The 72089-nt window shown below is 44.3% G+C and overlaps 1 protein-coding gene and 1 long non-coding RNA gene across 4 annotated transcripts; one reads left to right on the top strand and one right to left on the bottom strand.

Annotated features, from left to right (window-relative positions):
• The first annotated feature begins 26987 nt into the window (after positions 1-26987).
• Positions 26988-34841, top strand: LOC142502196 (toll-like receptor 2 type-2). 3 transcript variants are annotated; one of them, XM_075613074.1, is made up of 3 exons: positions 26988-27152; positions 27403-27500; positions 31906-34841. In XM_075613074.1, the coding sequence occupies exon 3, from the start codon at positions 31922-31924 to the stop codon at positions 34286-34288; it is 2367 nt and encodes a 788-aa protein (XP_075469189.1). In that variant the 5' UTR covers positions 26988-27152; positions 27403-27500; positions 31906-31921; the 3' UTR covers positions 34289-34841. The 3 variants fall into 3 exon arrangements, with proteins under 3 accessions (XP_075469189.1, XP_075469186.1, XP_075469191.1); XM_075613071.1 differs by having other exon boundaries at positions 26988-27237; XM_075613076.1 differs by lacking the exon at positions 27403-27500 and having other exon boundaries at positions 26988-27237.
• On the bottom strand, positions 31898-64430 carry LOC142502218 (uncharacterized). The gene is made up of 3 exons (XR_012803677.1): positions 64225-64430; positions 47000-47065; positions 31898-32402 (listed from the first exon to the last, which is right to left on the bottom strand). It is a non-coding gene; the product is annotated as an uncharacterized LOC142502218 (long non-coding RNA).
• Between the last annotated feature and the right edge of the window lie 7659 nt (positions 64431-72089).

The raw sequence follows: 72089 nt of genomic DNA, 5'->3' as shown, positions 1-72089 counted from the left end.
TTTCTGCAGTTATTTATCATAATCTATAAGCCACTAATGGGTGCTTACATGAGTAAGAAGGACTCTGGAGGGAAGCCTAGGAATGTACATATTTTGTACATGCGAGTGTAAACCTAGTCAGACTCCTGAGGAATTTGTTGCTCAGACGGCTGGTGATTATTATTGTGACCCGTTTGTAGATTATGCAGCAGGTTGTTCTCGGCAAGAGAATAAGGCAATGTATTTACAAGGCAGAGGGCAGAATAGACGGAGATCTTATGCTGGTCCCAGAAATCAATCAGGAAGAATAGCTCAGAATAATGGTGTCTGTTTTAACTGTGGTAATATTGATCATTGGCAGAGTGTGCCACTATCAGAGTCAAAAGCAGGGAAGTGCTGCTTCGCCCGTGGGGGCTCAGAGTGCAAGTCTCTGTAAAAAACAAAACAAAAAAAACACGCTACCTTATGTAAAAGAGTTTGTTTGTAACCCTGATGAATTTTTTCCTGAATGATTTCTTGTGTGAAAGATACTGTGGGTCATGCTGATTATCATATGTGTATAGGTCGCCATCCATGAATTTGCAGATAATTACAAAAATATGAATATTAGTTGCTCATGGTGAAATCTAAATTTTAAAAGGTTTTTTTATAGAAATACATCACAGCGGAAAGGAACGAATATATTCAGCTCTGTCCCTGGTTAGAGGTTGAAAAGTTTATTCGTCCTGGCCAGGCGGATACTTTTTAAACCGGACACATTCTTTTCGTTTGCGGTATTTCTATCTTAACGAAAGGAAGGGCACAGCCTCTCCCTTACAGTTTAAAGAATGTGCTGCATTCACATTAAAATTAGCTAGCTCTGTGCTTAAGCAGTTTTTTTTATGAGAACAAGTTAATGTAGAACTGTTTTCTCATCTGTTTGTTATTTCTGTGAAGTTGGCTGGCTGTGTATGAGAGACGTTTTTGTGTTGCGTGTCTGTATTGTGTGTAGCCAGTAAGATAACACATTTCAATTTTATTTCTACAGGATTAAGATATGTTTGGGAATGTTTTTGTTTAAAAATGCTGGTAAAAGCTCACAAGCACTGTTTGAATTATACATGTATATAACGCCATTAATGTGCATAGCGCTTCAATGGAGGGTGTCCATGGTGGCAAATGCTGCAGAGAGGTTGAGTAATATGAGCAGAGTGTAATGATATCTGTCTTTAGCAGCATGGAGGTCATCAGTTATTTTAGTGAGAATTGTCTCCGTTAAATAAGCAGTGTAGAAGCCATACAAGACAGGTAGGGTCAAGCTTGCTGTTTTTGAGTCATGGTATAACTGGTATAACTGTTGCTTGTTTGAAGAGATTTTGTTTAGTTTAAGAAACGGCAGAGTTGAAACGGGATAGCATAAATTTGTATTGATGGAAATTTGCAGGAATATGAGATTTCTTTCAGAAGGCATTCAGGGGAATGAGTGGAAGAATGTTGCATGCTCTTGTTGGCATAGATTTGGTGTTTATAAGTAATTTGAAATATTCCCGTTATTTAATTTTTGAAAGGCCATACAAAATGCAGTTTTAGGACAGCGTGGAAAGCTTCATATTTAACATTAAACTAATGCTCCAATCCCCTGCGCAAGGGATTAATCCAGCAGTTAATATGTATAAGACAGCGAAACCCGTTATCTGCTATCCGTACTTTGAGGTTTCTGGCAAAATGCCTGGAACAAACTGGCTGTTTGCCCAGAAAAAAAAGCGCTTTGAATTTTTTTTTTAAGTCAGTGTCTTTAAAAGTTTAAGATGGCCGTGTGCTCGGCACTTCGCAAAGAGTTCAAAATCATTTGTCTATTTTAAAAGGAAATCTCTTGTTCAGGATTTCAGTATTTTTCTTATATTCACAGGTTCCCTATTGTTAATGCCACAGTTGTTAAAAGACCTACTGCAGGCTTTTTCTTTTAACACAAGCAGTAAATATTTTTATAGTCGCTACACATACAAATTTTGCTATATCAAGCAACCTGTTTTTATAACTATTTTTATATCTTTGTTCACATAGTATATAGATAATATATGAACAAAAGAGGGGAGATACATAGGGTAGGGAAGGACTCTGAGATCCCTATAGAGGATCCAGAACTTTATATGTTTGCTGACAATACACAATGCACAGCAGGTTCAGAATTTATTTGAAGCAATGTTAACTCCAAAGGCTCTTGCAGTAATAAAGGTTGCTGCCATACTAACAGGGCTAACACACATATTCCCAGATACTGTAGCTCAAACTCCTACATCCACCACATCATGAATATATATTTATGCCAAAATGAGTGCTACTGAGCGTGGCAAATGTATACAACAGAAGACAGGGGTGCCCAATGCTACATCAAATTGACAAAACATATATGGTAATGAGTATAAAGTTTAAATACTTGAATAATAATAGTAATTACTTGGTTATTTAGTTAAACCCTTTGGCCAAAGCGTCGTAAGCCTACATACCAACGTCAAGGTAAACCAAAAAAGCAGGTCCTAACACTAAAACTGTGAACCCTTCCTGTTACCTCTGTATGAGGGGAAGGAACTGCAGTGAGTCCTGTCCATTCAGCTAGTTGCCAGAACCTCCCAAGTAAAAAAGGTGGGGAGGGGCGAGCTCTGGGGGGAGGTGCCACCTAACCTCCATAGACTGTTACCAGTCAGAAATTGATTAACACACATATTCCCAGATAGCTCAAACTCCTACATCCACCACATCATTAATATATATTTATGCCAAAATGAGTGCTACTGAGCATGGCAAATGTATACAACATCAAATTGACAAAACATATATGGTAATGAGTATAAAGTTTAAATACTTGAATAATAATAGTAATTACTTGGTTATTTAGTTAAACCCTTTGGCCAAAGCGTCGTAAGCCTGCATACCAACGTCAAGGTAAACCAAAAATACAGGTCCTAACACTAAAACTGTGAACCCTTCCTGTTACCTCTGTATGAGGGGAAGGAACTGCAGTGAGTCCTGTCCATTTCAGCAAGTTGCCAGAACCTCCCAAGTTAAAAAGGTGGGGAGGGGCGAGCTCTGGGGGGAGTAATTACTATTATTATTCAAGTATTTAAACTTTATACTCATTACCATATATGTTTTGTCAATTTGATGTAGCATTGGGCACCCCTGTCTTCTGTTGTATACTAACGGGCTGATAGGCCCCTGGTAATAAAAATAATACCTTTTCAGATGTCACAGCAAAGCAGGTAGCAAACCGTCCCTATGTTGAGGGATATATCATATCTGCCAAATTTATAATTTTGTAACCATTTATTCGTTTTTGGGTGTGTCCTGGACATAGAGTTAAAGGACAGGGGATATATAATTGCAAATGCAGTTGCATAAGTGAACAGGGTATACATTATATACAGGGCATTTCACATTTTTAGCAGAATAGTTACAGTGGAGTGTTTGAGGTGAAAGCCAGGAGTGACTGTGGGTGTGGGACAATAGCCATGAGTGTAGGCTGTTGGGATGTTTGATTTGTGGGGTGAGTTTTAAGGTTAGTTAGTATTAAATTACTAAAAGGTTGACACCATTTGCATCAGAGAAAATGGCAGATGGCAGTTAGGTATGAATGAGAGCAAGTGTGTATTGGGAGAAGAGAGATTGATCTGTAGTTTGAGACAGTGTTTTTGTCCCCATTTTTGAAGATTGGGACAACTCTGGCAGTTTTCCAGGTCTTGGGGAAATGGCCTGCAGACAGGATAGAGTTGATTAAGGAAGCAATTGGTTTGGTACAGGCTGAGGTACCAAGTTTTAGGTACTTGGATTGTAGCACAGTCAAGTCCACATTGGTTACTTAGTTTAAAATTTGAGGAGCGTTAATAGGGGATACCTCTGTTTATATGCGGATGCTAATACAGTAGTAACCATATTAATACAATAATTTATTTTCTAGGTATAAATTATCTCTCTATGAGACACTTATGGGATGAGTTATGACTATCAGTAGTTCAAAGGAACGAATTAAGGACCATGTTATTGGTAATAAAACAATTAATAAGTATTGCATGAAACTAATATATTTTCTTGAGTCTCTCTAGGCACAGGTTAAAACTGAAAGTGCACCTACGCGAGACGGGTTAATGGTCAAGCATTTTCTACGCAAGCACGCTCTTCATCCCAGATGAAAAGGCCATTTAAATACTACTCATCACCAGCATTGCAGTAAAAAATTTGCTTATCATCATGGATACACATCACGCACATCAAAATAGTGCCAGCCTCGGCACAAACAGCTAATAAAGACAAAGACATAGCGCCTGCAAATTAGTGTTTTGATGGACACAATACTCTGACCACTAATCATCAAAGGAGAAAGGTCATAGGCAAAAAAGTCCAGGCCTCCACACACGAACTTTGAACTTTTTATTTTTACAGGTTTTTATTATTTTTCAGTTACAATGTATGCTCCATTATGTTTGTGTAAGTGGCATCCCATAAGGATGACAAAAATAGTATGAGGTATTAATTGTTTAACTCTGTTTATTTTGTGTGGATTTATAGATTAATAGAATCTCCCTGCAAGAATGATATCCTGGTGGGAGAATGTTTTATTAGTCAAACACAGTTATGTTAATTGCTCACAGGTAGAGTTAGAAACAAAAGAGAGACACCCAATTCACAAGTGCTAAAAAGTAGTCTATGGGAAGAATAAGTTTGTGGAACCTATTCCCAAATGTAGAAGTTGGGTTACTGTATGTCAGGTTTACAGGGATATCCTCAATCATACAACCACAGACATTTACTCGCTTAACCAAGAATAGGTTTAGTTTAAATTAATGGCTCTGCAGAATGGAATAGATCTAGACTATATTTTAGCTTCAAAGGGAGGGGTATGTATGCACCCTTGTTAAAACGCAATGTTGTGTATTTATCCAGGATTCAGGAACCATTGGGACTTGGTGGTTGGATTGATTTGCTTTGAGCGAAGCTAGCGAATGTTTTGTATGTGTGTCTGTCCTACTTATTGCTCTCTATGTGTTAAGTACAGCAAAACTCTGATCCAGAAGTGTGTTGCAACCCCCACCGACGCTATGCCTCTTTGCGGTGATGATGTCGCCAGTCCCCCAGAAGAAGAGACCAAAGAAGAAATCAACAGGGCTGATATAATGGCCGAAAAGGAATGAAGTTATGCACAACTTGGACATTTTGGTCCAGCAGGACTATGAAATGGTTAACTGTTCTGTTCTTTAAATAGACTGTCTCTTAAGGATATGGGGGGACTGAGAATACTGGATATGAGGAAGGTGGGAGGTCACCATGGGCCGTGAGTCAACCACAAGGAAAGGATCACAAGTCAGCCATTTTGACCATAGCCGTCATCTTAGTCCGTTTTGCCATTCTGAGTAAATGCAGTATGAAAGATGCGTGCAAGAAGAATGTTTGTGCAGTCGCTCTTAGCAGAAATTAACCCCCACCAATTCTCACAAATAGCTGACCCTTAAATTATGTGACGCATTGAGACGTAAGCCATTTTTCTAATCTATAGAAAAATGTAATGATATATATATATGACCCTATTGGTCACCACAAGGCTCTAGTCATAGAGAGGAGTACCAAGTAAGGGCATTTGTTCTTTTAGAGAACAAAAAGAAGGGAATTGTTAGGACCAGTAGGTCAGGCCAGAATCTGCACTTGTGTTAAGCATCCATTTTGTCTGTTCATAACCAGTTAAGATTCTGTAGTCAGCCTTTTGCTGAAATATATTTTCTAATGCACTCAGTTTCTGCCAAATTCTGCTCAGGATATTGCTAAGATACTTTTTGTATTGTCAGTTTCCTGCTCCTTTAGTCAATATACAATAGACTGGTTCTCTGAAAGAGGCAACATCGTATAACTTAGTTGCTAGAGATTCAAGGTCTCTTTTGATAAGACAATGAATAAGCTATGTATTCAGACAATGCCTGAATTGGGAGAATCACGTCCCAAAATCATGCCACTAATATGTCCTGCCCCTAAATCACGCCTCTAATCAAAGCTACGCCCAAGCCACACCCAGGTTACACCTATGTGTAACAAACAGAAAAAATACTGTGCGCTACTACCTAACTAACTAACCTAAAAATAAAATATATGAATATATATAATATACAGTGCAGTGACTAAACCATAAAAATGTGGAAAAGAATAAACCACAGCTCCCACAGTGAGGTATATAGAAAATAAATAAATTATATCACATAACCGTGTTGCTGTTAAGGGCGTCTGCTGCTATAAACACAGGGGGTGGCTCAGCACCCCACACACTCTAAGAAAATGGAAACAAAAGAAAACAGCGCACAACGCCAAATAGTGAAGCAAGTTTTACAATATATTATCAATTAAAGGGGTAATAAATCTGCGTACATAATAAAAGTTGGTAAAGTGCATTTAGTGTGTTTCACATTGATTACCACTCGGCAGCTGTTGTCAGGAGAGTCTGGTGCTTGCTTCTCTCAGCTAGTGCCACTCCGTTGGTTCTGGGGCAGGGTTCTTGTCTGGACTTCTCATCCGTCGGTACTTTACTCCCAAGGGAGTTTCCCTTTAAGCAACCAATCCACCTGGACGCCCAATTATGTCAGGTATACAATCTATGACAGCCAATCTTAGTCAATATGTTGATTTTTTTCTCCAGCCGTATGTTGGTAAATGAACCTCTTATTTGAAGGATTCTACTGCAGTTCTAAACTTATTTAAAGATTTCAAATGGAAGAGCTCATATGTATGGATTACATGTGACATAAAAGCCCTTTACACTAATATACCTCACCAGAAAGGGTTGGATGCTGTCAATTCCTTTTTGGAATTAGACTCTACATTGCACCCATTAAATAGGGAATTTATTCTTGAGTCTATTAGTTTCATATTGAAACATAATTATTTCCTGTTTCTTTCCACTTTCTACCTACAGGTTTGCGGAACTGCAATGGGTACTAGGTTTGCCCCCAGCTTCGCAAACCTGTATGTGGGAAGTTGGGAGTCTCAGTTTATTATGCCCGATAAACCCTACCACAGGAATGTCGTTGTGTGGAGACGCTACATAGATGACATTCTGTGCGTGTGGGATGGTGATTGCGATTCGGCCAGTGCATTTGTAGCTAACCTGAACAGGAATGACTACAATCTTGAGTTTACACACAAGATGGATGCCACCCAGATAGATTTTTTGGATTTAAGACTTACTTCCAAAGTGGATGGTACTGTGGAGACTGAGACCTTCTTTAAGGAGGTGGATACTAGTAACTTGCTGATGGCGAATAGCAATCACAAAAGTACATGGATAAATAATATACCAGGAGGGCAATTTGTTAGACTCAGACGTAACTGCAGTATTTTAGAGGTTTTCAACAAGCAGGCTAATAAACTATTCTTGAGATTTAGAGAGAGGGGATATCCTAAGGAACTTCTAGAAAGAGAGATTATAAGGGTACGCAATATGGATCGTAACGATATGCTAATTCAAAATAGATCCAAGACTAGAAATAAAGAAGGACAAAATATAAAAAACGATACTCTCAATGTGGCCTTTATTACAGATTTTAATTCTGTTCATAGGGACATTGAAAAGGTTTTTAACAAACACTGGGGTATACTGTGCAATGATCCTATTTTGGGATCACATCTAAACACCAAACCACGATTTATTTATAGGAGAGCCAAAAATATTAAAAACTTGTTAGCACCTAGTGATGTTTTTATAAATAAAAATAATACTACATCGCAAAAGAATTGGCTAGGGCCTAAACCAAAGGGCAACTTTATCTGTGGTAAGTGCACAATTTGTAAATACCAACATCCTGACAAACATACATTTTATTCCAAAATCACAAAGGAAGTTTCTAATATTGATGACTTTATTTTATGTACATCCACACATATTGTTTACTTATTGGAGTGTGCGTGTGGGTATCAATACCTAGGCAGAACCAAACGCAGCCTTAAGGTCCGTATTCAGGAACACGTCAGAAATATTAAAAATGGTTTTGAAAAACACAGTGTATCCAGACACTTTTTGGTACACCATAATAAAGATCCGTCCAGTCTCACTTTTAAGGGGATTCAGTTTATTCCTGTAAATAGAAGAGGTGGGGACAGAGTCAAAATATTGTCTTCCAAAGAGACATATTGGATACATAAGTTAGATACTATGTCCCCTAAGGGGTTAAATGAGGATGTGGACATTTGGGCACTTTATTAAATCTTTAGCCCTTCCCCCCTTTGAACCCAGGGGATGTGCTACTAATCATTGTATCTCTGTTTTCCCTGCTTTGCTTTACTCTATATTTCTAGTTACATCTTTTATATATATTTAATGATGGTGTCTATTTTAAGTTACTAATATTGTGTTTCTTTTATTCCAGCATGTTTTTAATTATTTATGCTAGGTTTTGTTTATGTGTAGGTTTTAATTTAATATGTATTTTTCGATTTTGTTAATAAAGTTGTTGTTTTAAAAGTAAATTACCCATCTTCCCTATCACACTGACCATTACCTATTTTAGATGATTGGTTTACTTTTAATTGGTCAACCAATAAGGTATCTTTATGAGGTATATAAGACCTCTGGGTAATGGCCTAATTAGTCCCTGAAGAAGTAGTTTATTCTACGAAACGTGTTGGATGACATATTTCTATTGCCTTATATCTGCTATTTGCCTATTTATTGGCTTTGCCCTGCTATTATCATTCTTGTGTGCTGATTTGGGCCTTTTTGAGAGACTCTGCAAGACTTTATTTACCTCCCTGCCGATTCCATCACTGCTGTGGAGACAGTGACGTCATCACGCAGCGTCCCGTGACGGAGCGGCATCGTGGCACGCCGAGTGTGCCCCTGCAAGCTGCGGTCTAACCTCCGTGCAGAGGATTCACCTGTTGAGCTACATGAGCTGCTCCAGATGGCTTGGAAGCTTGAGTGGTCCCACTGAGCACCAATACCTGCAGCGGAGCCTGGTTGCTTAAAGGGAAACTCCCTTGGGAGCAAAGTACTGACGGATGAGAAGTCCAGACAAGAACCCTGCCCCAGAACGAACGGAGTGGCACTAGCTGAGAGAAGCAAGCACCAGACTCTCCTGACAACAGCTGCCGAGTGGTAATCAGTGTGAAACACACTAAATGTACTTTACCAACTTTTATTATGTACGCAGATTTATTACCCCTTTAATTGATAATATATTGTAAAACTTGCTTCACTATTTGGCGTTGTGCGCTGTTTTCTTTTGTTTACACCTATGTTACGCCTCTAATCAAAACCCTCTGTTTTCCTGTATAAAAACCATAACCCTATGCTTAATAAATAAGACAAAGGAATTTGAAATCTGGCTTGCGTTACGTTTCATTTCCTTCGTTTTCCGGGCCTGTAAGTTCATCAAAAATCGGAGATAACAAGTGTCAGTGCGTGAAAGCTTCCCGGAGGAGTCTGCTGCAAATGGTGCAGAATGTGTATATTCAGTCACAAGGCCTTCAGCTCTTTTGGCAAAGGAAAAGGTTTCCTTCAAGTATAGCCATATTCACTAAGATTTTTTTTTATTTATAAATGGTTTGTGATGGTATGTGGTAAATAACTCTAGCTTTAAAATAGATGTTAACTCACAGAAATCAGAGTTAATCAGCGCTGGCAATGAAATTGTAGGAGGGCAGGGTATGGGATATCAAATTGGTCTATCATAGAGTTATGTAATAGGATTTCTCACAAAACCCTTGGGCAGAAATGGTAAAACTCCTTTGATGCCTGTGTAGCCATGCCTGGCTTAGCTACTAATCTGCTTTCCCTGACATGTAAATCTTGGTAATAGTGCGAGTAGTTTCAGAACCAATCCAGAGTTTTCTCTACAAACAGGCAGCTCGGTTGAGTGACAGGGGAAGGAGGTGGGCTGAGGCCTGTTTTCTGCCCAATCCTGGGATAAGACCTTGGACCTTCCTCCTCGGTACTTAAGGGGCTGCACTTAGTGTCTCTCCCCCCCTTGAGAGAGACTGGTCTCACAGAGGTGCTCAGGGCTCTGGAATCTACTGTCCACTCCTCTTGGGGGAGTGGGAATGAGTACCTTACCTCTGACTCTATATGGGAGTCATGAAAGAGTTGGGACTGCCCTTGGTGCTCTAGGCCAGTGGTGGACGTCCAGGGACCATCCTAAGGTTGAAGAACATTTGATTTTGACTACAGATACCGTTATATGCTGTGTGCAGAGAAAGAAAGGGATAATAAAGTGTTCCATTCAACTATACTCCTGCCAGGTGTGCAATCTACCAGTGGGAAGTAGTGTACGTTCTCATGCAGGGATTGCCTTCATCTTCCTGAGTCTGCATGAGATGTAGGCGCTGACACCCATGTGCTAAAGAGCCAGCATCTACCCCAGACGCCTGTTCTGTTGTCCCCACTACCACCGGCGGACGACTCGGCATCCTGTAAACCGGTGTTAGTGGGGACTAATAATCTGTAATAGGCAGATCTCCCAGAGGGTGGAGGAAACACGTTACATCTGTAATGCAAGGGAACGCCTTCAGGAAGCAAAGGGGTGAACATACATTATAAACACCCTACAAATACAAAAAAGCATTATATCAGCACTGTATGTGCAAATGTAATGCCACAATCAAAGAGGCAACATTAGAATCTAGTCTCCTGAACTGTAAAGATGCTGAAGGGTCAGTTTAAGAGACCATTAGAAACAGGACTCTGAAATTAACATAAATGTAAGGAGCTGTAAAAAAAGAAAAATGTTTAGCGTGCCAAGTAGTGCTTGCTTTCTCCTGCCTCTCCTTGTGCCTTATAGTGAGGGTGACCTGCTGGTTACCTGGTGAATTTGATTGATTTTTTGGACTGTAGAAAATACACTACACAAATATTAATCACTTAGTAGCATAGTGGCCAGCTAGTCATGAGTTGATTATAACTAGCTGGCCACTTATGCTACAAAGGGCTTGATCTATTAATATAGCAAAACCCCACAATAATGCAAAATCAGAAAAAAAAGGAAAAAGTAGAGAAAGTGTCTCTATGAAAATTATACTTTGATCTAGCGCTTACAATCTATCAATATGTTTTACATTGTTATTATTATGTATTTTTATCATTTATAATTGGTTGGCTAGAGTTACCTTTCCTATATATACAGCAGCCTTTACTTACATAAATAAGTAAAGCCTAATGGCACCCCAGAATAGGTGTTAAATAGCGGTATTATGTCTTGGCGTTGGCCTGATATCTGCATGTACAGTATTTGAGTTTAGTGAACAGCACATTAATGTTTGTGAATAATTAATTAGCCGGTACATTTTCATCTGCAAGTTCATTTGCGTTCAAACTATTGATACATAATTGCTGTAGTAAAAAGGACCCCATCACTGCTTTACTGTTTGTGGTATGACTTTAGTCAGTAGGTTGATTGTGACATGGCCTTTCCCCGGTTTAAAAAGGCAGCACACCTAAAGCCTGTCTGTAGCTGATGAGTCCAACAAGGAGCTGGTTAATTGCAGCCGTCTCCAATTAACTCATTATGCAGGTTTAAAGGTGTGCTGCACAAGTTGCAGGATGCAGCTGACCCTGCAACCCACCAGAGGATGCACCCAATGGACAACAACCCGGATTGAGGGAAAAAGCCCCTGATAATAGGTACCTGTTTGGTCTTTGTGACAGAGACTGGTAAAAGGCTTATCCTCCCAGCCCGGTAGATAGGAACTGGAAGTGTGAGTAAGCCTTTACAAAGGGATAGGCTGATTTGTTTATTTGTGTGTTGCCTTCAAGCTGTGTTGTTTTTGGAAGATACAGGCTAAATAAAACCCACTGTTTATTTCCCCTATATTCCCCAATGTCTCCCTGTTAGTAGATCTGCACTCGTCTCCTACATATGGTGTCAGAAGTTGGGATGAGTGTCACAATAGATCAAGCTTATTAAGACTTTTAATTACCGGGATCATTGATTGAGCAAGCAGAGAGAAAATAAATAAATTGCGTTTATTCACCTAATGAACGCTCACAACTATGTTACACAAAAATACAGTAAAAAGACACACTTACTATGGAAACTGGGATAACAAAACTAATCTTTTCTAATTGCACACACACAGCAAAATATTCCAGGCTACGTCTCCGTCCTGTAGCCTCTAGCTGTTGAATTCTGGTCACTTATCCTCTGAGAAATTTAGACGATTTAGTCAGACCTGGAACTTCTCAAATGGGACTGAATCCCAGGTGAATCAGGGCATCCCAGCACCTCTGGAAGCGGTAAAACACAAACAGCAATTGTCTCATATTTTGCACACAGTCACTGCATACACAATGCCCGGGCCCAAGAGCTAACACTCTAGGACCCCAAAACACGGGTCAGGGGTAACCAACTGGGCTTGACCTTTATTATAAGCCTGGTTCTCCCTTCCTCCGCCACAATGAGAGGTGGCCATTGAATTTCAAAGGAGCCCCGGAGACCATCCGGGAATATTGTTGTGCTTTTCTTTGCCTGCAGTTCCTGCAACAGCTTAAGCAACAAAACCAAGAACAAAAGAACCACATGCAGAAGTGACAAAAATGAAAGGGCTACACACCCAGGCAGGAAAGCTACACTGCCCTGGAGAAAGCCACAACGCCACAGTTTGACTGAACCCGGCCACACGGAAGAATATTCCTTTCGGTCCTACAAGGATATTGATGATGAGGAGGAGGATGTCTTTTATGTGGGCCCAGATATGTGACGCACCCACATAACACATCATGGGTGGCAGAGATGCCTGAGCTCTCTACGCACTGAAAAGACAGGTCTATCAACGTGAATATGGTGGATGCTGTGAAACTGCTGAAGTTTCAAACAAAGGAGACCCCAGTATCCCTGAGAGGATGGAGTCATCCAAGGCAGAAAAAGAAACAATGTTCTCTACTTAGTTTGTTTGTGAATGGTGCTCTAAAAGTGCTAGGACTGTGTATAATGGAAGGGAGCATAAACTGGGTATATAATAATATAAACAGTACTAAACCTTAGGTGGGCATAGGATACCCTGAAGGTTGGGGTTGGTTGTCCAAAGACACCCCCCCTTCCTCATTGGGTTAGCCCCAGGTAATGTACTCACGTATTGTCCTTCCCAGGGTCTCCCTTCCAAAGCGTGCAGCTGTATGGTAAAACGTTCCAAAGGCCAGGGTGTGCAGCGCACAGCAAAGATGAAAGAGCAGGTCTTGCAATAAAAATCCTTTATTATTCAAACATCTGGTTGTGGGACAGTAGCAAACTTCAACGCGTTTCGTTCAAAAAACTTTTTCAAGAAGTGCTGTATACAGTAAAATAGTCAGTTTAAATGCAGCTGTTCGCCCCGTTTTCGCGCCAAAAATGACGTCATAATGCGTCATCCGACCAATAGGAATCTATCAGGCCGCGCGCCAGAGTGTCCCTGGATCCCCTACGAGCCTCAGCCGAGCTCAATCAGGATCGGCACGCCTCTCAGGGCGGCCTCTGCTGAGAGCACGCCTCTGACAGCCGCATAGGATCCTCCCTCACTCCCCGCTTTCGGCCCATGCGCAGATGAAGCCTCTGAAAACAATAGTGTAACTATACATAAATCGAAAATAATATACAAAAAGTTTATATATAATGAAATAATATTTACCAACTAATGAACTAATGATTTTTTTTAAATAAAATATTTCTTTTAATCAATAAAGTCATTTTGTTACAATAGTGTTGTTTAAATTTATAAATATATAATTATGGTAGTTCATATATATATATATATAAATATATATATATATATATATGTTTTTTCTATATATGTTGATTTGTTTATATTTTTCACCATGTAAATATATATGTGTAAATTTTTCCCTTAGTTGATTTTTTTAGTTCATTAGTTGGTAAATATTATTTCATTATATATAAACTTTTTGTATATTATTTTCGATTTATGTATAGTTACACTATTGTTTTTGTGTGTGTTGGTGTTGCAAGCTGCCCGCCCAGTATTTTAGTGGCCTGAATGGTATAGATACCCTCCACATAGCTTGAATTATTTATATATATCTCCCCTGGCTAGCTGTGGATCGTCATCCAGGTTTTAAAGCTAGGGGATTCAGAGGCTTCATCTGCGCATGCGCCGAAAGCGGGGAGTGAGGGAGGATCCTATGCGGCTGTCAGAGGCGTGCTCTCAGCAGAGGCCGCCCTGAGAGGCGTGCCGATCCTGATTGAGCTCGGCTGAGGCTCGTAGGGGATCCAGGGACACTCTGGCGCGCGGCGCATGCGCGGCCTGATGGATTCCTATTGGTCGGATGACGCATTATGACGTCATTTTTGGCGCGATAACGGGGCGAACAGCTGCATTTAAACTGACTATTTTACTGTATACAGCACTTCTTGAAAAAGTTCTTTGAACGAAACGCGTTGAAGTTTGCTGCTGTCCCACAACCAGATGTTTGAATAATAAAGGATTTTTATTGCAAGACCTGCTCTTTCATCTTTGCTGTGCGCTGCACACCCTGGCCTTTGGAATGTTCTCTACTTACCATGGAAGGGTCACACATGTACACAGATCCCTCTGAGAAAAAGGGGGGCTGAGATGCTCTGCAGCCTATAGCAAATTGAGGATTGATCCTGGGAATGATGGAATGCCCAGAGGGCCCAAGGCAAAGGTCTTGTACCCCGAAAAAGTGTCTCTCCAGTTCTGATAGGGAGAAACCTTCAACAAACTATACTAGAGAAGTAGAGCTGGACTAAGTGAGTGACGATCCCTTGACCAACCCTCAAGATGCACTGCCAACAGACCAGGAACAATTGTTTAAAGAAGTTCTGGGAAAGCAGGCCAGATACATTGCCCTATTTCAGCGCAAGCTGTTGACAGCTCTGGAGATGGCGAAAGCTGAACTTACCGCCATGAATGAGAACAGGAGGAGGCTCAAAGGGAGACCCGCCATTGCGGTATAGGGCTGGGACGCTCTCAAAAGGAGTTTAGCAGCCTCAGTATGGAGCTCGAAGTCTCTCAGAAATAGATTTGCAGTCTCCCTGCTGAGCTGGCAGTCTCCCAGAAAGAGTTTAACAGTTTCGGTACCTAGCAGAAGGTTCAGGCTCTCAGTACAGAGTTTGCGGTCTCTCACCAGGAGGTCAGCACTTGGGACAGACTTTGACATCTCCAGAACAAGGTTCACACTCTCCACATAGAGCTGGATGCCTCACACCAGGAAATCAGAACTGGAAATTTCTAAAAAGGAATTTCACAGTCTGGCGGTGGAGTTTGAAGTCTCTCACAAAGATGTCCGCATTCTTAGTACGGATCTTGAAGTCTCTCAGATGGAGCTTCATGCCCTAAACTAGAAGTCTCCTGGACTGACTCAGATGTACATAAATGGGAGGACTGTTATGGGACACCAGGACTATCACACCAGGGATCAACTCGCCAGACAGAAACAGAAGAGTTTATAAAATTAATTTATTGGAAAGAGAAATATCCACAACTATACATATAAACAGACAACACATACCCAACCAGGGAAAACTGGGAATACCCTGCAGATCTAGTTGCAGGGACTTCCTTGCAGAGATTTCCCCATGTTCTTTCTTCCCTGCAGTGTCCTATTGAACAGGACTTCACGCCTGACCCTAGCACTGGAGTAGGCACTGCAGCTGGAATCCCCATGGTAGAGAATCTTGAGCTGCAGCTAAAAGCCCAATATAACAGCTACTGCAACTCCTTCAGCTAACTAGGGGTCTCCCTTCCAACATTTTTCTACACTAACAAGGCTAGGTGCTGTCAACGAGCCCAGCCCCTGATTGGTGGGTTGAAATGCAACATAACATTAGTTACATAAAAAATGCTACACAGAAAGGTCACAGACAGCTTTTGCAATATTCCTCCAGAAACCAAAATAAGCCTGTCACGGGAGACCAGGACTTTTAACACCTTTTAACCGGGATCATTCAGTAGGCAAAACAAGGTAGTGGAATAAAATGTAATTTATTCAGGTAAAGCCGCGTACACGCAATGAAATACAAAGATACAGGTAAAAAAACACTCTCTGGGGACCTGGGGGTGAAATCTAGCCACAAATAGGTGCAGGGCACCTGGTTTGGAAGGCTTACCCTGACTGGGAAATCCTCCCCGGCTTCCTGATACTCTTTTCGAGTAGAATACCTAACCGCGACCGCTAGGTTCTCTACGTCTGACTTACCTCAGCTAGGCAGACTTTCCTAGCTCCAAAATGAAGCCGGCTGTTCTGTTATTAGCAACAGAGCAACTTTGAAGAGCCCGCCTTTGCATCACAGACTCAAGTCACTGGATGGTCTCGTTCTCTGCCTCGGGTCTCTTTACATACCTCTAACATGGAAGTAGGAGGAACGACCAATCAGAGCGTGGGAATTTTACCCAACAGCCAATCAAAATGGGGGCTTGACTGGCTGCCGTTGAGAAATATGAATCGGCTAATGGGAAATGCGCCCATGAGCAGCATCATCCCACAGCCAACCCATTGCCACCCGTGGGCAGGCTCCTCCTGGTCTGGCAGTCCAAAAGGTATCCCAATGCAGTGCCCTTTATTCTCCATACCTAGCCAATCGCCCTTCCCTGCTCACCAAACGGTTGTCACCTCTGGACATCCTCCCTTCTTTGAACTCTGATGTAGATGCCCGAGCTGACTGTATAGACAAAAATTAAAACACTGTTTTAATAAAGTATAGCTTTTGGGAACTCTCATACCTGTGTGGGAAATGGATCTGGGATACCTTTGGGCTCGAAAACCAGGATTCTGGGGGACACTTGGGAGCCCCGGTGTAATTCACCTTGCACACCTGCAAAACATGCCTGCACATTGTGGAGAATTACGGGATCCCCAGTACCTGGGTCCCCCGAACTTCTGCAAACAAGAGGAATATATTTCAACCCAAATATCCCACCTAAAACTCCCATTCCCGAAGTTTCATGTTGATTGGGGACAGGGAACATGTAAAATCCAAAACAGGTAATATTTAAGCTATTCATTGCATGTGACATCCATAACACACCACGTCTTTATCTACAGATGGGTATCCACAAATCATATGCAATTTGTGGGTAAAATACCAGTACTACCCGTAACTCCTGATGAAGCTGCTAAGCCAGCGAAACGCGTAGAGTTGAACTTGCAGCAGCTGGAGACGTTATCCATCATCTCCCCCTCCACCCGGTGATTTCATCATTGCGATCGGTCGCAACCGGAATTGATGTCACGGACCGACCGGAAGTGACGCGACGCAACCTCGGGAGCAGGGCTGGTGGCATGAACGAGCTGCGCATCGATTTTGTTATGTGTCTAAGCACATAGTGCCTAATGTAAGTGCAATAATTATTTCCTGGATAAACATTTAACTGGTACATGCACTAAGTGTGTTATCTTTCACATCGAGGGAATATGCTGCTGATTCCTGTTATCATCCACTGACTGGGTCTGCATTGTTGTATCCACCGCCTATCTTTCACTGGGAGAGTGTGAGTCCCCAATCGTGATTTTTTGTTTTTGATTGCTGAATCTGTGTAAACACACTACACCACATATATATATTTTTTCCCCACATATGGTGATACCTGCGCTCCCCACATGCTTCTCCCCACTACCTGTAACTCCGTCAGCAAAAGTTTACACCGTTTTTGACACTAGTTGCCCCCCCCCCCTCCCGATATCAACCCTTAGCCTCACGCTCCCAAAGTCCCTGTTCTGCAGCTATTTCCTATGGGGGACCCTAACCACACATGTTTCCATAGCTTTTAATCCTGCAGGGGACAGTATGATGGGAACAGAGGTACAGGGAAACATTACAGGGTGCATTACTAAACTCAAGAGCTGACACTCTCAACCCTTGACATACGGTTTTAGGGGAAGCCAGCCAGGCTTCACCTTTATTATGAAGGCCGGTTACCCTCTACCGTGTCACCCCCCTCAAGATGAAGGCTCTGCGGCAGTCACCCTATCAGGTGGCTCCACAAGCCTGGATGTCCTGGAGGTTCATTGGTCGCTAGGAATGTCCTGTCGAGAGAGTCCATCGGTATTGCTGTGTTCTTCTTCAGCCCTTCTTGTGCTGAATTGTGAAATCAAATTCTTGCAAGGCAAGACTCCAGCGAAGCAGTTTCCCGTTCTCCCCCAACACCCTCTGTATCCATCTGAGGGGATTGTGATAAGTGATTATGGTAAAGGCTCTACCATACAGGTAGGGCTGTAGCTTCTTCAATGCCCAAACTATAGCTAGACCTTCCTTTTCAACGGTGGCATAAGCCACCTTCCGAGGCAGCAGCTTGCGACTCAGGTAGACGATCGGGTGTTCTCCCCCGTCCTCGCCTATCTGGCTCAGTACAGCGCCAATGCCATTGTCCGAGACATCGGTCTACACCAGGAATCTCTTGCTGTAATCAGGAGCTGCCAGGATAGGAGCGCTTGCCAGGGCAGACTTCAGAGCCTGGAATGCCTCCCCACATGCGGGAGACACGGCTACCAGAACCGAGAGTTTCTTCTGGGTTGGCACCTACAGTGGATCAGCAAGCCACCATGCAGCAAGTGCAGCAGTGAATCCAAGAGTGACCCCTGTAGCGGCTACCAGTGGGATAATGGAAGAGACAGACAGGCATCAAGTTGCAGCCATTACAGGGGTCATGGAGGAGGATCCAAACAGCTTTACAGGAATCTGTCCTTAGACAGAAGAGACAAGCAGATAGGCTCCGTCGGGAGGCTCACAAGTTCGTACCTGGAGAGAAGGTCTGGCTTTCGTCTAAAAACATTAAACTGAAGGCCCCAACCCCTAAACTGTCTCCCAGGTTTCTGGGCCCTTTCTCTATTCTAAGACAAGTTAATCCTGTGGCCTATCAGCTGCGCTTGCCTCCCTCCATGAAGATTTTTTTCGTCTTTCACGTCTCACTGTTGAAACCATTCATCCAAGGCACACGATTTGCTAATCCTTCACTTCGGCCTCCTCCCGCCATTGTACCAGGAAAACAGGAGTTTGAAATTCAGTCCATCATTGACTCTCGCATCTCCAGGGGCAAACTCCAGTTTTTGGTCCACTGGAAAGGATACGGACCTCAGGATCATTCTTGGGTCTCGCATGCTGATCTTCACGCTCCAGCTCTACTCAAACGATTCCACAAAAATTTTCCCCTCAGACCGTGGATGGATCGTCCGGAGTCCGATCCCTGAGGGGGGGGGGGGGTACTGTAAGGACCCGCGCTGCATGGACTCCCACTACCAGCGCCTCCTTACCTCTTCTCCCCACTGCCTCTGGTCCCCGGCGGCGTGCCCCAGCCCTCAGCGTCTCCCCTGCAGCTGCTCTCGCACTTCCGGGTCATGCGCGTCACCCTTGCGGGGGCGTGCAGACCCAGGCTTCCCTTTCCTGGTGCCGGGAACCTGACCCCGCCTCTTCAGATGCGATGCGCGCATCGGTGCATTTCCCTGCCCCTGCTCCACCAGGTCCGCCCCCCAAACTATTCTCCCCTATCGGGGCTTCCCTTGGGCCGCACCTCCGCTCCTCCCTTTCCTCTGATAGGTCCCAGCCCACTATTTAGTTTCCCCTCGTCATTACCACATTTCTCTGCATAGCTTCTGTACGTTGGTGCTGTCTGCTTCTGCCTGGCTCTCTTGTGTTTCAGTTCCTGTCCCTGGATTCTCTGCTGACCTCCCTGGATTTTGACCCTTGGCTTTGGACATTGATTACGCTGCTCTCTGGTACACTTTGGATTTGGCTTTGGACTCTCTACCTTGCAGTCTTCTATATCCCTTGGACTCCGCTTACGGACCTCTACTACACTGCTCTCTATGCTCCACGACCCAGGCTTGCGGACACTCTACCACGCTGCTCTCCCTACACCTTGACCATTGGCTTACGGACTTTACCCTTCGATGCTGGAGTTGGCAAGTACTGTACTCTTTCTATTTTTGTTTCCTGGACCAACTACGCTACTTCCACACTCCAGCCGTGCCCCCGTTTACTGTTAGGTGTGTGGTATTTCTCCTTTCCAACTCAGTCCCGGGGTCTCGTCTGGCTTGAGGGCCGGCCGAGTGTTACAGATAGATTAGGAGATTATAGATAAATACTAATAATCTCAGATCTTTTGGTGAAGCCTGCTTGCCCGTACATACTGTACATTGACTTTAAATTACTTTATATTAATTGTTAAATTAACTTTGATATTTTTTAACTTATTATTAATATCTGTCATCTAATTCTTGTTGTTATGCATATTGGTTATGTTTTGTTATGTATATTGTGTATATTCTTGCATTTGGTTACATTTAAGCCAGTCATAGCAAAATAGATGTAGTCTTATTAGTTTCACTAATTCACTGATTTAATGAATTGATTTATTAATTTTATTAATTCATTCATATGTATAATATTGATCACGTTAACTTCATTTATTACATTTATGCAGTATACTTAGCTGCTCTAGCAATATATCAACTGGTGTAAATGTATTATGTTTATCATATATTTCTTTAGTTAGGTTTAGGGAGATTTTTATCACAGTTTGTCAATCATTTATTGACTATGTACCTTTCAGTGATGGAAATAACTTATTGCCACTGTCTTTTCACTGTTTATTTACTCTGATACATCTGCTTTCTCTGTATCAGTGCAATGGCCTGATTTCATTGGCTGCCAGTGTCTTATACCCGCGTGAGCAGCCTCTAACGTGAAATCCTGATGAAGCACACTATTGCAAAACACTTAGAAGTTATGAGAGGCTGTTCAACGCGCTCACCCATTGGCTGGGACAGCGGAACCAGGAAGTGTGAGTGGAGGAGAGTTCTGCCGAGTGCTGGTGCAGTCCAGACTTAACATCAGCGCCAGCCACGGCTACACGCTGCTGCTTGTGGTCAGTATCTGCTCCCCTCATTGTGGCTTTATAATCATCTTTGCTGTAGTTGAACTTCTTATGTGAATGTTTTCAAGACAAATATGATTTATGGTATAGGCTTCATAGAAGCCAGTGCCAGTTTAGTATCCTCGTAGGGGAGAGTTCCGCATTTTATGTAACTGTTGTATATTGTGTTTTCTTTACTAATATTGATTGTTAATGTTGTTTTTTGTAACTGTGTTATTCAGTTGTCACTGGATAATTTGTGTGTGGTCATTTGACCAGATATTAAAATTGTTATATTTTTAATACTGATCGTTGGTGCGCTGTGTGCGCATTTTCTTTGTCTTTTTGAGATCCCCCTTGGGGGTTCTCAATCTTAGGAGCGTTCGGGGAGTTGTTTCAGCGTGCACAGCTGCAAGGGGATCTCACCAGTAGAATCTATATAGGACAGCCTGAGCGCAAATTCCTTGTTTTTCCCTTTTCCTTTATTAATTCAGATGAACATTCTGGATACCACCCTCCATGGGTGCACTTTTTGGGGGCCCCAAGTGAAATCAGATTTTTCCCTAAGGAATCCTAAGCCATTTCAACAGCAGCAAAAATACTTTCCTCTTTTCCAAAAAAATGCAAAAGAACCAGAAGAGGTAAGAGGAGGAGATTGGAACAGTATGACCAACAAGAGAAAAAAGAACTTTTAGATAATCACACCATTGTGATCAATATTTCAGGGCTCGATTTTCCTTCTTCGGAAATTTCTCAAGACTCACGTTTGCTCCAACTATGGATTTTTAACTATTTGGGACAGTTATTGACGTACACAAGTTTGTGAGGAAACTAACCTTAAAGAATTTTTTTTCAGGAATCAGAAACGGTCACAGAAGAAAAATCAACTGGGACTGATAATCATGATGCAATTCCTGACTCAGGGCCTGTGCCCCCTTTTTTTGCTCTCTTCCCTCAATATTACATTCAAGGATTTTTGTACTGTGCAGGATTTGGATGAACTCTAGGAGGAACAAAGAGGTCTCTCCTAGGTTCCTCCAGTCCCTGCATTTAATGGAATGTGAATGGAATTTCAAGCTCAAGGGGAAGTCCTTATTTTATCCGACTCATGTGAAGGGCCATTATTTAACCATTTTTGAAAAATTCAAACTCTCTCTAGTTCCAGAATGTCTTTTCTAAGGAGTGGTGCCAAAATTGTACTCCATATTCAAGGTGTGGTCTAACCAATGATTTGTAAAGGGGCATAATTCCATTGCCAGTTTAATGCAAGATAATATCTTGTTTACCTTTGCAGCTACTACATGATTTTAGGCACTATTGCTAAGTCTGCTGTCTACAAGCACTCCTAAATCCTTTTCCATCAAGGATTCCCCCAATTTATCCCCATTTAATTTGTAAGTCGCCAGTTTATTCTTGCATCCCAAATGCATAACCTTACAAATGTATTAAACCTCATCTGCCATTTACCTGCCCACGTTTCCAGTCTCTCCAAGTCCTTCTGGAGAGAAATTACATCCTGCTCTTATTCTACTACCTTACACAATTTAGTATCACCAGCAAAGATGGAGACTTTGCTGTCGATGCCAACCTCAAGGTCATTAATAAACAAGTTAAAAAGCAGGGGTCCCAGTACCGATCCCAGAGGTACTTCACTCACGACTTTAGTCCAACCTGAAAAAGTTCCATTTATGACAACACTCTGTTGTCTGTCCTTTAACCAGTTTTCAATCTAGGTGCATATATTTTTACTGAGTCCAATTTGTTTTATTTGGTACACCAACCTCATGTGGAATCATATCAAAATCCTTTGCAAAATCTAAGTAGACCACATCAACTGCATTACTCTGGTCTAAATTCCTACTTACCTCCTCAATAAACAAATAAGGTTAGTTTGGCATAATCTATCCTTCATAAATCCATGCTGACTATTACTAATGATTTTATTTTCCATTCGGTATTCCTGAATATTATCCCGTATTAAACCTTCAAGTAGTTTCCCCACTATTGAAATGTGTTAGAGGAGGTACCCGGGCGCTATCTCTGTAGAGCTAGGTCAGATAAGCTGAAATATAAAAAAGCGGAGTATGATACTGCCTGAGTGTGATTTTCAAGTGATGTCCTCCTGTGACTCGGAACCCCAGCAGGATCTATCCAGGACCCTTGTAAGCAATGAATACAGAAAGGATGGGGGAGCACAGTTGTGGGAAACAGGCAGTGTAATGGGTCTAGTAATATAAAAATAGAGCGGTTATACCCTGAGCCAACGTAATAGCTCAGGTGGCAGATGACCAATTGAAAGGGCGAATATACATAGATGTGAATATGTGGGTGAGAAGGTAAAAAATTGTAATATATAACTTACACGGCCTTGTGTAAGCTCAGTCTCATCAAGGTTTCTTTGGGGATCCCGTGCTCTTGCAATAATCCTTTTTCTCTCCGCGATGTGAGTTCTTCTTCTTGTTGTATGTCCTTATTGCTTCGTAGTTCAGTGTTTCCACTCCAGGAGGATTTCCTCTCATATAAACAAAAGAGAGGATATGGTTAAGGCATATGTATATAGAGGCGTCAATGTGGGGGAGGATAGGGTATTGATGAACCACTAAAATGAAATTGTATGATCTAACACTCACACGGGCCAATGTGAGTGTGGTCCTATCTTGGTGTCTTGTTCCTGCCCTTTTAGGGATATTACCCAATTGGTAGCAGGTGGTGATGAAGGAGTGGGGACAATGATAAAAGATATAATATCACAATACTCACACGGGCCAGTGTGAGTACACACTCCTAGCGGTTTCTTTATACTTCTATTCCTGGTGTGACTGACGCTGAAGATAGCTTGTAACATAAACAAATGACACTAGGGTCTGGAGGCTAAAAACTAATTTTAATAAGAACAAGAAAATAAAACAAAATAAAACAAAATAAAACAGAAACCAAAGGCTTCTGTGGGGAAATAAAAGCAAAGGGGGGCAGTGCGGTGTATAGTGGTAGGGGATCTCGCCTTCCGCGTCCGGATGGGGAGCTACAACTGCACCTCTGCCTCCTCTGTGGTGTGCTGTGAAGTGTCCCAGAAGAAAAAAAGAGCAACGCGTTTCGTCCGGAACTGGACTTCCTCAGGCTCTGTAGATCTACAGAGCCTGAGGAAGTCCAGTTCCGGACGAAACGCGTTGCTCTTTTTTTCTTCTGGCACACTTCACAGCACACCACAGAGGAGGCAGAGGTGCAGTTGTAGCTCCCCATCCGGACGCGGAAGGCGAGATCCCCTACCACTATACACCGCACTGCCCCCCTTTGCTTTTATTTCCCCACAGAAGCCTTTGGTTTCTGTTTTATTTTGTTTTATTTTGTTTTATTTTCTTGTTCTTATTAAAATTAGTTTTTAGCCTCCAGACCCTAGTGTCATTTGTTTATGTTACAAGCTATCTTCAGCGTCAGTCACACCAGGAATAGAAGTATAAAGAAACCGCTAGGAGTGTGTACTCACACTGGCCCGTGTGAGTATTGTGATATTATATCTTTTATCATTGTCCCCACTCCTTCATCACCACCTGCTACCAATTGGGTAATATCCCTAAAAGGGCAGGAACAAGACACCAAGATAGGACCACACTCACATTGGCCCGTGTGAGTGTTAGATCATACAATTTCATTTTAGTGGTTCATCAATACCCTATCCTCCCCCACATTGACGCCTCTATATACATATGCCTTAACCATATCCTCTCTTTTGTTTATATGAGAGGAAATCCTCCTGGAGTGGAAACACTGAACTACGAAGCAATAAGGACATACAACAAGAAGAAGAACTCACATCGCGGAGAGAAAAAGGATTATTGCAAGAGCACGGGATCCCCAAAGAAACCTTGATGAGACTGAGCTTACACAAGGCCGTGTAAGTTATATATTACAATTTTTTACCTTCTCACCCACATATTCACATCTATGTATATTCGCCCTTTCAATTGGTCATCTGCCACCTGAGCTATTACGTTGGCTCAGGGTATAACCGCTCTATTTTTATATTACTAGACCCATTACACTGCCTGTTTCCCACAACTGTGCTCCCCCATCCTTTCTGTATTCATTCCCCACTATTGAAGTCAGGCTTACAGGTCTGTAATTCCCCGGTTGTGATCTAGCTCCCTTTTTAAATATACTGTAGGCACCACATCTGCTTTACGCCAATCTTGTGGTACTGAGCCTGTGGAAATGGAGTCCTTGAATATTAAATGTAATGATTTGGCTATTACTGAACTTAACTCCTTGAGAACTCTTGGATGCATACCATCTGGGCCAGGTGTCTTATTTACTTTTTTTTTTTCAAGACACGTATGAACTTCTTCCTCAGTTAACCAATTGTTCATTAATATGGAAGTTGTGGCTTCCTCCTGCAGCACTACTATTGAAATTGATTCTTCCATGGTAAACACAGAGGCAAAGAATTTGTTTAATACTTCTGCTTTTTCTATATTTTTTTGTTATTGATGTACTTAAAGAACTTTTTAGGGTTGATCTTACTTTCTATTGCAATCCTTTTTTCATTTTTTTAGTATTTCCTCGGAATAAATTTGTCGTACATAGGTTTAATCTGTTCTTCATAGTCTTTAGTCAGTGAGCAGTTGCGTTATAAGCGTCTGAACTCATCCTGAGGTATGTTCCCTAACCAGGATTCTTTATGGCTGCTGCTTGCTAGTAAGTAGTTATTGCAATGTACTTCTTTGAAAAATGTTCTTGTGTGTATTTGGCCCCCATCAACCAGAACCTCAAGATCTAACATTCGTTTTTTTCCGCGGGGACTACAACGCCCCTGGGGCTGCTAGATCACATGGCGCGAAACAGCCAATCGGGCTGCAGCAATCTCCTGCGGCCAAAATAGATACATTTGGCACGCTGCAAGCCACACCAGTCGTTGCTGGGACATCAGAGGGTGTAGGTGCAAGGTGTTAGTTGGCCCCTGCAGTAGGCCAGAGACCCCCTTCTAGGCCCCGTCTCCCACATAACTTGTCGCTGCCGTAGGGACAGGCCCATTAGACAGGGACACTGCCCCGCTTAGCATCATTAGTGTCAGGGACACAGCTGAACACTGCGTAGAAGTTGCGGCCTGTTGTCTGGGGCCAGACCTCACCGAAACGCACAGAGACTATCTTCACGGTGGGACACTCCAACCGGATACCACCCCATGTGGAGGCGGAAGCCATCACGAACAACGTTGCTGGATCAGTGGATCCCTTATCTTCAGTTGGAGCACCCGGCAGGTATACCACCATTCTACAAACGCACCAACAGTAACACGCGGGTGTGGGCAGAGCTGTCACACACACTTTGGGTGGGTTGACTCTGTGGACACCTGGGTGGTTAGGACACCTCAGTACCTCAGTACTTTGGGGTAAACCCCACCGAGGTGTGGACACGGTTTTGGGGGCACGGTGTGGGGGTTACGGCCCTGCGAGGCCTGAGTGGTTCTATTATTATCGTTATTATTCTTACGCAGTCAATAAACTTGTTATACCATACCAGTGTATATTACTTATATAGTGTCCTGCACGGGGTTATCCAACACGGTTAGGATCCCACACATGTGGAGGCGCTGTCACCAGATGGATCAGGTACACCCCAGGCTCCCAAAAGCGGAGGTTCAGGCCTCCTGTGAGCCACAGGTAACGCACCACACACACAGTAGCCACCATATCTCCCAGGGGTGGGGGATAGTGCGCTACATACATTTCTGTCACAGTTTTGTAAGAAATCCTATTACATAACCCTATTTATCGCATTGCTTGTGTTTATTAACACAGATTTCTATTGCACACACTACAGGTATTTAATAAATTAAGATTGCAACCCATTTACAAATATATAATTCTTAGTGAACACAGCGGTCATTATCACCACAATTCTATTTTAACGTAGCAATATCGAACCTTTACATTATCTAGCCTTTTGTGTGCTATGCATTTCCTTTTGTGTTTCTGTATACGCTATGTATGTACGTGCCTACATAGGACATGTGCGGTGCATTTCACAAAACCCTTCCACAGACCTCGCCGTCTTTGTGGGAGAGGAAGTAAACATTCCAGCAGAACTTGCAACTTACAGTGCCGAAATGTCTTTTGGCAGCACTGTACTACTGTGAGTCACAGTCACAACATCATCCCAGCGAGCTGGGCTCCGCCTCTTCCCTTTCTAAAACCATCTCTTGCTTATTTCTCAGACAGAAGCAGCCTCTGTGTACCTGGGGTTTCCCCGGCTACAAAATTAAAATAGGCAGAGCTTTTTTTCCACCCACATCAGATTGTGTGTGCTGCTTAAATCTGCGACATGAACCCTGCATCTGAAAAAGTGGAAAAGTGATCTTATTGTCTAACTCGGTGAGCACAGAACGTCTATCTGACACCACTCTACAGGGATCTTATATCAGTCACAGTTCCAGCTGCATCCAGGTCCTGCCTGCAGGTCAGTGCTCTTTTAAGCAAATCCAGTCATAACTAAACATAACTTTGTAACATCCCCTTCACTGTTAGAGGGGCAAGCAATAGTTATAGCAAGTAGATCCAGCCTGTGATGCTGCTTTACCTCTCTGCTGTTTTTAGCCATATGGTAACTGTTTTCTTTTTGCAGACGCATCGGTGCGTGGCACAGGCGGTAGACTGAGGCAGTTCAGTGAAAGACAGGATCCCTGTGTAAGGATGTAACACTGCCCTCTCTAGTTGTGACAGGTGAGAATAAAAACTTTAGTGCCGTCTCCACAAGGATGCAAAGAGTTTGGGGTTTATTTATTTGATTTATTTATAAAATATTTTACCAGGTAAAATAAATTGAAAGTTACCTCTCATTTTCAAGTATGTCCTGGGTATACAATGATAATTAGACAACATTGTAAGTTACAGTTACAAACATGTTTAAAGTATAAAACAGTCAAAGTCTTTAAAAGAACTTTGATTGGGGGGGGGGGGGGGGGTTGAGAGACTCTGGAAATTTTTCCCGAAGGGGAGTGTTCGGTAGGAGAAGGAAGAGCAATTGGATTCTTTATTGAACCATGGAACCATAAGCAGGCTTCTAAAGACAGATTCAAGGAGATAAGTGCTGTGTAGACTAGGGGTGAGAAGCCTGCTCATATAATTGGGTAAATTGTCAAGAAAGTATTTGAAGGTAAGAGAGGATAAATGTACATTGCATTTGGACTCAAGGGATAGCCAACCTGGTGCATTTAACATATTGCAATGCTGGGTATTGTAGCTACATAATAAGACAAAATGTCATTTTTATTTGTATTGAACGTCAAGTTTGCTGAGGTAAATTTGGGGTGCTGTACCATACACTGTAAACCCATAGTCAATAATTGGCATCAGCAAGTGCTGTTCAGTGGAATTTCTGACCAAGGGGCTTAGGCAGAATATATTTCTATAAAATACACCCAGTTTGGGATACATTATTGATGTTACTGTAGATTGTCACTATGCAGACCAAATGTTAGAGTCTATCCATATACCCAAATATTTGTAGGTATTAACTCAGGCTAGATTAGTGTTACAGTTCGTTATGATCTGTAGCTTGACCATTGGAAGTTTTAGAAATGAAGCCAAAGTGGCCTATACTAGTAGATTCGATAAGTGACTTTAGGCTTATAAAGTTACACTTTACAAGCGATTTTGCATGTGTACTGTAGCTATTCAGAAAGCCGTGATAACATCTCAAAATCGCCTGTAAACGGCTTTTTTTTACAAGTCTTTTTACAAGTCTTTTTTATCACTCTTGCAAAAACAAACCGAGTGGTAACAGTAGTTAAATAAAAGCTGAAACTCACATTTTTTCCAGTAACTGCTATTCTAATAGCTCCAAGATGCAAATCGTGGCTGAAAAACTAATTTTTGTTTTTGCTAATTGCATCGGATGTAGTATAATTTATTTTTACAACATAGGATTGAAGCTTTTGGTCTTCGGAGCTGACCCGCATTAATATCAGTTCCGAAGACACCCTGCTTCAATCCTACAGTATATAATTAAAAATAAATAACAGCAGAGCTTCATTACCTTAGTGACTAAGGTAATGAAGGGGTTAAACAGAAGTACCTGGTTTGTTGGTGGTAGAGGGCGTTGATGAAGGTTGTAATTGCCTTAGGGTGGGTGGTTACGCCTCCTGAGTGTTTAGTAGGAGGGGTTAACCCCTTTATTACCTTAGCGGTAGTAACCGCTAAGTTGGGCATAACTTCCACGGCCGCACGGCACCTGAGGCTACCACCAAGTTAAGGTGTGGTTATTTTGGGGGAGGTGTGGGTATTATGGGGAAGGGGCTATTATGGGTATATTGTGAAAGAGGGGGCTATTGTGCGGGAACTTGGAGAGTGAGCAAGAGTGGGGTGAAGAGAGGAGGGGGGGTGGGAAATAGTCTAACACTCCCCTTCCCTTCTCTCAAGGCCAGTTACTGGGATTCTGTTTCCACTTTTCTAGAGACTTCTCTAGATGGGGAGGGGATTGGAAGGGGAGTGAGGGGATGGGTGGGGAGTAGAGAGGGGTTAAATGCCTACTTTATTGCAGTTGTCAAAAGTTTTGGTCTGTAAATGGACTTTCACTAGGGCTCACTACAACATAAATTCCTGTGCCAAACATAATTTCAAACGTATACTACTGAGATACTGTACATAGTGAATTTTGCGATTATTTTGAGCATTTTTATTTTTTGCCTAACCAATGTTAATGTCATTAGCTTCAGAAAGGCACTGTAATTGAGGAGACTTCAGTTATCTTAATACAGATGCAGCGGCCGTTATTCGAACATTTCACACGTTGTATCCGTTTGCTTACCGGGTCATGGTGCGTGATTTCTCGAAATATTCTCTCGCTAAAACGCGAGATTACTAGTCTTTTGATCGAGTGCAGAAAATAGCATTTTAGCGTTGTTTGCAATACCATCAAGAAAATGAAGTGGGCGATCGCGAGTTGTTGTTTTAAAAATCTAATTGCAATTCAACCTGCCTTTTATTGCCCTACAGTACTTCAAGTGTGTGTAATTGTAATTTGAAGATTAACATTATGAGTTCATACAGTATACAGCAGAGACTGCGACTATTCTAACACAAACCAGTGGCAATCGCCAAAAAGATCCAGGTACATGCTGGATACATGCCTTAAACTAGACCCAACATTTCTGCATTGATTAATGCCCCATCAGATTAACAGCGGGGGTCCCTGGCAGTCCCATTCAAATTGAATGGGACTGCCAGGGACCCCTGTGGTGTTAATAATATGGGTCATTAGTCAATGCAGAAATTCATTAAACTTGCCTTAAACTAGCCAGGTTACACCCAGCACATACCCAGAATGTGACCAGGCTAGTTTAAGGCAAGCTTTAGAATACTCGTGGTCTCGTCTGTATTGTACATGGGAAAGAAGTCCTTTCTGAGGCTCCTTAGCCAAAAATACAACGTCGCCTCTTCTTCTGAATGTAAAATATGTATTCTGCGAATGAGTGTTTCTCAAATTGGAACCTTGTTGAAACACATATGCGTCTCATCACATTTATTCGCATGCGTGTATGGCAAATTGAAACCTTGTTGAAACGCATGTGCATCTCATCACATTTATTCGCATGCATGTATGGCAAATTGGAAACTTGTTGAAATGATACTGTATGCGTGTCATCACATTTCTGCGCATGCGTGTCCTGTTCATAAAGAACACACCAAAAAGTATATGTACAGAATGAACATTTTTATTTGGACAAGATAATAAAGGGAAAAATAATAATACAACAATACAACGTCACCTCTTCTTCAAAATGTTCAATTTTTTATTTTCCTTCTTCGCAATGGCTGGTGCTTCTTGGACATCTGGGTCTGTAAAGAAAGAGACAATATTCTATATTATCAATCGTACCATATATTAGGGTTAAAAAATGCCTACATCTTCTCTCAAGTTTTCAGCATGATCTACTGTATGCCAGGAGTCACTGATTCATTGTAATTGGCTACTCATACAGGACTTATTTAACCAGTGTGTATTAGTACTGCTACAATATACTGTGAATACGTGAAGGTGAATAACAAAGGCACAAACAACTGTAAGTGAAATCAAGCAGTGAAAGTATAAAGCTATATAATAATACACATAAAAAATAATAAAATCCAATAGTGACAAATAAAATACAGAGTATAAATAAAAGTGGAAGTCTAATGTCCCAGCTCAAACCCTCTGGTGGGACCTGTCTTAAGGGGTTCCAAGGTGTAAGGATATTTCTCAAACAATCCAGGGGAGCATATAAGGGAAAAAAAGACAAACAAAACAAACAATATAAGTGTAGATGTATGTAAATCTGAGATAAGGCACTCTGTATATTCTTGGCTCGTATGCCCAGCCTACTCACAGGATGCAGATGAATTAAAGGCACTTGCAAGAAGGGCTGCTACCCATTGGGTGTAGTAAGGTACTGTAATGTACTGTAGAAAGGTAAGTACAGGTATAGTAAGTATAGTACAGGTAAGTATGGTACTGAAAATAACCTGTTTCAATGTTAGCCTTATATTAAAGGTACTGTAATTGAATGTTAACCATTTTATATCTGCGCTTACTCTCCACATTCTACAGTATATATTATATACAGTACGTGCATTATTTGTATTAGACATGTATGTATTATCTATTATTTCTAATAATTAATTATAGTTTACAGGTACAGATGCAGCGGCCGTTATTCGAACATTTCTCGAACTGAATTTCGAGAATGTCCCGAGATTCTCTCAAAATTTGCTTCGGCAGACTAATGGCCCATCAGATTAACACAGCAGGGGTAGCTGCTATGTGAATCCTACCGGGGTCTGCCTGTCTTCAAGAGACGTGCAGTAAGAGGCCGAATCAGTCACTCTAACTGCTCACCTGTCACAGGCGATCACGGGAGTTTTTTATATATATATCTCAATAAAGAAGGGTAAAATATAACCCATAGTATCTTTCAAGCAAAACTAAAAACTTTCAACATCTAACATTATAATTAACATAAGAATTACTGTAAAGTACTGCATATGTTCATGTTGGTTTCCTTCAATTGTACTATAAATGTGTAAAGATGGAGAAAACGATTAAAAAGTAAAAAAATAAATCATGCTTTCTAATTCTCTCTATTTTTAGGTTTTACGAATCTAAAATGATGCATTATATCTGCAGGATCTGCATAATCTATTCACTGGTGACTGCTATATGTTCCAAAGAGAAGATTGACTGCCCATGTGACCACCGGAATTTTTGTAATTGCTCCATGATGAACTTGGACACTATTCCTTCCAGGTTGCCAAAGGGAATGGAGGGGTTAAATGTGTCTGACAACAGAATACAGATTGTCACTGGAATTGACCTGAAACCCTTCAAGAAACTGAAAATACTCCTACTGCAGTATAATCAAATTCATACCATCTCTGACGACTCGTTTCAGTCACTTATAAATCTTGAAGATTTGGATTTGTCACATAACGACTTAACTGTCTTATCATCTGCTTGGTTTACAAATCTTCATATGTTACAGCACTTGGATCTCTTAGGCAATCACTACACATCCCTTGGTAAATCCGCCCTCTTCTCCAGTCTTTCTTCCCTGAAGTCTTTAAAATTTGGAAATCCATCCTTTCTTGCTATTGAAAAATACAATTTTGAGGGTTTAGGGATCATAGATGAACTTAACATCAATTGTTCAAATCTCAAACAATATACAGCGGAAAGTTTGAAAGTAATAAAGGACATAGATCACATTATTTTGACAGTAAATATTAGTCTTTTAGCTGTCATGATAAAGGACCTTGTAAGTTCAGTAAGATGGTTAGAAGTTACAAATGCATCGTTCATAAATCCTGAAGATGTAATGGCCTTTGCAGTCCTGAATAACACGAGTGTGAAGAAATTAATGTTTAAAAACTGCGTAATTACTGATAACAGTCTAGCAAGACTAATTGAAATTATGGACACTTACAGAAATGTTACAGAAGTTGTCTTAGAGGACAGTGAGCTTCTGGGAACAGGGCAGGGTTATCCACGTCTAAAGGAGGAGCTCAGATCAATTAGAACAATTATTATAAAAAATTTACATATACCAAATTTCTACTTGTTCTCTGACCTTCGGTTTGCATATAAACTAGCACATAAAATTACAAGCGTTACCTGTACTGATTCTAAAGTGTTTCTAGTTCCCTGTGAATTTTCACGGTCTTTTCTGTCTCTGCAATACCTGGACCTTAGTGCAAATCTACTGGCAAACATATTTTTGGCAAATTCAGCCTGCTTTCGTGAAGGTGGAGGCGCGTGGCCTTTATTACAAACCTTAAATGTCAGCAAAAATGTCCTGTCTGACCTACCAGTTGTTGGAAAAATACTATCCAGTCAATTACACCTAACTAATCTTGATATAAGTCAAAATAACTTTGCTGAATCATCAAACTCTCCATGTGAATGGCCTCCAAAACTCAAATACTTAAATATCTCAAGCTGTCAAATAACAAAAATAACCACATGCATTCCTGATTATTTGGAAATTTTAGATGTAAGCAATAATTTTCTCACAGTTTTTGCAGTTGATCAACCTCTTTTAAAGGAACTTTATATATCAAACAATAGGTTAACAAAATTAGCAGAAAATGCACACCTTCCTAATTTAGTAGCGCTGATTATAAGCAAAAACAAAATAAATGATTTTACCAAAACAGATTTGGAACCATTTCCAAAATTGACAACCTTGGATGCAAGTGACAACAATTACGTATGTTCTTGTCAATTTTTAGACTTTATCCAGTACCAAACAAATATGCTTCTTGGTTGGCCTGATAACTACAAATGTGATTCTCCTTCTTCAGTCAGACAGAAACTAATACAATTTGCTAGGCTTCCTCTGTTAATGTGCCACCAAACATTAATTGTAACATTAGCATGTATTACATTGATACTAGTAGTAGGTATTACTGTGGCTCTTTGCCACTTCCTACATGTGATATGGTATGTTAAGATGACCTGGGCCTGGCTGCAGGCTAAAAGGAAGCCTTTGAAGGTATCTGAGAGAGATATCTGTTATGATGCATTTATTTCTTACAGTGAAAGAGACTCTGAATGGGTTGAGAATATGATGGTACAGGAGCTGGAAAATACCAACCCACCACTGAAATTGTGTCTCCATAAACGTGACTTTATACCTGGCAAATGGATTATTGACAATATTATTGATGCTATGGAGAACAGTTACAAAACTGTATTTGTCTTGTCAGAGCACTTTGTCCAGAGCGAGTGGTGCAGGTATGAGTTAGAGTTCTCCCACTTCCGCCTTTTTGATGAAAACAATGATACCGCCATTCTGGTTCTTTTAGAGCCCATTGACAAAGAAACTGTCCCAAAAAGGTTCTGCAAGCTGAGGAAACTCATGAACACAAAAACGTACATGGAGTGGCCAACTGAAGAAGAAAAGCAACACATATTTTGGTTCAATTTGAAATTAGCATTGCAGACAAAAGATTATGTGGATGTATGTGCAACCTAATACAGTAGTATTAAATATATTTAAGAGCATGCAAACTGAATCCTTCTGTGTGCTTTGAAACGGTATGAATCGGTATTGAAACATGACAATGTAAGGAACAATTTGCTGGGTTTTTCTACTTTCTATAAAATATATGTATGATACTGTATAGATAGTTTGCTTTTTGTCATGTGTTGATAGTACTTGGCTTCTTTGTATCAAAGGTTTTTAGTTCCAGTTTCAATAAAGTAAACATTATATTTTTTTATACTGGTTAGTAATTACTGCATTACCTAAGTGAAATGTATGCCATTTTATGACCTGTGTCCCTTTAATCTATTTACACAATTGTAATGCAAAAACAGGCACATAAAATATAACCGTAGGCAATAACTCAAAGTGGGACTACAGTATATGCTTTTCAGGAATACATTGTTTTACCGTCTCTGCTCAGAAACACTCATTTGATATGTCTTTATCTACTAACATTTAAGAGAAAATGCATTTATGTTTTTCCATCATTTAAGAGATGTTACTGTGTAGCTTTAATAAATAATTCACATTATGCAAAAGCTATAGGGTTCCCTTGTTTTTTTTTTAACATGGTATTTATGGAACACTGCAATAAAAAAAAAAAAACTATATATACATATATATACATAACTATATGCCGACAAAAACCTCAAGGTGAAAAAGGTCCCATTGGGGGACCGAAACGTCGGTTTTTGTGTCTTCTATCAAATATAGAAAATTTATGATTTACTTGCCTGTGTGCTGTCCCTTGATGTCGTGTTGCAACCGGTATTGTATGGTATATATATATATATATATATATAGAGCATGTTTTTATATATATAAAACCCTGTGTAGAAAACCATTTGTTTGAATGTGCCTCAGATGTGCTAATTAAGCAGACAGAACCACACTGTCAGGTGACTTTTTACAGTAGGCCTATATAAACCCAGTCAGAACAGCTAGTCTGCCTGCAGCCCATATCCAAGTGGCCCATTATAAGTGGCATGACTACTGAACAACTGAAGTTTAAAAGGAATGTCAAAAGAAGTGAGGAAGAAGTGGACACCCCGTCTGGCCCTGATTCCTGCATTTGAACTACGCTGGAAAGGAGGATATCATCAATACCAGACTGCATCATTACTGCTGTGATGCTGCCTTTACCATTTATATTTGCTGTGACTTCACTTCTTCTCAAATTATGCATTTCTTTTTACCAGCCTCAGTATGTCTCTAACGCTATTCATATATCTCCATCTCTCCTTCCTTCACCACTTCTCTTTTCACATGAACTCCTTTCTTACCTGCGTCCTCTGACACCACACAGCGATATCCCCTGCACTAAAACCCACCCTTACAAATCATCCTCACACATCCTCTTTCTATCCATGCTTCTCCTCCTTGCTTCTGGGGATATCTCTCCCAATCCTGGTCCCTGTCTTATTCATACATGCGCTCGTCCTCGCCTGCCAACTGCAACCTCTACTCCTTCTGGTGTCAACCCCTCCAACCTCATACCCATCCCCTGCCACCCTCCCTCCTCTCTCCCTTTCTCCTGTGCCCTTTGGAATGCTCGCTCCCTCTCTAACAAGTTCCTCTCTGTGCATGACTTCTTTCTCTCTCACTCCCTGCTTCTCTTTGCTATAACTGAGACCTGGCTCACTCAGTTGCAACCTGGCAACTCTGCTCTGGAAGCTGCCCTCTCCTACGGTGGCCTTTCCTTCTCCCACACTCTGCGCACTGATGGCAGGGGTGGAGGCGTGGGGCTCCTGCTCTCCTCTCTCTGTCGTTACCGAACCCTTCCTATTCCTCCCTCTCTTGCTTTTCCCTCCTTTGAGGCTCACACTGTCCAGATTTTCTCTCCTCTCCCTGTTCATGTGGCGGTCATCTATCGCCCACCTACCTCTACTCATCCCCCTTCTGCCTTTCTCTCTCACTTTGAATCCTGGCTCTCTTTCTTCCTCTCCTCAGACTCCCCTGTTCTTCTCCTTGGGGACTTCAATTGCCACATTGATGACCCCTCTCTCCCTTGGGCTACCCGCTTTCTTTCTCTAACCTCTTCTTTTGGACTTCAACAGTGGACTGCAGCCAGCACCCACAAGGATGGCCACTAGTTAGACCTGGTTTTCACTAAGAACTTCTCTCTCTCTGATTTCTCCATTTCCCCTTTTCCTCTCTCTGACCATCATCTCATCTCATTCTCTCTATCTCGCTTCTCCCCTTCTCCACCTCCATCTACCCCCCGGTTCTGCAGAAACCTGCGCTCTATTCACTTACCTGACTTTGAGTCCACTTTACGCTCCTCCCTCTCCTCTCAGCTCTGCTACAGACCCCGACAACCTGGTCAGGAACTACAACTCTGTCTTGTCCTCCACACTTGATCTACATGCCCCACTTTCTCTCTGCCGCACTCGCCCTTCTAACCCTAGACCCTGGCTAAATTCCCACACACGCATGCTGCTTTCCAACACTCGTTCCTCTGAACGCCTCTGGAGGAAGTCTCACACTCTCGCAGACTTCCTTCACTACAAATTTATGCTATCCTGTTTCAACTCTGCCCTCTCGCAAGCTAAACAAGCCTACTTTTCTGCACTAATCAACATGCACAAGTCTAACCCACGCCGACAGTTCTCTGTCTTTGATACTCTACTCATACCACCCTCAGCTGCCTCTCCTTCCTCCATCTCCGCTCAGGACTTTGCTGACTATTTTAAGGAAAAGGTGGAATCCATACGTCAGAACATCCCCTCTGTTTCTTCTTCTCATCCTACACCTCTTCCTAACTCTCCTCCTGCCTTCCTTGACTCTTTTTCCACTGTCTCAGAGGAGGATGTGTCGCTGTTGATCGCCATTTCTCCCTCTACCACTTGCCCTCTTGACAACATTCTCTCCCATCTCCTGAAACCTCTTGCTCCTACTATAATCCCTACGCTCACACACATTTTTAACTCCTCCCTCTGCTCTGGAACCTTTCCATCCTCCTTCAAACATGCAACAGTCATACCATTACTCAAAAACAGCAAGCTTGACCCTACCTGTCTTTCTAACTATCGACCTGTCTCCCTCCTGCCTTTTGCCTCTAAACTCCTTGAACGTCTTGTATTCTCTCGCTTGCTCCATTTTCTCAACACCTATTCTCTCCTAGACCCTCTACAATCTGGCTTCCGCACTGCTCACTCCACGGAAACAGCCCTCACTAAAATAACTGACGACCTCCATGCTGCCAAAGACAGAGGTGATTACACCCTGCTCATATTACTCGACCTCTCTGCAGCATTTGATACTGTGGATCACCCTCTTCTCCTTCACATTTTCCATACTCTTGGTATTCGGAACAAAGCTCTATCCTGGATCTCATCCTACCTCTCCCATCGTACTTTCAGTGTCTCTTCTGCTAACACCTCCTCCTCTATTGATCTCTCTGTGGGGGTACCCCAGGGCTCTGTCCTGGGACCTCTTCTCTTTTCTCTGTACACACTCTCTCTAGGTGACCTAATAACATCTTTTGGGTTTAAATTTCACCTCTATGCTGACGACACACAAATATACTTTTCAACACCTGACCTTACACCTGCTATACAGACCAAAGTTTCTGAATGTCTCTCTGCTATATCATCCTGGATGGCCCTCCGCCACCTTAAACTCAACATGGCTAAAACAGAGCTCCTCATACTTCCTCCCAAACCTGGCCCTACTACCTCCTTCCACATTACTGTTGGAACTACGATCATCCACCCAGTAGCCCAAGCATGCTGCCTAGGGGTCACACTCGACTCCTCTCTCACATTCGCCCCTCACATTCAAAACATTTCTAAAACTTGTCGCTTTTTCCTCCGCAATATAACAAAGATACGCCCTTTCCTCTGTTGTTCGACTGCTAAAACTCTGACTCTGAGTCCCTCATTCTCTCCTGTCTTGATTACTGTAACCTCCTGCTGTCCGGCCTTCCTGCCTCTCACCTGTCTCCCCTACAATCTATCCTAAATGCTGCTGCCAGAATCACTCTACTCTTTTCTAGATCTGTCTCAGCATCTCCCCTCATGAAATCCCTCTCCTGGCTCCCAATCAAATCCTGCATCTCACACTCCATTCTTCTCCTCCTCACTTTTAACGCTTTACATTCTTCTGCCCCTCCTTACATCTCAGCCCTAATTTCTCGCTATGCACCATCCCGACTCTTGCGTTCTGCTCAAGGATGTCTTCTTTCTACCCCCTTTTTATCTAAAGCCCTCTCCCGCCTTAAACCTTTTTCACTGACTGCCCCACACCTCTGGAATGCCCTTGCCCTCAGTACCCGACTAGCACCCTCTCTATCCACCTTTAAGACCCACCTTAAGACACACTTGCTTAAAGAAGCATACGAATAGCACTGTGAACATTCTGAACACATGATACATAAAGCTTGGCCCCCTGCAGACGCACTTACCAGAACTCCCTCCTACTGTCTCTGTACGTTCTCCCTACCTACCAATTAGATTGTAAGCTCCTCAGGGCAGGGACTCCTCTTCCTTAATGTTATGTTTGTCTAAAGCACTTATTCCCATGATCTGTTATTTATATTATCTGTTATTTATTCGATTACCACATGTATTACTACTGTGAAGAGCTATGTACATTAATGGCGCTATATAAATAAAGACATACAATAAACATATATATATATATATATATATATGTAGAGGTATCAGTACCGTGTTAGCCGAGCTTCAATAATTAAAAAATAAATAGATGATACCGTTCTGTGGCTAACGAAATGCTTTTATTTGTGCGAGCTTTCGAGATACAGTACACTGATCTCTTCTTCCGGCGATGTTACAATGAATGAAGCAAGCAAAGGGAATACTTAAAAACAGTGTCTCTTGGAATGCTATCTGTGCTTGTCCTTCCCCCGGTGTGGATGAGATTTATGGCTAGAGGTGTTAAATGGTTAAATGGTTTAACACCTCTAGCCATAAATCTCATCCACACCGGGGGAAGGACAAGCACAGATAACATTCCAAGAGACACTGTTTTTAAGTATTCCCTTTGCTTGCTTCATTTATTGTAACATCGCCGGAAGAAGAGATCAGTGTATCTCGAAAGCTTGCACAAATAAAAGCATTTCGTTAGCCACAGAACGGTATCATCTATTTATTTTTTGATTATATATATATATATATATATATATATATATATATATATATATATATATTTATATATAGAAGTCAAAAAATCACCCAAAAATCTACTCGCCAAACCAAAAAAATCTACTTGCCACTTAGCCCCGCCCCCAGCCTGCTCTTAGCCCCAACCCAGCCCACCCTTAGCCCCGCCCCCTGCCCAACCTTAGCCCCGCCCCCAGCCCTGCTTTTAAAAAAAGAAATTGAATAAATTCCTAGTAAGAACAACATTCGTTTTTGACATAACAGTTTATTTATTGTATTACATTTATACAGTGGCGACAAAGTTTATTCGAGCAAAAGCCGCCGGTTGACCGGGACTTACTCCGGCTGGTGCTGAGAATAGTCAGCGCGCCAGCCGCATCCAGCCGCGTCCCCTCCGTTCCCCCCCCCTCCAATCCGCGCGCAATTTATACACCTTCCCGACCCCCTAGCTGCTCCTGCTGTGCCCCTCTGCTTCCCCGCTCCCCCGCTTACCTCACTTCAAACCTTCAGGGGAGTCGGGGAAGCCGGGGAAGCCGGGCGCGCACGTGACTGTGACGTCACCGACGTCACGCGAACGAGCCGCTTCTCAACGCTTATCCACGCTGCCGCCACGCATCCTGCCGTGCGGTTTTTGCTCTAATAAACTTTGTCGGAGCAGTACTTGACTACAATTAGTTGTTACATAATTACGTGTGTGTGCGTATAAATGTCGGATTTTGAAAAAAAAGCCAGATGTGAATGACTAGTTTCCTGATGCCCTTAACCAGTGCCTGGATGCCCCCACTTCACAATATCTAAAGCAGCAATCCTGTCTGGGATCTTCCCTGATCTGCAGTCCCTCAATGTCCAGCTACCCTCATTCCCGCAATGTTATACAGTGGAGGGGAGGTGTTCCCTACTTGTTTTCTGGGTTAGGGGGGATTCCGATGTCTCCCATGTGAAGCTCGAGAGTTAGATCTGGAAGAAAGCAGTATAGGTTGTGTAGGTATAGGGCAGTTAAGATATACAGGGTAAATAAGATATCCAGATCCAGAGTGTGAGAGTGTGGGTGCGACAGAGAGGAAAAATAGTGGGTGCGACAGAGAGGAGAGAGTGTGGGTGCGACAGAGAGGAGAGAGAGTGTGGGTGCGACAGAGAGGAGAGAGAGAGTGTGGGTGACAGAGAGAGAGGCGGAAAGAGAGGCAGACAGGGAGAGAGAGGCAGGGAGAGGGTGACAGGGAGAGAGGCATAGAGAGACAGACAGGAGGTGACAGGGAGCGACAGAGGGTGACGGGAGTGGGTGACGGAGTGGGTGGGTGACAGGGAGTGCGTGGGTGACTGGGTGGGTTGGTGACTGGGTGGGTGGATTCACTCATACACACACACTCAGACACACACACACACTCACAGATAGACACACACACAGGAGACAAGGGATGTTGCACGAGTCAGGTACTGAGGGTTTGATCTCCCCGGGGGCCCCGCTGTTATTACATGCCAGGAGCTCTCTTCTCTCCCCTTGTCCTCCTCGGCAGCAGCACTTCCACCTTGGTCACAATAATGAGACGCGAGTGCCTCGCTTCCCCCCCGAGTGCCACGCTCCTGCCTCCCCGAGTGCCGCGCTCCCATGCCCCCCCCCCGCTCTCCACCCCCGAGTGCCACGCTCCCGTGCTCGCCCCCGAGTACCGCGCTATCAACACTCTGGCTGCCAGAGAGGCTGGGAGGAGGGACAGCACAGGTCAGAGAGGCAGGGGAGGAGGGAAAGCGCAGGTCAGAGAGGCTGTGGAGGAGGAAAAGCGCAGGTCAGAGAGGCAGGGGAGGAGGGAAGGCACTGCTCAGGGAGCCGGAGGCGGGGTAATTGCCTGCAGCAACATGAACCCGCCTCTGGCTTTGCCCCCCCTTCCTTCAGCGTGAGAGGGGGAAATTCAGCGCGAGCGGGGGAATTTAAACTGCAGCACGTGGGCTGCTTGGGCCAATCACCAAGGGGCAATTTCGAGTCGCCCCGGGAGCCTGGGTTTGTAGAACACTGTGTGTGTGTGTATATATATATATATATACAACAAATCTACAAAATGTAAACAAAAATCTGTGACATCCTCACAAGGGTGAAAAATTTTAATAGCAGAGAGCCATAGATATTGCAAGAATAAATGACCATCATTGGACATAGATGGTACTCTACTGAATTTCAAGGGATATCAAAAGAGCAAAAGTAAGATGGGAGGATGAATTCAGAATCTGTTGTTGCAACATGTACTGTATACAATAGTATCTGGAAGATCATTGCAGAGGCCTGTTTCCAGCAGTGGATCAATGAAGGATGAAGATGATGTATATCTATATCTATCTATATACTGTATCTATATATCTATCTATATATATATATATGACGTATATCTATATACATGCATGCGCGCACATACGCATCGCATCTTCAGCACTTGTTGACCATTGCTGGATGCAGGACCCCACTGAGCTTTCAGGTACTGTACTGCTGTTGCAATCCTCTCTTCTCCACATTAGGCCAACAAAGGTTCTAATTTCACTTTCCCATCTTACATTTGGTTATCGTCTTGGTCTTTGGATATCCCTTGGAATCCAGTTGTCTAGCGATAGTAATTTCTTCTTGCAATGTGTCCGCCCCACTTCTATTTTAATGTATTTCTCTGTGAGGATGTCACAGACTTTTGTTTGCTTTCACACCCATTCATTCGAATGTATACTCTATAAACAGTGCTCGTCAAATCTGGTTGCCCGGTCACCCCAAACTACTGGATTTTGATCCCTGGCGATTCCTCCTGGCCACCCCTGCAACACACGCGGTTCTGTGCTGAAAAAAAAAAATTATTAAAATTTTTAAAAATACCTGATTGGTGTGACACGACTTAGCGTGCTGCCAGGATTTTTTTTATTTTACATGCAGCAAAACTCTGAGCAGTGAAGCCCACCATTTCTTTTCAATCTAGCACAAAACAGGTAAGCAATGTCCCATGCCATCTCACATGCCTCATCCCATGTCTCTCATTCCTCACCCCTGGTCCCCCCTGGTCGCCCCTCGTCCCCCCTGGTCACCTCTGGTCCCCACAGCCTCCCTTGGCCCCCCCACAGCCTCCTCTGGTCACCCACCCTGTCTCACCCTGTGTCTGTCTCTCTCTCGCTCTCTCATTTTGATGTTAACGCTGCTGATGTAAACCATTAAAAAGGTTATCACGCAATTTTTTATAAAGCTTTATAAAAATTGATGAATTAAAGTTACCCTAGTTTAACTGTTTTAATAGTACCGACATAAGGCAATTTTCATTCAGTCCAGAACAGGAGGTAACACTTAAAGTGCAAGTACTATGCTTTAAAATGCATGGCAGGAAATTCCAGTGAGTAAGCAATGCATAATTAGACTCGGGCTTCTAAGCCACCCTGCTGATTCGGTTCCCCTGCGCCTGGAAAAAGGCCGTAGTTCAAAAGAATTAGCCAAGTAAAGTGTTAAGTGAGGAGGGGTAGATGCAAACACCTCCATCTTGCTAAGGCAGACAAAATGGCATCAGGTAAGAGATGCAGGTTCCATATGCTAAGTGACAAGTGAGGGTAGATATCATTTGTCACACATGCCCAGTTGCGATACTGAAGCTTTGTGTGAGGTTTCGCAGGACTGGCAAAACTCCAGAATAGGAGGGAATATTTCGTTCCCATGCAGAGGTTGGATGCAGAGCTTAGAGATAGGAATGTTAACCGTATAAGAAGCTGTGCAGCCCCTCAGGTAACAGTTCCATCTGAGATTCACCTAAGATCCATCTAAGATTCATCATGCGTTAAAGAGTTCCATCTAAGATCTTTCCTGTAACCAGATTTAACATTGTAACTAGTAAGTGTATTTTCATAGTATTTTGTAAATCAAGCAGTGTGTGTTCATTGTGTAAATAAATTACAATTTATTTTATCTTCTGCTATGCTCAGTCAAAGTATCCGAGAATTAAGGTGTTAAAAGCATTGGTCTCCCGTGTCAGTCCCCATACCCTGCGACCATATAGCAACTCTCAGGGAGAGAACACAGTAAATTCTTGCGGTACCTCTCGGTATGCAAACAGCTAGTGCTGTAGGTGAATCTCCCAATCTTTTCCCTCAGCTTCTATAAAGGCTTGCAGCATCTGCTTAAGGGTACCATTGAACCTATCACACAAACCGTTCGTCTGGGGGTGGTAAGAGGTCGTGCGCTGGTGCTTCACCCTGCAGGCATCCCAGGGACACTGTAACAATTCACTCATGAATTGTGACCCTTGATCGGTTAGAATCTCACTAGGGAAATCTACTCTAGTGAAGATAACTAACAATGCCTTAGCTACTGCCCTAACATCGATGGTGCAAGTGCTACAGCCTCAGGGTACCTGGTGGCAAAGTCCACCACTGTGAATATGTAACGCTTGCCAGACCAACTTGGGATCATGAGGGGTCTCACTATATCCATAGCTACCCTCTGGAAGGGTTCCCCAATTACTGGTAGTGGGTTCAGGAGTGCCTTAACATGATCACCCACCTTACCCACTCACTGGCAGGCATCACAGGTGCGGCAGAACTCTGCCACTGCCCCAGATGCCCCCGACCAGTAATAATGATGCAACAGCCGGGCTCTCATCCGAGTGACCCGCTGATGCCCAGATAGTGATATGGAGTTGGCTACCTGTAACAGTTGCTGCCTATACTCCCTCTGTACCACTAACTGTCTTCTACCTGTTCAAACCCTAGCTAGACCTGTAGAACCCTACTCTCTATACAAGAGCCCATGGTGCCATAAGAACCGATCTGACCCTCTGTCCGAGGCAGACTCGAATGCCCAGAGTCTCATGCCTGCCAAGCTGGGATCAGACCTCACTGCTTCCCTAAACTGGGTCCATAACCCTGGCCACCTTAGTCTCTAAGTCGGGGGCAAGGGGAACAAGTAAAGGGGAAGGTAAGCCAGCATACTGTTGCGACTCAGTCTGGCTTTCATGCCTGGTCTCCTCAGAGATCCCTGGAACTGTTGACCCCAAATTCAGTGGGATGGCGAAATCCTCAGGTGTACATCCTTTTCTCTGGCTCCTAGTAATCACTGCAACAGGAGTCAGCTCCACCATAAAAACACAAGTAACGTGCTTCAGCTAATTGAGGAGCACCTCAGTATCTAACCTGGGCAATACCCCACCTTCCTCATGCCATGTCCGGCACCCCCATCAATAAAGACACGGGCAACCTGAATGGACCGTGGTCCTCCATCTGGCATGGTCACCTGTATCCATGTGCCTGGAAGCAGATCCTCTGGCTGGACCATATCAGCTTGAACCAGAGTAACAGTGGCACCAGATTCGAGCAAGCCAGCTGCTTGGCGATCTCCGATGGTTGTTGGTTTGCAGCCCGACCGGCGCAATCTGATGTCCCTCCGTCTCTGCTGCTGTACCACAGGCTGTAGGTGCAGGATCCTTTGTCGGCGTCCCTCAGTGGACCGGCTGGATGGTTGTACCTGGCTCTTCTGTGTGTGCCCCTTGCATGTTGGCAACCGACTTTGTAGCTGGAGAGCTTTGCCCCTGATGGGGTCCACCGGACCTCGGATGGTCCGTACTCTCTGGCTTTATCTGACCAGTCTTATTGCATTGCTAACACCTCCTCTCGTGTTTGAACAATGCAGCTTCGGGTGCACTTTCATCTGCTCTTCCACTGAGGTGTACTTTTGACTCACTTGGTCGGAGTGGTCGTTTCAAAGGAAGCCCTTTTTTGCACATCAATGCCCGACTGGTGACAAATACATCTGCCATGTGTGAGGATGCGGGGGTCACGACAGCTGCAGCGTGACCTCCCCTCACCTCATGTCCCGGCCGCTACTGCGGGGCGCCCCCTTCGCCGGCCCCGTCCAGTTGCTATGGTTGGGGGACTCCCTCTTCGTCCCCTGCGGATGGTTGCTGAGCCGCAAGCGGCTTGAGCTATGGTGGCTGCCTCTGTAAACTGGTGCGCGCACTCTCCCGTTACAAAGCGCGCGTCAGAGTCCTTTAATTTATTCACTGCTCCTGCAGTGAGGCCCCGCCCCCAACACTCTCACAGAAGTCAATCATGCAAAAAGACTGCTCACCTGTATTCCTTTTTAGGCAACCTATCCAGGACAGCTCCATGGAGTCCTCCAGGTCTGCCCTCTCTTCCTATTCGCCAGCCTCACTATATTATGCCTGTCCTGCCATTTCCACATCGCTCGACATAGTCTCCACTTGCGGATGTCTACTCTGGCACTTTCTCTCTTTATTTACTCAGGGCACGACTGGGCTTGGCGGACGTCAACCTCTGACTCTCGATCCCTGCTTGGAAACAGACTTTCCGGAATTCTCCAATCCCTGACCTTGGCTAACAGCAATGACTACGGAACTTCTTTACCGGTACCGGCAAGTATTGCTAAAGCTAACACCACCTGGCCTGGCAACGCCTAAAATACCACACTCTGGACACGCTCCTTTTGTTGCGGGTGCGTGCTCATATAAGTCCCCACCTCAGGATAAGGGAAGGGTCTGGTCTGCGGGCACCACCGGCGTAACACCATGTTAGCAGCGTCCACATAGGTCTTTGGTTTACGGTCAAAGACCCACTCTCTCACGTCCGGTGGACACTGCTGCAAGAACTGTTCTATAAAAACCAAGTCAGAAAAGAGAGGTACTATGTGGCACCCAATCTGATTGGCTGTAGTAGACCATGTGACAGAGGTTGTAGGAGAAAGGATACAACGTCATCCAAAGGGAGTCACGTGGTCTACTTCAGCCAATCAGATTGGGGATATGGTTCCCATGATCTGATTGGCTCAAGTACCATGTGACAGAGGCCATCTTGCTTTTGATGATGTCCTGTTAAAGGGAAAGGAAGCACAGCCATTCTGATTGGCTGGCTTTATTTCCTTTACATGACGTCACCAAAATAAAAAAATCAGATGGTTTTCACTGCCCAATCAGGGCCGTGGGAGCCATGTGTTGGAAATGTGACGTCATATGCCTATAAAAGCCTATGATGCCTCATTTTAGAGCAAGAAGTCGTGGAGGACGGACCTCCTCCAGCAAGAAGAGGACGAGGGCATGCCGGAAGAAGATACAGATGAAGCAGAAGAGACAGATGAAGACCCCCAGAAGACTGACATTTGGATTACAAATGTACACTGGCGACACACTTTATTCGAGCTCGGCTAGTCCCACGAATTCGGGTATACCCGGGTGTATTGAGGTTTGTGACTGTTTTCTGCCCGAGTGCATTGAGGTATTTTCCATGCAGGGATTGAAGCATTTTATTCCCGCTGGCTGCAATACTGCACAGTATATATATATATACTGCATTACAATTCATGAATTTATGCCATCTGGTAGACACGCGAAGCATTGCAGCCTATTAAATCCTAATCATTATCATTTAACAGATCAGCCGCCCGTCAGCCAGGCATGAACCCAGGCTGGGAAGGCAAATGCAACGGGGCTTGTCAGAGGTGAGGAGCGGGGCATTCCAGGTATCTGCCAGGTACATACCGGGTATTTGCTCGAATAAAGTGTGTCGGTGCAGTAAGAAGAAGAAAAAGAAAGAAGATAAAGACTTGGGTTTTTATTTTTACCTTGTTCCTGTTGCGATGATTGGTTTGTTAGCATGCGAGTCCCTGGGATTCAGAGGGTGAGGTCATCTAAAGGTAAATAAAAATATTAAATGTATGTTATTTTTATTTTACAGGTTTTTGATTTTTTTTTATGTGATTGATTTTTTTATGCCCATTTATTGCCCCAGTGTTTATGTATGTCCCTATGGATATACATACATACATACATACATACAGGAACAATTAATGGTTTTGGATTTTTAATTTTAATGGAATTTAATTATTTTGGATGCCCATTTCTTGCCCCTGTATTTATGTATGTCTCTATGGATACACATACATACATACAGGGACAACCAATGGTTGTTTTTGCAAATGCTTGTTTGGCTTGTTTTGATGTATTTTAAATGTAGTTTGCTTGTTTGTTTAGAAATGTTGTTGCAATGTAATTTTTATTTTTATTTAGTTAGATGTATTTTTTTGTGGTGTTTTAACGTTTATTTCAGGGGGGGCGGTGCTTTTTAATAGTGGATTCTTTTTGGGGGTTATATTTTGGCTAATGGTGGTTACTTTGAGCTTTCATTTATTGCATAATGGTTTGGTTTTGGTGTTTTAATAGTGAATTGTGTAATTTAATTTGCATTGGATTAATTGATTGTTGTTAATTTCTTTCTGTTTACTTCTTGATTTGTTTTTATTTTCTTATTGTTTGGATGGCATTGGACCTTGTTTGTAATTGTTTTTTTAGGTTTAGCATTGACTGCATAGTGTTAAATGATGCACAGATTATTTGCATAATGTACACACTGTGCCATTCAATTGTTTGATTGGATTTTGATATATATTTAATTGGCTATGTGTTGTATTTGATTTTGAGATGTGTTTTATTTTGATATGTGCTGTTTTTTATTTTGAGATGTGATGTTTTTATTTGGGCCTGTTTTTGTAATAGTTACCCATTTCTTTGTATATTGGTTAATCATGCCCATATGGGCATGATGAAGCCACTGTACAAGTGAAGGGTGTGGGTGATTGCCTGGGGAGGGTGGTTAGGCCTCCAGGGTGGGTATCGGGGCAATGTGGGTTAACCCCTTAATTACTTTCGTGATTATTAACCGCTAAGATGATTAAGGGGCTAGGGGACATTAGAATGTATTTTTGATATGTATTTTTCTGGCAACGGAGGACAGGAACTTGCAGTATCCTGACGAGAAAGCCCATCATATTGCAGGTGTAAATAGGAGGTAAGTTATTTTGCCCATTACTGTACTGTATGTATGTGTTGGTGTGGGGGGGGGGTTGATTTATTTAAATGTAGGCCATGTTTTATTTTTTTACATACAGACGAGACAACGAGTATTCTAAAGCTTGCCTTAAACTAGCCTGGTTACATGCTGGGTGTAACCTGGCTAGTTTAAGGCATTTCTGCATTGACTAATGACCCATCGGATTAACAAAGCAGGGTTCCCTGGCAGTCCCATTCAGTTTGAATGGGACTGCCAGGGACCCCCGCTGTTAATCTGATGGGCCATTAGTCAATGCAGAAATGCCTTAAACTTGCCTTAAACTTGCCTTAAATTAGACCCAGTATATACCATGGTCTTTTTGGCTATTGCCACTGGTTTGTGTTAGAATAACCGTCGGCACTACAGTACAGGATTGGTACCGCAGAGCTGCGGGGACCCATGGAGACCAACTGAGGACCCCCGGATGCCCACGGGTATCACCCGAGGACCCGGTACCACCTGCGGACTACCACCTGAGTACTACCACCTGCAGACCCATGGGGAACAGCTGCTGTGGGGGCCCTGAGGACCGCAGGGACCACCCGAGAGCCTCAGACCCCCATGGAAACCACCCGAGGGCCCCCAGAACCCCATGGGAACCACACAAGGGTTCCCAGAAACCTGTAGGGACGACCCGGGGACACCCAGACACCACGGGACCACCCGTGGACACCATTGGGGCCCGTAGTGACCCACAGGGACCACCTGGAGACTCATGGCACCTAGCGGGGACCACCCAGAGACCCGTGGGTACACCCCAGGGTGCACTGTGGGGCCTGCAGACACCCGTCGGAACCATTGGGACCTCAGTTGGCCTGGGGTATTAAGCCTGTATGTAAAATAATAAATCATGTTTTTATGAGGGGGGGGGGAGAAAGGGGGCACAGAGGGTGGGTGTATTATGTATTAATGTTAATTACATTTTGTAATGTTTATTGTTGTGGGGACTAGCAGGTGGGTAGTGGGGCTGTTATGTGTTTTTATTGTGGGTAGCAAGGATGTGTGAAGGGGTATTGTCCCCAAGGGTGGTTGGTTAGACTTCCCGGGTGGGTAGTGGGGGAGGGTGTTTAGGCCTCCCGGGTTGGTAGTGGGGGAGGGTGGGTTAACCCCTTAATTACTCTACCGGTTACTAACCGCTAAGGTGATTAAGGGGTTAGGGGACATCAGATTGTCTCTTTTTATTGTTTTGTATTGTTTGCAGCAACGTGGGCATGGACGGTGATGAGAACGGCCTTAATCGTGGCAGCCTGACAAGGGTGAGTGCAAGATTTATTTACTTTATTTATGCTGTTTATTGTTTTTTAAATGGACAAATGCATTAATATCCATATGGATAATAGTAATTTTGCCCATTATCGTACTGTATGTTTGTCACGCTAACTCTGATTTGAATTGAACACGTCTTAGATATAATAAATATAGTTTATTCCTTAAAGAAGGTGAACACACAAGATTGCACAACTAACATACAAGAATGTAACACTTAGGGTTTGGGCAATGAAGCAATCTGGGTCTGGATTAGTGTCACGCTGCGCTCACCACAAACAGGACGGAAGACTGCGGGGCTGAGGTGGGGATAGAAAGACACCGACCCACAACCACGCAGTCCTGTCCGGAATGCGTAGTCCAAGTCGTACAGCGTCGTAGGGTTGGAGAGGTCAGGGTAGTCAGGGTACTTGCCGTATTCCAGGGTTGGAGAGTAGAGGATGGTAGATTTCCGTAGCCAAGGTCCAGGGAAATAGAAGGTAGAATGGTCGAGGGACGAAGCCGGGGTCAAAGCGCTGGAGAGTGTAGGAATCCAAAGAACAGCCAGGATCAGGACAGGAGTTTATGCTCAGCAAGGAATGACAGACTGGAGCAGGTATATAAGTGGGAAGGATCCAATTACCTTGCAGGGGTGTGATCCGGTCCTCCAATGGTGTCCGGGAGGCAATAATCCGAAAAAGCCTGCAGGTCAGGCTTTCCTGGTGATTACCTTGGTTGCCGAGCAACCCGCGCGCGTGCGCGATGCGCGTCGCGGAGCGCTGACGTCACGCGGGCGTGCGTCCAAGTTCCCTCCCTGTGGGAGGCACCGGCAGCTCCTTTCCAACCGTGCGTGTACCGCCCTGGCAGTGCGTGGGCGCATGGGTCCACCGTGTGATGCGTCAGCGGGGCGGTCTCTGACCGGAGTTGCGGCAGATGTGACAGTATCCCCCCCTTGAGGGGAGACCTCCGGGCGACCCAGGGATGGTTTATCAGGGTAAATAAATGATACGGTTGGCATGTACCTGACGATGAGGGATCCACTCTCTCTCTTCCGGGCCATAGCCTCTCCAGTGTACGAGATATTGCAATCCTCCTCTGGACATTCTAGAGTTGAGGATAGTCTGTACCTCGTATTCTTGTTGACCCTCTACCAGTATGGTTTTCGGAGGTTTAGGTTGTCCTTTGGAGGATGAGTCTTGTAGACATGGTTTTAGAAGGGAGGAGTGAAAGACGGAGGGAATTCTCATATTTTTTGGCAGTTCAAGCCGGTAGGCTACTGGGTTGATCCTTTTAGTGATGCGGAAAGGACCGATAAAGCGCGGTGCCAGTTTGGGTGAGGTTACCTTTAAACGAATGTTTTTGGTGGATAACCAGACCCTTTGTCCTACAGAGTACCCTGGGACCTCTCTTCGGTGACGGTCCGCTTGTCTCTTCTGTAGTTTACCAGCGTGCTGTAGGTTAAGATGGATTTTCTGCCATAAGTCTTGTAAGTGGAGGATCCTGTCCTCTGCGGCCGGGACTCCAGACTTCGAGATAAGAGAAGGGAGTGCAGAAGGATGGAAGCCATAGTTGACCATGAATGGTGACTGTTGGGATGATTCATTCCGAAAATTGTTATGGGAGAATTCTGCCCACGGGAGAAGTTCCGCCCAGTCGTCTTGAGTATCAGCAACAAAACACCTTAAAAATTGTTCCAGAGACTGATTGGTGCGTTCCGTTTGCCCATTGGTCTGGGGGTGATAGCCTGACGAAAAGTGTAGTGTGACGTCCAGACTCTTACAAAACGCCCTCCAGAACCGGGAGATGAATTGGGATCCTCTGTCAGATACTATGACCAGGGGGGTCCCATGGAACCTGAAGATCTCCCTGATGAAAACGTCGGACAACATCGGTGCGGTGGGTAGACCTTTCATACAGTAGGGATGAAGTGTGCCTGTTTTGAAAACCTGTCCACCACTACAAGTATGGTGTCCATGCCTCTAGATTTAGGCAACTCAACGATAAAGTCCATAGATATGTGTGTCCAAGGACGTTCCGGGATAGGTAATGGTTGAAGGAGACCGGCAGGTCTGTTGTGTGGTGTCTTGTTCCGTGCACAAGTAGAGCATGTAGCTACAAAAGCTTGTATGTCTCTCCGCATGTTGGGCCACCAGAACGTGCGTTCTATGAACTCAGTAGTTCTTTTGGTGCCACGATGACCAGCTGTCTTGGATGAATGCCCCCACTCCATGACTCTCCTCTGGTAAAGAAGGGGGGTGAACAAACGATCCTCTGGAACATTGAGTCCTGCTGGGATGTTGTTCTGAGCCTTGGTAATATCCGACAAGGCACTGAAAGTATTGGCTGCCACAATGCAAGTGGATGGAAGAATGGTCTCCTGCTGTTCCACCTTGTTATCTTCTACCAGGAACTGTCGAGACAAGGCGTCGGCTTTAAGGTTCTTAGACCCTGGGATATATGAAATAAGGAAATTGAAGCGCGTAAAGAATAAGGACCATCTTGCCTGGCGAGACCCGAGTCGCCGTGCTCCCTCAATGTATAGTAAGTTTTTATGGTCTGTTAATATCGTGACTGGCGTTTCCGTGCCCTCCAGTAAGTGTGTCCACTCCTCTAAGGCCAGTTTGATCGCGAGGAGCTCACGGTTACCCACGTCATAATTCCTTTGGGCGGAGGATTTTCTTTTAGAAAAGTACGCACAGGGGTGAAGTGGAGCTTGAGGGTTCTTTCTCTGGGAGAGTATAGCACCTGCTCCTACATCGGATGCGTCAACCTCTAAGGAAAAGGGTAATGAAGGGTCTGGGTGTATTAAGATGGGTGCTGAGGCGAATGCCGTTTTTATCCTCTCGAAGGCCTGGAGAGCTTTGTCAGACCAATTTGTAGGGTCAGCTCCCTTCTGAGTGAGCGCCGTGATGGGTGCTACTACCGATGAGAATCCTTGAATGAACCTCCGGTAATAGTTGGCGAAGCCGAGGAACCTTTGGATAGCCTTGAGGGAGAGAGGACAGGGCCATTCGAGTACAGCTTTGACCTTGGTAGCGTCCATAGCGAGACCGGTGTCCGATATGATGTAGCCGAGAAAGGAGGTAGATTTTTGGTGGAAATGGCATTTCTCGAGCTTAGCAAACAAGTGGTTCTCTCTTAAGCGCTGCAAGACTTGTTTGACGTGAGTAGTATGTTCCGGCATGGATCTGGAAAAAATTAGTATATCGTCCAGGTATACTATCACATGACGGTCCAGAAGGTCTCTAAAGATGTCATTGACAAAGTCTTGGAAGACAGAAGGGGCGTTACACAACCCAAACGGCATGACCCGGTACTCGTAATGCCCGTCGCGAGTGTTGAATGCTGTCTTCCATTCGTCTCCTTGTCTGATTCTAACCAGATTATAGGCGCCTCTGAGATCCAGTTTGGTAAAGATCCTAGCTCCTTGGAGTTTGTCAAATAATTCTGCTATCAATGGAAGGGGATAGCGGTTCTTTATGGTGAGTTTGTTGAGACCGCGATAGTCTATGCAGGGTCTGAGGGTTCCGTCCTTTTTTTTGACGAAAAGGTGATGAGGATTTTTGAATGAACCCCCTCTGGAGATTCTCCTGAATATATTGTCTCATAGCCTGGGTCTCAGGTATAGATAATGGGTATGATCCTCCTCTCGGGGGAATGGCACTGGGTAGAAGATCGATTGGGCAATCGTACGCACGATGTGGCGGAAGTTCCTCTGCCTGGCGTTTGTCAAATACATCGTGAAAATCTTCATATATCCCCGGCAGCTGTATCCTGTCAGGATCCGTGACCTCCAGACCTGCCACTGCCTTAGGAGCAGACATGCAATGTTCCAAGCAATTGGAACTCCAACGTAGAGGTGTGGACTCTGTCCAGTCAACGACTGGATTGTGGATCCGGAGCCACGGGAGTCCCAGAATAACGTCCGTGGAGGGAGTGTGGATAACATCCAGTGTTATGGTCTCGGAGTGGAAGTCACCAGTTGAGATCTTAAGGGGCACAGTTTGCAAGGAAATGAATGCGGGCTGCAAGGGTCGTCCGTCGATGGCTTCAAGGGCTACCGGTCGATCTTTGGGTACCAACGGTATCCTATTCTTGATAGCGAACTCTTGGTCCACGAAGTTTCCCCCTGACCCTGAATCCAGAAAGGCCCGTGTCTGTACTGTGAAGGTCTCACCGAATATGGAGATGGGTAGATAAATCCTAGTAGAGGGTTGAGGAGGGGGAAAGGTTGCAGTGCCCAGCGTGATCCTCCTTATACTCACTGGGCTTTGGCGTTTCCCGGTTTAAGCGGACAGTTGATCACCAGGTGGCCGTTATTGACGCAGTAGAGGCACAGCCCCGCTCGTCTTCTCCGTTGCCTCTCGATAGGCGAAAGACTAGTCCCTCCCAGCTGCATGGGTTCGTCTAGAACGGGAGTTGTGGAGAGTAGGGGACCTTGGTGGAAAAGGAGGACGATTGTATACCTCGAGGGTGTTTGTTTCTCTCCATCTTTCTCTCTTGGAGACGCTGATCCATACGGATGCACAGGTTTATCAGATCTTCCAGTCCAGCGGGGCGATCCAGAGATGCCAGTTCGTCCTTCAGACGTTTGTACAGGCCCTGCCAGAAGACTGCAGATAGGGCCTCATCGTTCCAGCCGGTCTCTGAAGCCACCGTCCGAAAATCCAGGGCATAGCGAGCCACAGTACGGTCTCCCTGAGAAATATTAAGCAGAGTATATGCGGCGGTAACCTTACGCCCTGGGGTGTCAAACACCCTTCTGAACTCGGCGATGAAGAGGGCGAGGTCTGAAGTCAGATCGGGACGTTGCTCCCAGATAGGAGATGCCCAGGCTAGAGCGGCGTCAGTCAGCAAGGAGAGTATGTACGCGACCTTTGATCGTGAAGAAGGGAAGTGAGAGGGGTGGGCAATATTCTAATCAGGAGCTCATTTCCCTAGCCCCTCCCAAAAGGCTAGGCGCCTCCAAGTCTGCCTTTTACAGGAAAGCCTTTGTCTCAAGGTGGGAAACACAACACTTTACACAAGTACCCATGTCCTGCTCTTCTTTGTTCTAGCATACACAAGCAGGGAGAGGGAGCCTTTGATCAGAGGGCTTAATGTAGACCACTTATCGCCCACTGAGCATTAACATACCATATGGCCTCCAGCTTTCCCGGGCTTAGAAATACCAGGGATGCAGAGTAACATTTTAATATTAAACATATACTAAAATAATCCGTTCTGTTGGTCTGAGCGAGCTGAAGTTTGCCAAGTCCTCATGCCGGAGGACCCTTGCCATAGTGGCCAAATATCAGCCTTCCACGACCCCCAGAACTGGAGATACAAAAACCAAGTTAAAATCCCCTATTAACTTTAATGCAGGATTCTCCACTATAAGCTAAAAGAAATCACTACATTTCACTCTTCCATTGAAATCAATGGCTCCGCCGCTATAGGCTTTTAATGGAGCAACTCCGCCATTGAAGTCAATGGGAAAATCTAATTTTTCACAGTTACCCACACTCCATCTGGTTGATCAGAGAGGGCTGGAAATTGCCATGCAGTCATGCCGGAGCAGTGACTACATTCTACCCAAATCCCAGCCCTCTGGTACTGACAGAACCGGAGATATGGGTTTTGACTTTACATACTTTCGGACTTAGCCGTTTCAAAGCCACGCGGCTTTCCTCCATTAGAATCAATATGGCCGGCGCTGCCATAGGATTCAATGGGACCTCCGCTACCATAGAAGTCAATGGGAAACACACACTTTTTTACAGTTAACCATTCTCTGTCCGGTTGAGGGGAGAGGGCTGGAAATTGCCATGTAGTCATGCCGGAGCAGTGACTACATCCTTGCCAAATCCCAGCCTTGCCAGATCCCCACGGAACCGGAGTTATGGGTTTTCAGTTTACACTGTTTTCCACTTAGTGCTTGAAAGCCACGCGGCTTTCTCCGCCATTACAGTCAATTGTGCGACCCTCGTAACGAGCGCGACCCTTTACCGGGGTCATTGATTGTCGGACCCGGTTGGGGTCGAGTGAGGGGGTTCCTAAGATCTAGGGGCAAAAATAATTTTATTCCGGGGTGCCCTAGAACCTAAGTTTCCCACGCCAATTGAACATGAACTTGACCAGGGATTGATCAAAACTCTTTTCAAGACAAAGTTTCCGCTTTTGCAGTCTGCAGTTTGGATGGCTGCCAACCCGTTCCTGGAGGTCTGAGTCGAGGAATCCCCATTGAAGTGTATTGCTCCACTGACTTTCAATGGGGAACCGCCGCTCCTCTTTTCGGGCACCACCTGCAGGTCTTCTACGATATCGGGCCCAAATCGCTGTAATCTCCATAGAGTTACATGGGGCTGTAATTGCGACCTATGGAGAGACTGCAAAATGGAGCCTGCAAAGGCGGGAAAGGGGACAAAGGGCCATAAACACAAAATTAACATTAACCCTTTCCCTCCTGACTGGATCCCAGTGTAAGTGTTGGTGCAGACACTGGAATGGGGAAAATACATATTCACAGGGGGATACACATTTGGTGCTGAAGCAGGGGCATAAACACAGTACTGGACATCATTCCAGTTAACCCCTCGCCTCCCAGGTGAGGGCAGGGGGTGGCCAAATGGGGTGTAACCCCTTTAATACTGGGCCAAACCCCCTCTCCCACGACAATGTGTTAGGTGTAGAGGGGGGCGTATTTATTTTAAAGTATTGTTTAATTTTTTGGGGCACACCATTGGTACTGCAGGCCCGCGGGGATCACCTGGGGACCCCTGTGGGGTATGGATGGTGTGGCTGAAAAAAGGTAAGCAATTTTTTTTTTCAAAGTCCAGCTCCTTTAGCGCCTGCCTTTAGCTGGCGTGTTTTTCCGGTGCATTTTTAAAGCACAATTCATTTAGCTCTGTTTAGAGAATCTCGTGGACTGGCAAAAATCGGCGCGTTTGCTTTTTTTTGCCTGATTGGGCGGGTTTTTCCCGCAAGCCAGAAAAAATGCATTTTAAGGCCGAGAAAGCTCTGTTATCACTGTCTAATGAATTGCGCAGCAGCCTGTATCAGCCTTGAGAAGCCATTTTGCGCTCTTAAAACGACTTATCACTGCTTAGTGCACAGCCCCTATGAGTCTCAGCAGCTGTCTCACAGCCGACTTGCCTCTATAATGACCGTGCTCACTGAAATCTTCAATATTGTTTAGATGCATACTGTACAGAGTAAAGTTCTATGTCTATATGCATTTTCATTATATAAAGTGCCTGTTTATATGTTGTTCTCAAGCGGACGTTGAATTCTCCACCAGGGGGATGATGTAGTAGGGTCCCCTACCTTGCCTCCGGTGCAGGGGACTGATCAACTCTTTAGCTGGCATTGCTCCACGTGATCAACATGAGTGGCAGCGGCCATCTTGGTATTTTAAGACTATTGTATTTTGGGATTACATTTCCCAGAAGCCTTTGGTGTGTCACATGGGCTGTTTTACCGAATCAGGAGCAAGCTACCATTAGAGAGACTCCTGATATCCTCCGCGGGGCCAGAAACACGAGGCAGTCTTGCAGGAGCTGGCAAAGAGGACGGACGCATCCAGGGAGTCAGTAAGCCGCTGGACTAGGCCAGACCTCTGCCCCAAGGCCCCAGTTAGGCCCCGATCCCCACATAGCAGAGTATTGTAGGGAAGGCTCCAGACAGGGACCCTCACATTAGACCTGTAGCAGCTCTGCTGCGCCAGTGGATGGATATCCAGGTGGCGGACTGCGGCCTTGGACAAGAGCTGTATAAGGATAAATAAGAGAGTTGTGTTGGAAGCCCTGTTGCATGGGACCTGATCAAGCACCTTCCTCTCAATATTCCCTGGTCTGGCCTGTGACCAGCAAGGTACCAAAGTGCACCTACACATCAAGGTGGGGAGGGGGGGGGGGGAGGGTAGCACTACCTCACACTTGTGTGGGATTACTGGTGCGGACACCTGAGATTATTTGTGCCACGGCACCCTCAGTACTTTGGGGGACCACTCAGGGTTTGGGCTACTGCCTTGTACTATTATATTGTATTGTTGTGATCTACTTGTAACCCTGGTCCCCAGCAGCTCCTGGAGACCCCCCTCCCCTGGTGCAGCTCGATCGCGGGTACTGAACAACCCGACGGCTGCTTCCAAGGGTGGGGGCTGGAGCAGGGAGCAGCGCGGCTTCTCCTGCCTGCGAGCCGGTTGCCGGGGACGCGATCGGGCCGTTGCTAAGGCCGCGATCGCGTCTCTAAGGTCCCGGCGGCCGGTGAGGCAGGGCGCCGCCATTGAAGACAGCGTTGCGCATGCGCAGGGACGCGTAGGCGCAGGGAAAGCCCCAGAGCTAGGGATAGCTCGCGCGAGCATAGGGACAGCTCGGGGAGAAGAGAGAAAGCCCGGGAGAGCTTGCGCACGCGCAGTGCAGGGTAGGAAAAGCCCGCGAACCCCTAGCCTACCAGGGAAGGCTCTGAGATGGGACTACATATTCCAAGAGCCTTTGCACGCCCCATGTGATACCAGGGAGCCAATAGGGCTTAGGAAGGCCTGGAGGAAAGAGATACATTGTTTGGGCTGCAGCACGTTTGTCAGTTGGAGCAGAGGAGCTGAAGGGGAAGGAAGGATGCGGGGAGTGAGTGCAGCTCCTGCATCCTGATAGGTACCCTCACCCTCCAGGTAGGCCCCAACTCCCCACCAGGTTAGTGGGTAACTGATAAGGGACGGCCCTAGATAGGGAGGTCACCCTTAGTGTGTGTAAGGTGCAGGTTGGGCAGTGCCACAGCGGAGGGGGCTGTGGGCACTGGCAAATAGGCACAGTGTGCTAGTAGTGGATTGCTACGGGATCCAGGTGGCTGTGTGTGATTGCAGCTGTCTGTGTGTGTGTCGCTGCATGTGCTGGGCGCAGTGCGTGCAGTGTGTGTGAAGTGTGTGTGGATCCCTGCAGGCTGACAGTGTGAGCTGAGTGTTGGCTGCAGGTGCGTTAGGCTGTTAGGATTAGCAGTTACAGTTGAGACTGGGTAGCTAGGGGAAGGGGGGCAGGTTAATGTTCCACAGGCCCTAGGAGTTTTCCCCAAGCCATCCCAGGTTGCGGTTCCTCAGGGACAGGCCCTAGGTTAGGGTTGCTGTCACTCTAGAAGTAGTTAGGCAGAAAGCTGATAACGGCGGTTGCTGTTCCCATGCGGTTGGTGTTGCCGTGATCGGTTGCAGTTCCCGTGGAGCGGTGGGACCCTCGTTGGGGTCCACCGGCAGAATACCTGGAAAGGATCAGACGGACATCTGACCCCTTTGAGAAGAGTGTTGCAGGCCCGAGCATCGGAGTGCTCGGAAGGTATCAATATTATATGTGCACCAACAGGCCTAGAGGTTTTAGTGACTGCGCAGTCACCCAGTGACTATCTCTGTAGGAGTACGGGACATTGGGTGGGGTTCTTGGGACACTGGGTGGGATCACCTGGTGTCGGGGAATCGTCCTGCGAGACGTCACCACGGGTAGTGTCTCCTCGTGAGAGGGACACAGGTTATGATGTTATGTAATGGATTATGATATTCTCTATGTTCGTAGTAAAGCCCTTAGTTATATATAATCACTGTGTGTGTAGTTTCTTATTGGGTTCCTATGTAGGGTCATTCTACACTTCCCTAGAATCCTACATAGGTGGAGGCGCTGTAAACGAAGATCTGTTCCAGAGGATTCACCCCAGGCTCTCATTAGCGGAGGCTCAGACCTCCTGTGAGCCTGCAGGTATACGCACCACACCGGTAACACCACATGTTCTACTCACCCACACTACATATGAGATTGGGTGGGGTGGAATACCCGTTACATACTGTTAAATCCTGTTATAGTAAATATGAGTTATATGATACATTAGTTGTGGTAGTATTATTGCTATAGTATTGGTTCATATGCGGAGCAAATCCCGACTACACTGGGATCCTCATGGGTGGAGGTGCTGCACTAAGAGAGAGAGAGAGAGCTCACACCCGGCTCCCAGAAGCAGAGGCTCAGGCCTCCTGTGAGCATACAGGTATTAGCAGCATGTGTAATCGCCCGCGGTTTCCCATAGGCGTAGGAAAAGGGGGTTACACTGGAAACATACATGTTCGGTACTACCTATAATTCTTTACTGGACAGGGTCCAAATACCGGTCAGTCCTGTTCAATACTGGACACCTGGCAACCCTTATAGTGAGGCTCCTTTATCATCTATGAATATAGATACTAAAAGCTGAGTCCGACTATAAGTAAAACAAGCTACACTAAAGAGACTTGACATCTCTGTACAGATGTACTAACAGCATTTTGTAATCATATATGTGAAATTACCTTGAAAAAAACAATATGCTAAATAAAATATGTAATCAATGTCACATTTAAGTTTTCCAAAGTAACCGAACCTGCAGTCTAAAATCATTATTATTATCATTATTGTTATCCTTTATTTAACATGTGCCAGCAAGCCTGAATTGCAATATGGAGTTAATATATAATCATTGAGTCATACTATACTTATCTCTAATTTTAAGTTATTTATAATAAAATGTATGCGTAATTTCTGACTAACCAAGGAAAGAATGTAGTACAATGCAGAGCTCCAGTGACTTAAACAGTTATGAAGTAATCTGGGAAAATTACAGTGGTAGCCATTTCCAAAAGTACCAATAGTTTTAAAATATATATTTTCCCCCCACAAGTACCATTTTTTTCTCCTATGTAGTGCTCACATTGTGCATATCACTGTGCACAGAATTTTGCAGTCACAATAAGTCCCTGCCCTGAAGAACTTACAATCTAATTTTGCGCAGGGGGAGTTAGTTCTCATTGTGGCCCTAAACAAGACATGGACAGTAAAGGTTGGTAAAAGAGAACATTGGCAATATCATAGTTTAAAGACATATTTAATTATTGAGCTACTCACTAAAGCCATATTATCAGCAGTAAAGCAATGATATTGAGACGTTTGCTGTGGCGATTTTATTTACATATCTTATGGACCAAATGAGTAATTAACGCCAAATCACTTATTCACATACTGTTCACCAAACTCTAACACCTGTCCATATGTGGCTACTGGCAAAAAAATATTGCCACTTTTATGAACTACCCTTTCTGGATAGAAAAGGTAAATAAGCACATACACACCATATTATATCTATATATACGTATACATCTCTATCTGTCGTTATTGTTTTAGTGACAGTTAGTAGCTCATTATTAGTTATTTCTAGTTGTAAAAGAGCTGCTGACACTCTGTCTAATTCTAATTCTGTTGGCCTTTCTTCTAATTTATGTTGATATGCTTCTGTAGGAAACTGGAAAGGTATAGAGATGGGAGGCTCTTGACTTAAGGATAGGATGAGTAATATATTTTGGTTCAATCTGAGAGATATGGAGACATGGTACAATAACAGACCAATTATTTTTTTTAACAGGAAAAATCTAGTTTAACAGAAGGCATCAGAAGTGAACTCTAAAAAAAGACTATTGAAAATCTTAACATTGATTAGGGGTGGTGGCCTATATGCATGACTAATATGATGCAAATCACATAGTAATTAATATTGTATACATTTGATTATTTTGAAATATGTATTTGCAACCGTCTGTTCATCCTGCTGTTACCCTGTGATTTTCGTGCAGTAATAAAGTTCTAAACTGAGAACAAACCTATTTGGAGATTGATCTTTTGGAAACCAACACAAAGACGGGTTGACCGGTCTGGTTTAGAAACCAAAACCATTGGGATGCACAACTTACAATGGGACACCTAAACTATGGCCCAAGTGAAGCATGCCCTTTTTCAGACACTTTGTTGCTCTAATGGAGCATATAAATATGTGATCGGGCATTAACATCTGGCTCTGTAATGATGGCATGTTTTATGATTTTTTTTTGGCCAGGGAACTCAAAGAATATATTTCCATACTCTTGGATAAGCTGTTGGAGGTGTTCGTTCTGGTAAAATATCAAATGGTCACCTAAAGGTACCTCTATTAAATTCCCTGTTGAGCGAGGTGGCATTATCTCATGCCCCAGATTATCTTCCTCATTTATGGAGTGGATATAGCAGTTCTCAGCCTTCCTCCAGAGTTTAAGCAGATTCATGTGTTATATCTGCCCCTTTTGGCTATCTGGCTCAGCGATTACATAATTGACTTTCCTAGTTTTCCTTAGAATTTCAAAGGGACCTTACCACTTGGCCAACAGTTTGCTTTCCGAGATAGGAAGGAGGAGCATAATATTGTCTCCATGCTGATATTCATGCCTGTTATAAACGTGTTTCTGGGTTTACTGACAGTTTTTGAAGTGAAACTTATTTGTTGGCACCTACCTGAATTCTCATAGGACTAAAATTACTTTATGGAGACAAAAATGCATCACGATCAGGCGCGTGCACGATGGCATGTGCATGAGGGGATGCGCGTGCCTCCTCTGGCTCAAAATTCACATAGCACTCACAGTCGTTCATGCAGACGAAAATGCAATCAGGAAAGCAAACAATACTTTTAGAAGTAAACCTGCCACAGTACCAGTACTTTTATATCCAAATCTGCCACAGTACCAGTACTTTTACAAGCAAACCTGCCACAGTACCAGTAATTTTACAAGCAAACCACCCACAGTACAGTACTTTTATAAGCAAACCTGCAAACAAAACTGTGGTGAATATCATCGACTTCATCCATTTGATTCTGCTACTGTACTCTATTCAAGGTGCAGCCTTATTGAAGAAAGATTATCATAAAATACATATCATTTTAAGCGGCGACTTTAACATAAACTTCGACTCTGAAGAAGCACTTCTGCTCATAACATGCATGCAAGAAATATTCAATTTAACGCTCATCACCAATCCAGCCATTCCAACTACAAGTTCAGGTTCGACCATTGATGCAGTCTTTCAACGTCATTTAGATACTTTACAATCCAAAGTATATGTATCTTACTTTAGTTATTATAAGTCAATTGTATCATGTATTCCAACTGATACTATGGAAATTTCTGCAGAAAAATAAAATAAATTATACTCTCAAAAGTCTTTAATTCAATCAAAAACATCAAAATCAAAATACAATTTCAGTGACAAAACACAAAGAAGTTTCACTTAGAACGTGCGTGCTCGGCACACACCCTGTCTTTTTTTTAAATTGGCGCTGGCAAACTTCCCAAATATATCGAGATGCACCCTCTTGTCTAAGACATACTAATACCCATTGTTAGAGGGGACATCTGTTTGAATGTACCCTTTGGATACATTCAATGATAACTACATAATCATATTTTACCAACGAGCCCTATAGCACTGGGGTTTGGCCTAAACCAGAGTCAACCATTCCACAGAGTTCCTGATTTATGGTAAATATGAACCCCAATTGGGTCTGCATTAACCCTTTCATGGAATAAATCAATGGTTTGAGTAAAGGGACAGTCTACTTAGGCAGAGAGAGGTCCCGGGAACATGCTATACAGTAGGTACCTTTTCCTCCAGGGTAAAGCCCCTAATTCAGCAGTGTCTATCCTTTTCACCCCTTAGCAAAACTTATATTTTTTTCCTCCAGGGCTTCTAACCATGTTTTACTCTCTATAGCTCTTTGTGAAAAGGCTGCAGTCTAATAACCTGAGCTGTCGTCTAAATACCTGAGCTGCCCGGCAGCTTTGCTCCGATTCCTCAACAGTTCAGTGGAGGGGAAAAGCTGCATTGGCTGACAAGTACAGGCATGTTGTTACCCTGTAATCGTGAACCAATTATGACACTTCTGTCACAGAGATATCGATCTTATGCGTCATAGGTTGCGCTAATATCTTAAAACCAAATAGGGACTCAAATGTAATAAATTCAAATATAAATTGAGAAACAGTGACTGCGCCGCAGAGGTTGGGATGCTAAGGGTTCACATTGGGGCATTACATAAATACAAATACAAATAGAAAAGTGCAATGTAGTCCCTGTGCACTTTCCAAGTGTTTGCACAAATGTATTAAGAAATGAGTATTGCGGCCAAGAGTCTGTGTGAATGTTGTTTCTTTTTCTGCTTTCTTTCACATAACTTTTTGCACCTTCTTTAAACGTGACACAAAAAATGCTGTGATAACTGAAAAACCGTTTGTCACAAAAAAAACATTCTGTGACTTCATGGGCACATTGTAGTTGCTAATAAATTGTGATGCTTGTGCTCTCCACACAAGCGCAGGGAAGGGGAAGGACCCGGTAGCGAGGTGGGGAGGCCGCAGGGGAGACGAAGGGAGTGAGTTGCCGCGCAGCTGGGGATCGACGCACATCGTCACGTGACCGCGACGCGCGCAGGAGAATGTGCGATGTGTCCGGAGGTGCGGTGCCTGGTTCAGAGACACGAGTGATCCAGCTGCATGTGCGCGCATGCTCTGACAGCAGAGCGGGAGTGCGCGCGTACTCAGGCACCAACCCGGGGGTTGAGGGAAGCCACATGTGAGAAGCAGGGGAGGTAGTATCCAAAGCACAAGGTCACTATAGTGGAGTGCATCCTGGAGGACGTCCAGCCTCCTTAAGGACAGAGTGCCAGTAGATCACAATAGTGGAGTGCATCCTGGAGGACGTCCAGCCTCCTTATAGGCATAGTGCCAATAACTGAAGAGTGCAGCAAAACTAAATATAAACATAAGGGTTCTTAGTCTAATCCATTGGCCAAGGAATTATAAGCCTGCCACCACGTCAAGGTGAACCCTACTAAGCAGGTACCTACACTACCCGACGGTAAACTAACCTCAGTAGTAATTGAGTGACTGTCCCAGTCTTCCGGAATCCACAGGAGATGAGTAAAGATCCCAAGGAGGTCCAGGCAGGAGCAGCATACAATGGTAGGACTTGCAGGAACCCAGACAGGTAGCCACTGAGTGCTATTTAAAGGAAGCAGCAGCTGTAAGCAATGAGAAAGTCAGAGAGAGGCTTACTTCCTGTCAGGAGGAGGAGGGCAGGATTTGCCAGGAAGCAAGATGGCGTCGTTTGCTTCGGAATTCTTAAAGACACAGGATCTTGACTCGCAGCTAGAGGGCGGCGATCAGAAGTAAACAGGTAAGGAAGGAACACGCCGCAGGGGGCGTGTTCTGCACATCGTTACATAAATATGAGTTTTTGATGGTTTCTTAATTCTTTGTGGGTCAGAACTCTCCAAAAGTTTTGTGAGTGCAGCAATGTTTTACACATCTCTACATATACACACAAGCACTACACAATTACAATGCATCAAGGACCATATTTACCAAGAAGTGCTGCTACATAAGACATGTTCTTTCCTAGAAGACACAAATACAGATCCACTCAAGTGAATGGGCCAAGAAACCTTACATAACTGTCCCTAAACACTGAATTTACGTTTTTCAAATAACTCGTATAAATGTTTTTTTTTTTTTGTGTAGCTATTTCTGCTATGTGTCTTAAGTTGAAATATGTGATTTTGTTTCACTGAAGTTTGCAAACTAGGAAAAATGGCCTGATTCTATTTGGCAAATAAAGATATTTGAAGACATTTGCATGACCAGAGCCATGTGATCTGATATATACAGTACTGCCATTTTTGCACGCTTCTGACAAAAGATTCAAGCTGAAGGAGTACAGTAAATTGTGAACAAAAAGTATAGGCTGGGGGAATGCAGAAGGACAGTTTGAGCGTTGTTATTTTAGTCCGACACATGGTTGTCTTTTATACTATATGATTACTCTAGCATTTGCCACAACCAAATAATAAGTAAAAATATCCTTCCAATTCAAAAGAAGATTAATGGAAAAGATAACACCAACTTGAATCAAGAGAAGAGTCTTGACGTTTCAGGCATGCCACTCTTTATCAAGATATTCTTGATATAAAGAGACTCTCTGTGCATGTGTTAGGCTGTGGCCAGGGTGAATGAGAACGTGCTGGTGCCCGAGCTCGGCGCTCATTTTGCTTGGGGGATTTGTGTCCTGCTAGTTGCGCAAGGAGGGTGGCGTGTTGGGGGGCGTGGCCATGACATCACGGAGCTGGTTCGCTCTCATTGGGCGAACCGCTCACGTGACACGCCAGCGAGCGGCAAATCAAATTGATTTGTCTCGCCAAGCAGCTGAGCGCCGTTCACTCACGGGCATGCACGTGCTCACACTGGACAAACACATTGTAGCAATATGTTTGCTCGCAATGAATGTGAGCGCCCGCTCATGGTCACCGTGGCCGAAGCCTTAGTAAGATTTTTTTCCCTACTTTAAATTATTTTGTATGACTGTACTTTGTATTTCACGTATTGTGCAATTATCTTTTATCTTTTAGGTTGGTTTTGTACATTTAACTTTGTTTTAAATATTTTTGAATTGTACACAAGTTGTATTAGCCATTTCCTCTTCTTTTGGATTGGGATATGTTCCCTTTTTAATTGGGTATTGCATTTGTTAGCAGCCTACTGTAGCTGGAAGGATTGCTGCACTAATATTTTCTGAATATATTCGTACTCTGTTATCCTACAGCAATGCTGAGTGAACTCTAAGCTACTATTTTATTGGTGGTTACTCTAGCAATTTATAATCAACAAACCGTTGAAAATGTTTGAGTTTTAACCTGACATTTACATCTTCTTTGGCTAGCAGTCACCCAAAACAAATATTAATATAAGTATTTCTCCCCATGCAATTTGGTTCACAAAACAATAGCTACATATTTCAGAGCGAGTTTGACAACACATTGTGTGTGCATGATCTTATCTACTTTTATAGAAAAGGAAGCATATCTCATTCTACAGGGAAGGTAAACAATACTTACACACACATAAAAACTCGATGTGTTGAAGTATTGCTGCACTGTATTAACACAATACCGTCAGGAAGGAATGTATTTTCCCCCATTATATTTGTTGACATTAGAAAAGAGGCGCCTGAAAGGGAATATAATAACTATATACAAATATATTCTGGAACACTAAAATGAGCTTTCAAAAGAACTATTCATCCCACGGGCAGAACAAACGACACGGGTTCAACCCTTAAGGTTGGAGTTGAGGAGCTTTCCCCAGCAACAAAGGAAAAGTTTTTTTACAGTAAGGGCAGTTAAAATGTGGAATTCAGAGGCGCATGCACGAAGGACACGGGTATGGCAGCATACGTATCTAGCTCCGTGCCGCGCATACTATAGAACACTTTAAAAACACCCGAAAATTAAAAATTTTGCTACACAAAACTCAGGCATCCTAAATAAACATCCCAGGATGGCCCCGAAAAAAACAGGCTCCCAAAAAAACCCAAAATCAGCGGATGTCAGGGCTTATTTCTGAGGAGCTGGCACGATTGGGGCTTAGAGGAAATGGCGCCGTCCTCGAATCCAGACACTGATACCGAACTAGAAGGAGAGGAGGAAGGCCCCAGCAATCAAGCGTTACTGCCTGTTAGGAGATGTGACTTTGAAAGACTGTACAACAATTTAAAGTCACTCCTGCAGGCAGAAATCAAGGAGGTAAAGAGGGACGTTGTGAAACTGGGCTCAAGAACAGACGACTTGGAGAAGAAGATGGATCAAACAATAAAAGTGGTTAAAAAAACCGACAAGAAAACTGGGGACCTACTGTACAGGACGCCCTAGCCCTTGATCGGTGCCACAGAGCCCTCCGTTCGCGCCCAGTGCAGAATGAGCAGCCGCGCGACATCATAATAAGACTGCACTTCTTCACCACCAAAGAAGCTATACTGCAGCAAACACGGCCCCTACTATGGACTATGAGGGTAATAAAATGCTCGTTTTTCAAGACCTCTCCCCGGCCACGCTACTCAGACGCCGCAACCTGTTCCCCATAATGAAGGTCCTACGCGACCAAAATGTGCGCTATAGATGGACCTTCCCGTTCGGGTTGCTGGTGGCGAGGAACGGGAGGGCCATCACAATGAGAGATCCCACTGAGGGGCCGGAGTTCCTGGCAAAGTTAGGCCTGAGGGAGGCTCCCACACAAGTGGTGGAGGAGGCAGAAGCGTTGGAGCCGGAATGGAGCGGAGGGAACGGCTCGCCTAAAGCCAAAGGGAAAAAGCGCTGACAAGGCACTGCTTAAAACTTGCAAGGGCACACGGTTGCACTCTGAAGAAGTTACACCGGTTGGTGTGTAGTTTTGTTCTCTTTGTTGCCTAAAACTGTCTGCCAGTTGTGCCAGGATGCCCTCCAAATAAAAGTTTTGGGCCACTCACACTTTTGCTGCATACAGAACTGCCCGTTAAATGAGCCCCCAAACGTGTTGTGGAAGACCTCCAACTAAATGCTGCAGTGTCAAAGGAGGAAAAAACAGAAAAAAGAAACAAAAAGGGGAAATAAAAAAAGAAACCCCTGCAAAAATAAGAAGATGATGTCTTACCTTCAAGCATAGGAAGATGGCGGCGGTGCTGGAGAGCGGAGAGAGCCAGCGTGAGGCGCAGATCAAGGAAGGACCCCAAGGGCGGGAAGAGAGAGCGCGCGCCCCATCCTCCTCGTGGCAGAGTGGCATCCAAAATGGCGGCCTGAAACAGGAAGCCGGATGTCATCATCAGGCGGAGCCGAGAGGGAAGACTCCATCTTGGAGGAGGCAGCCGGGACAAGATCGACAGTCGATGACATCATCAGGAGGGGACACAAAGCGCCGGAAAACACCAGAGGGACAGCGCCGATCCCTCAGAGCACGAGCGAGGTGAAGGGTCGTCGCCGGAACAAGAGAGGAGAGGGGCGAGAGGAGAAGGGGGGAGATAGAAAGAAGGGAGAGTGAGAAGAGGGAAGAAGCGTAGGAAGCAAGCGGTAGCAGAGGCCAGGTGTACAGCTGAGATAGCTTGATAGGGCGACCACAGGTGAGGGGAAGAGGTAGTAACCGAGGGTAGGGGGAGGTAGTCGAAGGTGGGGAGAGGTGACTGAGAGAAGAAGGAGAGGATAAGGGGAAGGTGAGAGAGCCGGATATGGGAAACGTGAGAGGTAGAGCAAGTTAAACAGAAGGGGGAAGTAGGTTAAAGGAAGGCAGAGGACAGCGATGGAGGGGGAGGAAGGGAAGGATAGAAAGGGAGGGTGAGGGACGGAGTAGAAAGACGGGGCGACAGGGGAGGACGGAGGAGGCTGAAAACGAGAGGAAGTCATTGAAGGTAGGGGGAAGTGAAAGAGGGCGGTGGATGATATGGACAAGAGGAGGTCTACGATCAGGAGGATAAGCTAAGAAGGCGGTAAAGCAGAGTTAGAAGGAAGCGATAAAAGTGATAAAGAGGGATATGGAGGGATAGGCATGACAAGAGGCCGAGCCAAGGGACGGTCCAAGGGCAGCTGAGACGGACAATGGGAAGTAGTGGGGGAGAGAGGAAGCGACCACCACGAGGCGGGCATAGGGGGGCAGACGGTGGAGTAGGAGGGACAGGGCAATTCTCGGTCAGATAACATCAACTAAGGCAACAGCAGGCTGACAGGCAGGCGGGTCTGCAGACAGTTGCAATCCTAAGTTATGGGTTTGAATTCGTTTATACGAAAGGGTGTATATAGAGCGCGGAAACGGGTTGGAGCCGAGTGGACTACCCCGGAGTCGGCATGTGTCTCAAATGGGCCGGGAAGGGGGAGGGGCCCCCAGAACCGGATGAAGTCCTTTGGGGAATGGGTTGGGGGTGCGGACGGGGATTCGCTAGAGCCTTCATCCCAAAGGCAATGGACTTGGCTATGGGACAGGGACGTCCTAGAGCTGATGACACAGTATATTTTGTTTACATGTATTCATATTGTTTTTCCCTTGTTGTCTCCCCTGGTGTTCTTTCCTTCTGTATCACTTTCCCCCACCACATGCCCTCTACCCCTGGCGGTGCAAAAGTGGAAGGCGACAACAATATGAGAGATGCAGAGTGCGGGATCTCTACGCCGGCGGAGGAATCAGAATGGCCCAGAAGGACACCGACGGAATCAGGTTACGATTAAAGCACAATGAATAACGAGGTCCGGTGTATTTCTCACAACGTCAAGGGTTTTAATAGTCCTGCGAAGCGCAAGTTAGCCCTCAGGGATTACAAAAGAGATAAAGCTGACTTTCTCTTTCTCCAGGAGACCCACTTTTCCAGAGATAGCTATCCAAAATTTATTGATAAGGACTTCCAAGCAGTACACTTAGCATCCGCTCAGGTGAAAAAAAGGGGAGTTGCTATAGCCATCCACAACAGGATAGCTTTTACGGTAGAGAAAAAGGTGGCTGACAGAGAGGGCAGGTTTCTGATTTTAGTGGGATCAATCCAGGGGAAGCCTCTCACACTGGCATCAGTATATGCTCCTTGTGAAACATCAGCAGACTTCTTTTCCCTTTTCTTCCGGAAATTACACAAGGAAGCCAAGTGAAATATGATTGTAGCGGTGGACCTTAACAGGACAATGAACCCCAAAATGGACCGGTGCACGGCATCTAGTCTCCCCCCTAAGCTTGATGTTCAACAAATCATCCACGGGCTAAGAGATTGCCAATTGGTAGATATCTGGCGGGAGCAGCACCCACAGAGCAGAGACTACACCTTCTTCTCCCACCCACACAACCGATACAGCCGGCTAGACTACTTCCTAGTATCCAATAGACTGGTCCCAGTGGTCTCCCATACGGGGATCCACGATATTTCGTGGTCGCACCACGCACCCATAGAGCTGCGGTGCACACTAAATTTACTAGACAGACCGGGAGCAAACTGGAGATTAAACGAATTGTTACTAAAAATCCCAAACATTCAGAAAGAAATAGGAGGGAGGATCGTGGAATTCTTCTCTGAGAACGTGGGGAGTGTCTCATCACACACCACACTGTGGGAGGCCCATAAGGCTACCCTCAGAGGTTCTCTCATGTGCCTAGCAGCTAGGCGCAGGAGAGAACAGGAGAGTCAGATAAAAATCTTACAGGAAAAGTTGACGGTCCCAAAAAAGAGGCACACAAAATAGCCAAAGATGATGACACCCTGAGAGTACTCTTAGATACCAAACAGCAGTTGAATGTCAGATTGGCCTCCCAGGCAGAGAAGGAAATGAGCTGGTCTAGGCGCAGGTACTTTGAGAAGGCGAACAAGCCGGACACCCTGTTAGCTAATCGACTTCGAAACAAAATTCCTAATTACCATATACAAGCCATCCACACGCGAGGGGGAGAGCTTACTTCTAATCCTAGGCGGATCGTGGCAGAATTCAAAAACTACTACGAGACGCTCTTACGATGGAGGTAAGGTCATACACAATCAAAAAACGAGGGACAATCTTAGGGAATTCTTAAGGGATGCCAAACTACCGACGTTGAGCCGGGAGGAGAGGGAAGCGTTACAGACAGACTTCTCTTTAGAAGAGTTAACGGAAGTTGTAAAGTCACTTAAGCCTGCCAAGGCGCCCGGCCCAGATGGCTTCTCCAACCTATACTATAAAAAATATCTGAAAATTCTAGCCCAACATCTATTAAAACTATTTAATTCGGTCTTGCATGGGGCCTCGTTTCCAGCCCAGATGCTTCAGGCGTCCATCTCCCTGATCCATAAATCTGGTAAGGACCCGGCAGACTGTAAGAGCTACCGGCGCATCTCGTTGATTAACACGGATGTTAAAATTTTCTCCAAACTATTAGCCAATAGAGTGGGTATCGTCCTTCCCAGATTAATTCATCCAGACCAGGTAGGGTTCATTGGAGGAAGGCAAGCGGCAGACAATACCAGACGAAAAATAGATGTGGTTGATCTGGCAAAAAAACGGAATATTCCGTCGATGGTATTGAGTCTGGACGCGGAAAAAGCCTTTGACAGGATCGATTGGCCCTATTTGAGGGGGACGCTGGAGGCATTTGGCTTTGAGGGACGTCTCTTGGAGGCACATCTAAGAAACAACCCGGATATTACGGGAATAGCTGTAAAGGGGCAGTCACACAAAGTGGTGCTCTACACGGATGATGCGATCCTGACATTATCAAATCCCCTTACCTCCCTGCCCAATGCCTTCTAAATCTTGGAGACCTTCAAACAAATATCAGGGTTCAAAATTAATCAGGCCAAATCAGAAGCCCTCAACATAAATTTACCTAAACCAGTAGAAAAACTAATTGGACTAAATTTCAATTTCAAATGGCAACCCTCTATGATTAAATACCTAGGGGTATATATCACAAAGGAGTACAAGGCTTTATATAAAGCAAATTATCCCAGGTTGTTCCGGACTTTGCGAGAGGATCTCCGGAGCTGGGCGGAGTGTAGCATCTCGTGGATAGGTCGTATTCATAGCGTGAAAATGAATCTCCTGCCACGGGTGCTGTACCTTTTCCAGGCCCTCCCGATCCCCCTAATAAAAGACGACATCCTCGCGCTACAGTCCTTAATAACAAAGTTTATCTGGAATAAAAAAGGCCCGCGAATTAAAAAAGCAATCTTGAGGAGGCCGACCTCGAAAGGAGGGTTGGGGGTGCCATGCTTGTTCGCCTACTACGAGGCAGCCCAGCTGAGCCAGATTGTACAGTGGCACACAGATCCGAGCCTTCGGAGGTGGGTAGCATTAGAAAAAGAATGCTGCGCACCGGTAGAAATTCAGACTCTAATCTGGTTGCCCAAAAAATGTCAGCCCGCTTTGCGGACACCGCTGCAGACCATGGTCAGTTCCTTGAAAACCTGGGACGCAGTTAAATTCAAATG

The sequence above is a fragment of the Ascaphus truei genome, chromosome 1 (genome assembly GCF_040206685.1).
Source record: "Ascaphus truei isolate aAscTru1 chromosome 1, aAscTru1.hap1, whole genome shotgun sequence".
Lineage (NCBI taxonomy): Eukaryota > Metazoa > Chordata > Amphibia > Anura > Ascaphidae > Ascaphus > Ascaphus truei.
Note: the sequence above shows the minus strand (reverse complement) of the source record. Positions and strands in the feature narration are given on the sequence as shown.

Bases quoted from the DNA above. Each gene is read 5' to 3' on its own strand.
- LOC142502196 (XM_075613074.1), top strand. From the start codon at position 31,922: ATGATGCATTATATCTGCAGGATCTGCATAATCTATTCACTGGTGACT.